Source organism: Phocoena sinus, chromosome 13, assembly GCF_008692025.1.
Source record: "Phocoena sinus isolate mPhoSin1 chromosome 13, mPhoSin1.pri, whole genome shotgun sequence".
NCBI lineage: Eukaryota > Metazoa > Chordata > Mammalia > Artiodactyla > Phocoenidae > Phocoena > Phocoena sinus.
Window position 1 is genome coordinate 44,002,282 of NC_045775.1, and position 72,089 is coordinate 44,074,370.

The 72,089-nt window shown below is 37.3% G+C and overlaps 1 long non-coding RNA gene across 1 annotated transcript; it reads right to left on the bottom strand.

Annotated features, from left to right (window-relative positions):
* Positions 1–21,803: 21,803 nt before the first annotated feature.
* On the bottom strand, positions 21,804–44,300 carry LOC116764757. Its single transcript, XR_004353004.1, has 3 exons — positions 44,196–44,300; positions 26,344–26,398; positions 21,804–21,911 (listed from the first exon to the last, which is right to left on the bottom strand). It is a non-coding gene; the product is annotated as an uncharacterized LOC116764757 (long non-coding RNA).
* Positions 44,301–72,089: the final 27,789 nt, after the last annotated feature.

A 72,089-nucleotide genomic window follows, 5' to 3' on the forward strand; every position in this document is an offset into this window, starting at 1 on the left:
ATGATAGTTTAAAAAATGATGTTGAGGAAAATTCTGGGTAAAGGGGCTATTTAAGTAAAGTAAAAACACGAAATACTATACTATGTATTTTTCATGAAATCTTATATAAGTAGATAATTTTTGATAAAATATTAAAAAATAAATGTAAAGGGCAGCTATCAAATAAAGGATAACTACTCACCATATAGAAAAACTTTCTCTGAAGAGCAGGAGATCCTATTGGGAAGAGAAGGAAAAGGTGCTTCAACTTGATCGGAAAGGCATCATTTATTTTGTTATTGAGTGGCCTGAAGCAAATTTGGAAAACATTCCTCAGAAACTTGAAGGAGGATCCAGACAGGGCTGGTGCTCAGAACACTGAGGAGATGGCACAGGATGACTGCTCCCTCTAGGACTTCTGAGAGAGGATGCTAAGGCTGATTGTGGGAGTGCTGAAATTCAAATGCTGGAGACTGGGAACAAGTGCTGATGCTAAGCCGATGCTGATAGGAGCAGCAAAGCAAAGACATCCCTTCCTTCTCCCACCTTTCAGTCTTCCTCTGGTACCTTCTAATGGCAAAACCTAGCCAGAATTTCCCTGGAAGATGAGTCTGAAAATGTGTCTGATTCCAAGCATCACAGAGCAGAGTATAGAAATTGTATTTATTGCTGAGAGACAATTGATAATTGATTGGCACTGTTTGTAACTCATGTTGTCAGGATTGAATGAGACAATATATGCAAAATATTGTACCTGGCACATAGTCTATCCTTAATAATTTCTAGCTGAAACAAATAATAATCAAATACTTAGCAGCTATTTATAATGCAAAGAATCTCAGTGAGTTCTGTGGCTGACACACAAATGGTACACAAGCTAAGTATCTATTGCTATATAAAAAACTACCCTCAAAATACAATGGCTTTGTAACAACAGTCATGTTATTTCATCTTATGAATTTGTGGATCTGGAGTTTGAGCAGTTCTCAGATGGCTGATTCTTCTGCTCCACGTGTCACTGAGCAGGGTCACATGATGGCATTCAGCTGGCAGCTGGGTTGGTTTGGAAGGGTCAACATGACTTCACTTTTTATTTGGTACGTCGTCAGAGAGAGCAGAAAGGCTGACCTCAACCAGGTGATTTTCCTCCTATGTGTATTTTCAGGGTCTCTCCATAGGCCCCCTCCAGAGGGGAGCCTGTTTACATGGCTGCTTAGTGCTCCAAGAGATACAGACTGACAGAGCAACACACCATTCTTCTGACCTGTTAGTTTTCCTATTTTACGAAACTTCTGTTATTAAAGTACCTACTCAGCCATCGTCAAAAAGTCTGAAAACAATAAATGCTGGAGATTGTGTGGAGAAAATGGAAACCTCCTACACTCTTGATGGGAATGTAAATTGGTACAGCCACTATGGAGAACAGTATGGAGCTTCCTTAAAAAACTAAAAATAGAACTACCATATGACCCAGCAATCCCACTACTGGGCATATACCTGGAGAAAACCATAATCCAAAAGATACATGCACCCCAACGTTCATTGCAGCACTATTTACAATAGCCAGGACATGGAAACAATCTAAATGTCCAATGACAGATGAATGGATAAAGATGTGGTGCATATATACAATGGAATATTACTCAGCCAGAAAAAGGAATGAAATTGTGCCACTTGCAGAGATGTGGATGGACCTACAGTCTGTCATACAGAGTGAAGTAAGTCAGAAAGAGAAAAACAGTTATCATATAATATTGCTTATATGTGGAATCTAGAAAAATGGTACAGATTAACTTATTTGCAAAGCAGAAATAGAGACACAGATGTAGAGAATAAACGTATGGATACCAAGGGGTGAAGGGTTGGTCAGATGAATTGGGAGATTGGGATTGACATATATACACTACTATGTATAAAATAGATAACTAATGAGAACCTACTGTATAGAACAGGGAACTCTACTCAATGCTCTTTGGTGACCTAAATGGGAAGGAAATCCAAAAAAGAGGGGATATATGTATACGTATAGGTGATTCACTTTGCTGTATATCAGAAATGAACACAACGTTGTAAAGCAACTATACTCCAATAAAAATTAGTAAAAAAAATTAAAGTACCTACGTCCATACAATGATTATAAGGGAAAACATTCAGACAGAGGGGCATGGTCCCAGAAAAAGGATAAAGATGATTTTACTAGAATGTTTTCTGTACAGTGGACACCGGGACTTCGCCCAAAACCCTCTCAGTTCTGGAGGGCTTGTTGGTCCAGCTTCTGGAAGTGATGATCCATGGACAGCCTTTGGCTATAGGTTCCTTCAGAGATAGTCTTAGCTGTAATCAGTTCACAAATAGCGGTGGGTATGACAGTACCCTGAAACAACAGGGGCATGAATGCAGTGCTTAACCTGCAGAAGCCAAGTGGGCACAATTATTGTAATGAATGGCATTAGGGAGGCCTGACCCACAAAGCATTATAGAGATGATTAATAGGACCTGGAACCCTAAGAACAAAATAGAAAGGAAGCCAGAAAGGAGATCAACCATCTCCCCTGCCTCACAAGTGCATTCCCTTTATGTTCCCCTTAGATAAGATCCCCGTGGGGCTTATCAAAACCTTTTTCTTTTGGTTTGAATTTACCAATCTGGCCTTAGCCCGGGAACCCCAAAGCACTCCACCCACAGACTCTGATACAGACATGTGCCCCAAGTCCTATCTTTCTCTCTGTCTGCACTCTGTCTTGACCTCCCTATGTGGCCCCTCAAAGCATGCCATGTACTTCTTCCAGGACCTTCCTCCAGTAATAAACTTCTCTATTTCAGTTCCTCTTGTGGTCTGTTTCTGAACTGCAGTTCACAATCTGGCACCCTGTGTTCCACTTAAGTATTAATTTGATAAGTGTGTTAACACTAGCCAATGTTATTTCTCCATTCTCTGAATATATATTGGGAATAGACCTAATTAGTAGTTAGCACAGGCCCCCATAAGGTCCTTGGTCTGTGGAGTAAAAGTTAACATAGTAGCAAAGTCCAAGTGAAAGGATCTTTCCTCCTGTCTTTCTCTCCTAAGCCAATAAAATAAAATAAGGACATTAAGTTATCCTTGGGGATGGCAGAAACTAATGCCACTCACATAGCTCTGAAGTATGCAGGTGCGGTGACACTCATCCTAGTGCTGTTTAATTTACCAATCTACCTTTTGTTAGAAACTAGGTGGAGCCTGGACAACACAGTAGACTCAACTGGGGTCACAAACTCAATGAAGTAGTCGCCCCAACTGTAGCCCCCGTGCCAGGTATGCTATCTTTGATTGAGCATAGTAACACAGCCTCAGGTGTGTGGTATGCTGTCTCTAACTTAAGGAATAATATTTCCTTCCCTGTTAGAAAAGAGAATCATAAATAGTTTGTATTCACATGGAATGGACAACAATATACATTCACATTCCCCCCCCCCAGGGCTACCATTGTCTCATTCTCCTTCATAGTATATTATGCTAAAGAAGCTTGGACGCTCTGGACATCCCACAGAACAACACAATGATTCACTATATTGATTAATCAAATGGAATAAGCATGAGATGGTTACCATTTTGGAGGTGTTGGTAAGACAAATACCCTTCAGAGGGTGGGAGATAAAGCTTATGAAGTTTCATTGGCCTGTCATGTCAGTGACATTTTTAGGGAGCAGTGGTTATGAGCACCCTGGGATATTCTATCCAAAGCGAAGAATGAATTATTGCATCGTTTATATCCCACCACAAAGAAGGACATGTTGGAATTCCCTGGAGGTCCAGTGGTTAGGACTCAGAGCTTTCACTGCTGGGGCCCAGGTTCAATCCCTGGATGGGGAACTAAAATCCCATAAGCCAGGTGGCGTGGCCAACACAAACAAACAACAAAAAAGGACATGTAATGTCTGAGAAGCCTCTTCTGTTATGTTAAGCCTCTTCTGTATCCTCCTTCATGGAGGAATATTATCCAAGCTGTCATCTTTGATTAAAACTCAGAAAAGGAAAGCACTCTGCAGAAGGACCAAGCTGTGATACAATAGCCTGAGTGCTTGGGCCAGAAGATACAGAAGATATTATACTATTTATAGTATCCATATGCAAATATTCTCAACCTTGTACCTAATAAGAGAAATGAACATTATAGTAAGAAAAAAAAAAAACTATAGGAAGATATCAAAAAAAAATTATAGTATTAATGGTGGAAAATGAGGCCACGGTGAGTTTATGGCAAACCCCAATGGGAGAATCACAACATAGACTCTGTGCCATCTGCAGAGGAAAATTATCCTACTGGTAGAGATGAAATGTCTGACCCCAGTGCACCAGGAGATCATGCAGCCACAGCTATCCATCATAAGTTGGGTTCTGTGAGAACCACGAATCCATAAGGCTAGTCACGTTCAGGTAAAATCCATTGTAAGATGAAAGTGGCACGTTTGGGACCAAACATGAGCAAGACAGAGGTAAAAAACAAGCTATATAAGCAAGTAGCTCAGATTCCTATGTATATCCACTCCTGTTCCAGTAGCACCTCCTTCTCAAATTAGGAGCAACTGTGGGCTCTCTAGAGTTAGAGGTCCTAGTTCCTAGAGGAGGAACACTCCCATTATAGCACATAGCAAGAGTCCCACAGACTGGGAGAAAATAATTGCGATTCATTTATCAAATGAACTTGCATCCAGACTATGTAAAGAAATACAATAACTTACTAATTAGAATAAGAATAACTCAATGTTAAAAAATGAGGAAAAGATCCTACCAGGCACTTCACATGAGAAGATATATAAATAGCCAAAAAGGAAAGGAAATTATGCTCAATTTCATTAGTCATATTCTTAAATTCAAATGAAACCATGATGAGATACTACTACACAGTGATTACACTGGCTAAAATTTTAAGAAGATTGGTCATATCAAGTGTTGTTGGAGATGTAGAGTGACGAATATTCATACACTGCTGGTAGTAATGTAAAACGGAACTGGAAAAATTTGACAGTTTCTTAAAAGTCAAACATATATGCTCCAGCCGTTCTACTCCTAAGTATTTAAATAGAAGTAAAAACATATGTCCACCCAAAGACTTATTATGTATTGATACAAAGTTCATAGAAGATTTATGTGTAATGGCCAAAAACTGAGACAACCCAAATGTTCATCAGCAATAGGATCAATAAACAGAAAACACATGCTGTACTCATAAAACAGAATACTACTCAGCAACAATTAAAAAACAATAATTGATTCATGCAACAACATTCATACTCAAAAGCATTATGATAGGTGAAAAGAAGGTAGGCAAAAAAAAGTATATATTCTATGATTACATTTACATAAAATTCTAGAAAATTCAAACTAATCTTTAGTGTTAGAGAGTACATTACTGGTTGCCTAACAATGGGAGTAGAGGAAACAATGGATTACAAAGGACCATGAAGAAAATTTGGGGCAAAATGAAAATATTGATTATCTTGATTTGGGTTATTATTTTATAGATGAATACTATTTCAAAACTGATAACACTTTCTATGACTACATTTATATGAGTACTTTATTCTTCAATTATTCTTCAATACAATTTTAGAATGAAAGCTGAGAAATACCAGATATTATAAAATCCCCCAAAATCAGCAGAATATTTTTATTTCTGAACTGCCTGACACATTTTACTTTTTCCCTACAATTTTGCCTCGTAACTCTTTGATCTCCTTTTCATATAATAACAATTGTGTAGTATTACTTTTTAGAATTGAAAAGTAACTCAGGTTTCTCTCTAGAATGGTTAATCAAAAGAATTTTGATAGTATTGAAGAATTTCTTTAAACCTCGCAACTCATTAACAATCTAAAATTTTTAGATTAATTAGCAAATTTTGGGAAGAAGTCTCAAGTTGCTTTCATATATTACCTCATGCAGAACTATTTACTATTTTTAGTGCTGTTACAGGTTTGTGACCTGCAAACTCAGGAGTTCTGACATATTCTATTTTGCTATCAAAAGGAAAAAAAAAACTGTGGTGCATTATAATTGCCTATGTTGCATTACAAGTGTATTCTTGACAGAAGAGAATTTCTGTTTTGACAGGGCATGGATGAAGAATACTGGGTGGATATCCCCCTTAGAGTTTCACGTATCTAATGATTGGAAAAGTTCTCCAGAGAAGGTAAGCTCCTGGGTTCATAAATTTTAAACCTTTTTTCTGCTCCAATAACCACATGCTTTTGTTGCCAGACATTGTAGGATGCCTTGATATCATAGAATGACCTCTGGCTTTGTGCCTCTCTGTCACAATGCCAGATGAGTTAACCCAGTGTATGGTATTCCTAGAAACGGTCTATGGAAACTAAAACATGATGACTAGTAATAACTTTGTAACATAAGGTAGTGACTGCAAACCGCATAAATACATCCTGTTAAACCTAAACCAAGTATATGTCTATCATTTAGTCTATCTCATAACTGAATCACAAAAACACCTGGGGCCACTCCAAAGTCACTTGACACCAAAAGAATTGTAATGGAGGAGAGAGCGAGTGGAAAGAGGTACCAGTGTGGTTAAAATACTCACTTTTGTGAAATTTTCCTGTATGATATAGTTATATATTGTGTATTTTATATATGTGTGTAATATACAAATACACACATTAAAATGTATGTGTGTGTATATATACACACAGGGTGTAGATAATGAATTATCTTCAAGCTATCTATTCTCACATATCCCTTGGGAACATTTTTGTATATTTTGAGAAGTACATGTACCCTAGTATGAATAGCTGATTTTTTTTTTTTTTTTTTTGCGGTATGCGGGCCTCTCACTGTTATGGCCTCTCCCATTGCAGAGCCCAGGCTCTGGATGCGCAGGCTCAGCGGCCATGGCTCATTGGCCCAGCCGCTCTGCGGCATGTGGGACCTTCCTGGACCGGGGCACGAACCCGTGTCCCCTGCATTGGCAGGCAGACTCTCAACCACTGCGCCACCAGGGAAGCCCTGAATAGCTGATTTTAAGGGTCCTGTTGGAGACAAGCTGGGTCAGGTTTGAGCTACAAAAGGAAATGGAAAAGCTTGGGCTTGGAGATAATTCATTGTATACTGAAGTGTTTTAAAGACTCAATTCAGGAAACTTAGAATGCCCTCTTTCTTCTCTCTACCTACACACACACACACACACACACACACACACACACACACACACACACTCTCTCTCTCTCTCTCTCTCTCTCTCTCTCTCTCTCTCTCTCTCTCTCTCACTCTCTCTCTCCCCCCCATCTCTCCCCTATGGAGAAGTATTTTTAAGCTATAGAAACTTACTCTGGATGACTTAAGAAGACAAGGATATATATTGAAAGAATTGCCAGAAAGGTGACTGAGCCTGGCTTGGAGAATAGGTGGGACTGGGGAGGTATGCAGCATTGAAGAACAATGGCAAAATTATGCCACTAAACCAATTCAGTGTGCGTACTTACTGCTGTGAAACCCTGGACTCATCTTGCAAACCTGCCATATGTTGATTCTTGACACTGGAAGCTGCCACTGCTGCCCCAGGAAACTCCTTGTTGCTGCCACTGATGCTACTGTCACCTGCATCAAAATGTGCTCCCCGTGATGCCTTCTCCCATTGTGTTACTCTCTCTCAGTTCCAAGTTTAGAGATAATACATTCTAGGTCAAGTGCTCGTGCCTTTGAGGCAAAGAAAATAAATAAATGAGCATCTGGCATCTTCAACATCTGTTATTAAAGCCAGGCTCTGCCTTTTTCTAAGATTCACATGGTGAGGAATTCCACAAATGTAAGAATGGGACTCAAATTCTGAGCCACAAAAAAAAGATGATAAAGGCATAGGATCAAAAAGAACACACTAGCTCTTAGCCTTCTAAACAATGGAGACCTGGACATCTCTCCTCTTCTTCTACTAAACAAAAAAGTAAATACAAGATAATGTGATTCTTACGTGCAATCATAATTAAGGTCTGCTGCTATTTTCTGCTTTCTGGCTGTGCCCCCTCCCCATACAAGTTTCCTCATTCTTGACTTGACACAAGGTTACTCTGAGAAATAAGGCTAAAAAAGAGAGACTTGATATTTTGGTTGGGTTAGATGGTATCTGTTATGGGCTGAATTGTGTCCCACCCCCGAATTCATATGTTGAAGACTTAAGACCCAGTATCTCAGAATGAGACTATATTTGGAGATCAAGTTATCAAGTTTAAAGGAGATCAAGGTAAAATGAGACCCTTAGGGTGGGCCCTAATACAGTCTGACTGGTGTCTTTATAAGAAGAGGAAATTTGGACACCAAAAGACACTAGGGATACATGTGCAAGACAAATGTCATGTAAAGACACAGCAAGAAAGTGACCATCTGTGAGCCAAGGGGTGAGGCCTCAGAAGAAACCAAACCTGCCAATACCTTGATCTTGGATTTCTGGCTTTTGGAACTGTGAGAAAATAAATTTCTGTTGTTTAAGCCACCAAGTCTGTGGTATTTTGTTATGGAGCCCTGGCAAAATAAGACAGTATCCAAGTAAGTACTGGTGTGGCTCTACATTACAATGTGGTAGAGAATAATTTGATGTACAGGGGCAGAAGGATATATAGGGAAGCAGCTAATAAACTCTCGTGATAGAAGATAGTTTTCTAGTCCACATGGCCAGATATCAACAATTCATAAAATGAGGCAACAAGAATGTCTGTAAGTTTCCAGAGCTAAATAATAAAGTAAAAGAAACCAATGCAGGGAAGTGTCAGAAACAACCATGTCCAGCATATGAAGCCACAACTTTACCACAAGTTATTAACACAGCAGTTTTTCCTCCAGAGCCTCTGGAAAATTTGATCCATCTTGTTAATCAGTTTTCAGAGTCATGATATAAATAAAAAATTCAGTAGTATATCTTATTAAATAAAGGAAACCAAGAAGATGTTAATGAAAAGGGATAAACAGCTGGACAATTGGGATCTTTTAAAGGACAGTTGGGATCTTTTAAAGGAAACTTGCAATGTATTTACATTCCAAAGACTCAGTCACATATCTAATGTGGCTAAATCATCTGATAGTAAAAAGAAAGCTTCATGAAAATAAAACCTGATGACAGTGTAGTTCTGAAGATTCACTGCCCTTTGGAATAGAACAATTTGCTGAATCAATAGCAATAGCGTGTATGAGCCCTCTAGGACATTCTAGCCTCTCTGATAGAGAAGAATACAGTAGTTGGCTTCACTGGTTATGCTGGTGGTGTTTATTGTACTACTCACTATCATACATTATACACGTAAAGTTAGGAGATAAGAAATATAACTAATTATCAACTTCTTCAAAAATGTAAAAGTATGGAAAGTTCCATTTTTAACCACAAATACTCAGTTTATTAAAAGAAAAAGTAATAATTCTACTTGTAATAATAGCAGACTAGCTCATATTGAATTTATCTTCCCCTACATAAAAATTATAAACTCTGGGGAAAATACTTAGAAACAACTATTTTGAAGGTACTAGAGAAAATATAAACATTTCTATAAGTGCTGCTATACATGCTCTCACAAATTTTGATATATTAGGTACTTATTATCCAGTTTGAAATATTCTCTAATCTCATTCTTGATTTCCTTTTTGAAAGGTATTGTTTATTTTTTAAATATGTGGGGCTTTTCTAGATATCTTACTTTTATTTCATGGCTAGGGGACACACTGTGTATTACTCCAACATTGTGGAACTTATTGAGACTTATTTTATGGTCAGCATGTGATATATCTTGGTCAGTGCTCCATGTGGGTTTTTTTTGGTACGCGGACCTCTCACTGTTGTGGCCTCTCCCGTTGCGGAGCACAGGCTCTGGACGCGCAGGCTCAGCGGCCATGGCTCACAGGGCCAGCCGCTCCGCAGCATGTGGGATCCTCCCGGACCGGGGCACAAACCCGCGTCCCCTGCATCGGCAGGCGGACTCTCAACCACTGCGCCACCAGGGAAGCCCTCCATGTGGTTTTGAAAAGAATCTATATTCTGCTTTTCAGGATATTGTGGTATATAGATGTCAATTAGGCCAGGGTGATCTAACACACTACCAAGTGTTCGTATCTTCTATTACTTGAGTTTTTGTCTAGTTATCCTATCGATTATGTGATAAAGATGAAGGTGTGAAAATACTCTTCTGTACTTATGGATTTATTTATTTCTCTTTTTTACTGTTTTTGTTTCATGTATTTTGAGGCTGTGTTACTAGGTACATGAAAACATTTATTCTTTTTATGCTTTCCTGACATATTTATTGTTCCTTTTAATATTACAAAATATCCCTCTTTATTTCTGGTAATACTCCATATCTTGAAGATTATTCACTTGAGGTAAATATAGTCACCTTGACTTTCTTATGACTAATCTTTGCATGAGGTAAACTTTTCATCCGTTTATTTTCAACCTTTGAGTGATTTCATGTAAAGTGAATCTTCCTCAGAAATATATAGTGAGGTCTTAGGTTTTTTTAATCTAGTCAAATTTCCCTTTAGTTGGGAAAGATTTTAAGCAGGATTCAGAAAGCAGTAACCACAGAAGAAAAACTGAAAATTAGAATTCATCAAAATTAGAAATGTATGTCCATCAAAAAGACATCATTTAAAAAATGAACAGGCAAGACAACATACTAGGAGAATACATTTTCAAAACATATATCTGTCAAAGGGTATTGTGTACAGACTGTATTAAAAGAATTCCTGAAACTTAACAACAACAACAAAAAGAATAATCCAGTGAAAAATAAGTAAAGGTTGAAAGAAATACTTCACAAAGAAACATATTTGAATGGCCAATTTGCATATGAAAAAGTGCTCAGCAGTATTTGTCATCAGGGAAATAAAATTTAATGAAATGCAAATGAAAATCACAATAAGTAACAGTGTATATCCACTAAAATAGTTAAAAATAAAAAGGCAACCCAGAAGTTCCACTGTTAGAATTTAATAGAGAGAAATGAAAGCATATATCCACAAAAACGCTTACACAAGAATTTTTATTCATCATATCCCCAAATTAGGCATGATGGTTTATTTTACATGTCAACTTGACTGGGCCATGGGGTGCCCAGATATAACATTATTCTGGGCATGTCTGTAAAGCTGTGTTTGGATGAGAAGAACATTTGAATAAGTAGACTGAGTAAAGAGATTGCCCTCCCTAACGTAGGTGGCCCTCATACAATCCACGGAAGGCCTGAATGGAACAAAAGGCTAAGTAAGAGAGAATTCTCTCTTTTTGCCTGTCTTTGAGCTGGGACATCAGTCTTCTCCTGCCTTCAGACTCGGACTTGGACTGGAACTTACACCATAGTCTCTCCTAGGTCTTAGGCCTTCAGACTCAGACTGGAAGTATAACATTGCTCTACTGGGCCTCCAGCTTGCCAGCTAAAGATCGTGGTACTTCACACCAGGAAAATCCAAAAGACAACAACAGAATAGACAAATTGTGGTATATTTATACAATAGAATACTACTCAGCAATAAAATGGAATAAAGTTCTTGTATCACAACTATATGGATTAATTTTATAATGCTATACTGATTGAGAGAAGCTGAACATAAGAGTATATACTATGTGATTCCATCCACGTGAAGTTCTAGAAAAGTTAAAACTAATCTGTAGTAAAGAAAATCGAAATCAGAAAACTTGTTGCTTCCCTGGGGTTGGAGGAATTGACTGGGAAGTGCTGTAAGTGATTAATATGTTCTATATTCTGATAAGAATGTGGGTTATACTCACAGGTGTATACATTTGTCAAACCTCACTTAATATTTGCATTTACTCTGTGCATATATGTATATTTATACATATATATAATATTTGTCCATTTACTATTGTCAATATAAAGTAAATTAGTTGATCTTAAAAAAAAAATAAAGGAAAATTTTATTTGAGGCAAATTGAGGATTATAACCTGAGAACAGCCTCTCAGAAAGCTCCAAGAACTGTTCTGCCCATTAGAGGTCAAAGCACAGTTATACAGGTTTTTGAGACAGAGGGCTGTATATTAAATGACATAGTATGTACATTCCAGATCTGTAAGTACAAAGTGGTGGGTCATTGTGGCCCCTTACAAGATCAAGAAGGATGGTTATGTTTTAAGGAGTTGTCCTGTTGGTCCTAGGAGATTGTTGATCTTTATGGTTGAGCAGGTATTTCTGCCAATGGGGAGGTCTGGCTGATGCATAATGCAGATACACAATGCACAGTAGAGGGGAAGGAGGAGGCCAAAACACAGAGAAAATTTTTTATGTTTAAATTGTCCTTGACTTACCTTAGAATATGAATTTTTATTTTATCTCTATATATAATACATGTTAATATATAATATAGTATATTACCTAAGATGACTGAAAACTAGTCAATTCTAAGATAAAAGACAGAAAGACTTACTTGAAACCGGAAAAAGGAAGCAAGTAGTGTTCAATGATTTCTTTCTTGGAAGATGATATGCAATAGCATTTGTGCAGCTTTGACTATTTTAAAAAGAACTCTTACAAACCCTTTTACAGTTCCTTTTTTATGGGTCAAATTTTAGCATCCTAAGTACCAGGAGACCAGCATTCTAATTTATCTGTCTGCATTCATCATCATCCTATTCCTGTAGTCATTTCACCTTTCTTGGGATTTTATTTGTTTTTGTTTAAAACTCAAGATCAGGGTTTCCCAAATTGAGTTCTCAGCAACGGAGATTTCAGGAAAATGTAATAAGACTTATATTAAAAAAAGAAAAAAAAAAAAAAAGGAGGAGGTGTTCTGAGGTTAAATACATTTGAAGGGATGAATAAAAGGAAACTTTTTATTTAATTTCAGGCTTTCTCAGAACCTAAGAGTTAAATTGACATGAGACAGAGTAACAGGAGAAAATAAAATTTAATTTCATATGTACGGGAACCCCACATACGTGTGAACATCAGAGATCCCACATGCATGAGAAGTTCAAAGACAGAAAGGTAAAATGAGGCCTGTATTCCATCCAGAGCTGAGAAATGGGATAGGGGTCGAGGACTTGCAAGGACAGGAGGGTCATTCACAAAACAAGAAGGGTAGCTGTTAGGTCATTAGATGTTTGCCCTACCATACAGATGGGGCCATTTAGATAAAATTTATCTCTGGTAATAACTCTTTTCTGTGAAAAAAAAATCCCCAATTTAAATTCTTCTAGGTAGTTAAGGGAGGGGCAGTAGTTTCTCTTAAACCTTCAGGGTCTTGATTACCTTTAGCTCAAAATAATCCTCATGAAAAAGTGAAACATTTGGGGGAAGCTTGTTCTGAACTCCTACAGTGTCGAGGGTTGATGATAAACAATAAATTCAGGAAAAATCTTGAAAATATACTAAGATCCACTAATCAGAGAACATGAGTTCTGGAGATCCAGATAAAAGGTTCAGGAGTGAAGTGGGATAGCATAGGGGAATGGCTCCCATCAGGGGACATCAGAAGCAGGACATGATGAGAGTTTGGGGAATAATGGATGATGAATGAAGCTTGGCCCCTGGGAGGTGACTGATGAAACAGGTCGATGAGGCCTGGGGAGAATGGTTCAGAGGAATTCTAAAAGGAGTTGGGCAGCCACATCTGGAATGTGGATTCAGAATCCTTTTGTTCAGTGAGGTGGTGGCAGACAGTTTCTTTAGGCCAAATGCAGCAGGAAAGGCCAGCTGCTCCCTCAGGCTGTGCGTAGGATGGAGAAGATACAGGTGATACCATTAGAGAAACAGAATATTGAAAGGGCAGAATGAAAAGAATAAAAATGTTTTGGCTGACAAAGCAGAGCTGGTTCAGAGGGAAAACAATAAAAATAGCTGCCCTCACTACAGGCAGGTTTTTCATATTCTAATACTGTAAGAGCCAGTTGCCCAAAAGGAAATATTTTTGTGATGAACTCTCAGGGCATACAATGTCACACGGTTTTCTTAATTATTCAGAAAGCATGAGAGAAAACTTGGTAAATGAGAACGAAGAAAATTACTGAAAGCTAGAATTCTTGTGAGGCCGAGATGGGAGGGCATAGAAACATAACTATTGATTATTCAAACTTGAAGTATTATTCATAGGAATTCTGAGCTTCCTAGCACTTTGGACTGAACTTCTCATAAAGAGAAAGAGAAGCTAGAGTGAGACATATTGAGAGAGCAGGAGACTGGGGCAAAGTTGTTCCCACTGTCCTACTCTCTCTATAACCAGTTTTGTTTCAGGAAGGGGACCCCTTCCAGTGTCCAAGCGTGGGCTCTTGTCTAACATTGAGAAATGAATTGTCCAAGGAGACACACGTGCTGACAAAGCAAAAGGCTTTATTGAGAAGGGGCGTCTGGGTGGAGAGCAGCAGAGAAAGGGAACCCAGAAGAACTGCTCTGCCACGTTGCTCGCAGTCTCAGGTTTTATGGTAATGGGATTAGGTTCTGGGTTGTCTCTGGCCAATCATTTTGCTTGGCCCATATTGGGTCTGACTCAGGGTCCTTCCTGGTGGCATGTGCCTCTCTCAGCCAAGATGGATTTCATCGAGAAGGATTCTGGGAGGTTGGTAGGATATATTATGGACTGATGTCTCCTCCCTTTTTTGGCCCCTGCCAAATTCTCCTGGTTAGTTTCCTTATCAGCACCTGTTGTTGCGAGACAGCTCATGCAAGTGGTTATCATCATACCTGGCCAAGGTATGCGATTTCAGTCAGCTGTTCCATTACAGTTTGATTCCATAGAGATAATGTTTTCCTCGGTCAGCTCTAGGTTGGGTATAAGATTCTTGGGGATCTAAATTAGTTTGGATTTTTCCTGAAAATCCTTTCTAGGCCTAGGTTGATCAGGAAATCTCTGAAACTCATCTGTTTCTCCCCAAATTCTTCCAGACTGGGTATGTATTAAGGCCAATTTGAATCTTTTGAAACTCTATGGGTTAAATTTAGATGCTCTTTATACAGTTGAAACAGAGTCCCCCTAAAACCAAGTTCTCCTGCTAAGTTTATGATTAAACTCTCTATCCAAAACTTTATTCCATTTCTTGTCCTGCCCCAATTCAGGATTGAGGAATATCAAAGAAAAGGGGGGGCTGAAACCGAGCAGGACCCTGTGTGGCCCTTCATGTCCCCTGTTCCTTGTTTGTGGAAAAATGTTTTAGTTTTCTAGGCCTTCCCCAAGTTCCAAAGAGCAGGCACAAGCTGCTACTAATTATGGGAAATGAGGGAATTCAGAAACAAAGGATAAGCAGTTCAACAAGAAAAGTAATGACAACAGTTCAGAAATAAAACAGAGTCCTAGTTCCTCCTTAAGGGATATACATAACAATCTGACACATATCTTTGAGTTGTTCTGTAAGAACTAAGAACCCCCCCACCCACCCAGATGGAGGATGATGACTACATGCTGAGCACTAGTACTAGACCCCAGACTGGTTGGAACCAGAGAGCTGATGATTAAGATTTCTGAAAACCACACTGATATCTCACTACCAATCAATCAGAAGAAAGCCATGCACCCTGCAGCCCTCACCCCCAAATGTTGCCTTAAAAATCCCTTCCTTGAAAGCCACTGGGGGACTTGGGTTTTTTGAGCATAGGCTGCCCATACTCCTTGCTTGGTGCCCCACAAATAAATGCCATACTTTCCCTCACCACAACCCAGTGTCAGTAAATTGGCTTTGCTACACAGCGGGCCTGACCCAAGTTTGGTTCAGTAATATTGTCCCTTAACCATCAGGAGCATAAGAGGGAAATCTTGGATGTTTTTTAAAAATCTATTTCCTGCTTTTAAATACCAATATTCTAAAAAATAAGAATGGTAGGAAACATACTGATATTGACTTTCAGAAAATTAATGCCCTAAATATGTTTTATAGAATTTGATACTTTGTAGGAAATCTGTTTTCAAAAAGTGAAACATCTTCAAAATTACTTTAAACCTTTAGGCACATTTCTTCAAATGGAAGAGATGCAAATTTTCTTAAATTGGGTTCAATCTGAATGTTAGCAGAAGAGCATGGGAAACTAAAATGATGTGATTGAAATTGACTAGTAACTATTTTATTTTTAGTCTAAGAAGGCTGATAGGAAAAGAGATGGATTGAGAGTGAACAAAAACAAGTTAAAAGGATAATTAGGGATGGGAAAGAAATATATGTCATTCAGACCAGATTATTACTAAGGAAATGTATTTGAACTGTACATGAAAGAAAAGTAGCCCTAATAAAATTAAAGAGTGGAGAATTAAAGAGAAGTTATCCGGAAATGGAGGATTTTTATATCACTATTTCCCTTTTGCATTTAATGTGAAGTAAGAAAAAAGAGAGCTGCCTAGGGCATAGAGCATATTTCTTAGAGTAGCTGTGGAAGAGACCATTGGAAAAAAAAGATTGGAACATCCTAAGGCAAAGCAAGTATAAATACCCAGTCCAAATACCTGTGATTCATGACTCTGAAAGGACAAGAGAATAGGAAGAACAAAGTCATGCTTTGAATTAATTGCTTTCCCCATATCTCAGAAGCTGGATGAGTACACTACCTGGCTCTTTTAAAGTGGGAAATGATAACCACAGGAAAATTATTCTTAATTGGCTTATGAGAGGGCAACATGAAATTGCCAATTGGAAAGGATGGTTTTGAATTTGGTGAGGTTAGAAAGAATCTCAAGATGATGTTAAAAACAGTGAAAATAAGGGAAAGAAAGGGGACAGGGAGAAACCAATCAAGATCTTGCTAAAAATCACATAATTTTATAACTGGAAAATGCTTTAGAACTTATTTACTCCAATTCCCTTATTTTTCATATGAGATAGCAGGTTTCAGGACTCTAATCTGGTTCCTCGAACTCAGCTCATTGTCCTCTAGCCACTCCACTACTTTCCTTTCTTTTTTTTATCCTGGCATCTTTGCAGGTGAGAACAGGGTGCTTTATACGTGAAGATGCCTGGAAATCATAGTTGGAGGATGGGTTTTCTAAAGCCTGGCTCTCAGCCCTTCATGCTTCTATTCTTCAGAGAGTGTCAAATTTAACTTAATTAAAATAGAATAAACCCCCAAATTCAGTCTCTTAGTCACAATAGCCACATTTCGAGTACTCGGTAGCCACATGTTGATAGTGGTTACCATGTTGAACAGTGCAGATAAAGATCATTCTTGTCATTTCTGTTTTGTTATATTCATTTGTTTTATTTTTTAGATTCCACATATAAGTGATAATATACTGTATTTGTCTTTCTCTGTCTGCCTTATTTCACTAAGCATAATAACCTCTAGGTCCATCCACGTATTTGAATGGCAAAATTTCACTTTATTATGGCTGAGTAGTATTCCATTGTGTGTGTGTGTATACAGACACACACACACACACCACCTCTTCTCAATCTGTTGATGGACACTTAGGTTGCTTCCATATCTTGGCTATTGTAAATAATGATGCTATGAACATTGGGGTGCATGTATCTTTTTAAATTAGTGTTTTCATTTTCCTCAGATACGTACCACATGGATCATAAGGTAGTTCTAGTTTTAGTTTTTTAAGGAATCTCCATACTGTTTTCCATGATGACTGTACCAATTTATATTCCCATCAACAGTGTACAAGTGTTCATCTCCACATCCTCACCAACATTTGTTATTTGTACACTTTTTGACAGATACAGAGAACAAACTAGTGGTTGCCAAAGGCGAGAGGGAAGGAGGGAGGGACAAAGCAGGGGCAGGGAATTAAGAGGTACAAACTACTATGTATAAAATAAATAAGCTACAAGGATATGTTGTACAGTACAAGAAATATAGTCAATATTTATAATAAATTTAAATGGAGTATAATCTATAAAAATATTGAATCACTATGTTGTATACCTGAAACTAATGTAATATTGTAAATCCGCTTTACTTCAATTTAAAAAATTTCAAAAGGGGCATTTCTGTTGTCACAGAAAGTCCTATTGGAAACGGACAGCACCACGTGGAGACTGTGGTTATGTTCCAGACTGTGTGACTTTTAGCTATAACTTATACCTGAAATTAAGGCCCCTCTTCTACTTTCCATAGGATAATATTCCCATAATGAATTAGGAAATATGAACATAGTTTTTCCTCAACCATTAGACAGCTGACTGGTGATGTTACCTGTATTGATCTCTTCTGCTGTTTGTTTCACCTTCCTCAAATGTAAGATAGAAAAAATAGAGCCTGCTAATCTCACAGGGCTATTGAAAAGGCCAACAAGAAAGCTGCAAAACACCCAATAATTATGAACTTTATTATTATGATGGTGATGGTTAAAGATGATGTGATATTTTAAAATCCATTTTAAGAAGACTGTATGGTTTTTTCTTTTCTCCCATTTTCAAAAACATTTGTAGCTTTTAGAGTCCTGGTTATTTTTCTGTTATCTTTTTAACGCTTAGATTATCTAAGCAGTGATAAAATCCTTATACATTCATTTTTTTCCAAGTAAAAATATAAAAACTAATATTTAGATTTAGGGTAAGGGCCGAACAGAGTTAGAAATTAAGATCTGATTGAAAATTTTGGAGTTGACACACCAGGTTAAATCAAACTTGAAGAGGTTCTAATCTCACAGTGTCATATTAATGGCTTATGTTTATTTCTCAAATCAGCTATTTTAATTAGGTAAAAGCACAGGCAGGATGCTCACTTTTACCCATGCAGGTAACTGGCAATCCAGCTAGCCAAATACCTGCAAAATTCTAGAATAGTGAGCTCTTTATCCAAAACATTTAGAAGATACTGGACTCTGGAAAATTGGTTTAAAGGTAGCTTTTAGCTAAAGCTACAATCAGGTACTTTGAAAGGCTCTTTTTCTTCTTTTCCACTCATCCATCTGACATATACCATCTGTCAGATCATGCTGGGTCGCCTCTGTCATCCTTCTGCTCATCTTGAAAGAGATAGAGCTTTTGAACATTTTTATTTCTCATGAATTTCCCCATGAAAATGCAGAGGATTTCTTACTGGCTCAACATTTCTATCTATAGAAGATTAGGAGCTAGTGTCTGTCCACAGGGTATCTACTCCCTTAGGCTAACCAATACATAAGGTTGATCACGGACATACCGTAGATAATCATGGACCTATTCCATGGTATATACTATTGCTTCTCAAACTTTAATATGTATAGGAATGTCTTGGGGATCCTGTTAAAGTGCAGATTCTGATTCAGTAGAACTAAGGTGGAGCCTCAGATTCTGCATTCTCCTGGGTGACACTGATGCTGCTGGTCAGTGGACCATATTTTTAGTAGTAAGAGTTTTAACAACAAAAACAAAAGCAATAATAATCATATATATATATTTTTAGCTGTTCACAATATACTTTTGTATGTGTTATCTTTTTTAGAACAAACAATACTGTGAAGTTAGATGTTATGGCTCTATATTGCTGTGTAACGTACTAACCCAAAATTTAGTTGCTTAAAACAATGACATTTATTTTGTTCACAGACTTGAAATTTGAACAGGGCTCAGTGGGCATAGCTTGTCTCAGCTCCACAAGACATAACTGGGAGCAGCTCAGATGCTGCAAAATGGACTCACCTAGAGACTTGTTCCTTCCTTTGTCTGATGGTTGATGTCACCCCAGCTGGCACAGTAGCCTAGCCACCGGCACATGGCCTTTCCATGTGGCCTCTTGACTTCTCCACAGCATGGCGACTGGGTTCCAAGAGTGAGAATATCATGAGAACCAGATGGAAGCTAAATAACCTTTTATCAGTTAGCCTTGGAAGTAACATAGCGTCACTTGTGCCATAGTTACAGACCTGGCCATATTCAAAGAGGGGAAATATAGGCTACACTCCTCAGTGGAAGAGAGTCAACATTGCGTTTTAAAAAGAGCTTGTGCGGTAGGATATATTGGTTTGCCTGCCTTTGGGAAGTGCAGTGGTGCAACACAATTTGGTCCATATTACTGATGAAGATGACTGATGGCTTCTCACTATAGAATTCAGTTGACAGAGACAGTTTGGGAATCTGTGTAAATATGTTATTATTTGGACTTTTTTTTAAGTGTAGAGTGGCATATATAGGTATGTATTGTGTTGTGTAGTATTTAAGAATGTAGGTTTGGGCCCAAGATTTCCTATTTCTCAAATGTGTGACTTTGGACCAGTTGCTTAATATTTGTTACCTTTGCTTTCCTTGTTAGTAAAATGAGGCTTTTTCTGTCTTAAATAGTTCTTTGCAGGCTAAAATGAATTAAGGTTTGTAAAGCACTAAGTTTCCTGCCTGGCAGATAATAAGTGCTTAAGAAATGATGACATTTTAATCACCATTGTCATTTCCATTGCTATTACCACTAGGAAAATAACAAAGATTTTTTTTTTCTTTTTCATTAAGGTAAATGCATTTTTGTTTGTTTTGCCCATGCCCTTTATCTCATTGTGATTGAATGGTATCACTGACTTAGAAAATTTTGATGTTGATTATTATTATATTAGCTAGCTATTGTATATAGTATTATATGCTAGCTATTGTGAGAGCTTAAATGTTTCTGAGTCATATTTGACATATATGGAGCTTCAGAGAAAATGCATTTTTTTGTTGTTGTTGTTGTTGTTTTTTTGCGGTACGCGGGCCTCTCACTGTTGTGGCCTCTCCCGTTGCGGAGCACAGGCTCTGGACGCGCAGGCTCAGTGGCCATGGCTCACGGGCCTAGCCGCTCCGCGGCATGTGGGATCTTCCCGGACCGGGGCACGAACCCGCGTCCCCTGCATCGGCAGGCGGACTCTCAACCACTGCGCCACCAGGGAAGCCCGAAAATGCATTTTTGAGTTGACTCCAAGATGCACTCTGTGCCTTCATGCCTTGATTTAGTTTCCAGTTCTTGATGGATAGGCTCATTACATTGTTCCTTTATCCCCAGTAGCACCTTGTAAGTGATGTGCATAGATCAAGTGATCAGTAGACGTTTGTAGATGTATATAATTAATTTTCAGTTGCTTCTCACTCTTGCTTTCTATGGAGAGACTATATAGTAGTGTTACAAAAAGAAATTAACGTAAGGGAGATTTTCCATAATTGTTGAAAGTCTAATTTTTCTTTCCACTCCAGTGATGTTGTGCCACACTGATTACCTGATATTTTAATTGTGTTTTCTGGTCTTAATTGTGAGCCAGTGAGGAGGAAGGGTTCAACCAGTGCCCAGAGAACAGAACATGCATTTGAGTGAGAAGACCTGCTCAGACTTTGCTCACAGGTTCTCCAGTTTCATTCAGGAGATACTGACAGCAAATGATTTAAATTCAAAATTTCTTGATATAAAATGGGCAGTGGTAATGTAGGTGTTATTGAATGCAAGTTTATGTCCCGACTCACAGTGTGGGCAAACAATACCAAAACCAGGAGTTTGGAGCAGAGAAAGGTTTTTTGCAGGGCAATGCAAGGAGACAGGTGGCTCATGTCCAAAAAGAACCCTGAACCCTCCTAAGTGTTTCAGCAAGGCACTTTCAAAAGAGAGCTGAGGGAGGGGTGTGGTTAGTTGTTACAAACTTCTTGGTGTTGAAATCCTTTGTTTCTGTCCATGTCGGTCAGGGTCAGGTCATGATGTTCCTGTAAACCTCCAGCAAAACAAATGTTATTCTCTATTCTGCAACTTTTTATCTCTATATGAATGGGCTCCTAAAGGTCAGAACCCTGAGAATGGGCTATCCTGTATATTTCAGGCTATAGGCAACATTCTTTTACAGAAGGTACAGAGCCAGCATGACTAAGCAGGGGCAATGAAACAGAAAGTTTTACGTAAAAGGAACAGATCTAATAAGGAGTCAGATTTGTTCTTCCTATTACATAGGGAGAATTCGTAATGTGTATATATTTTAAAAATACCTCATTTGATGATGAATTCATTGTGACATAGGCATTTCTGTTATGAGTGATTTTGCTCTGGTCTCTGTTATATTTTCACATTTACTCCTAAGCAAATTATCGTGCTCCTGAAAAACAAAAATGACTTCATCTTTCCCACATACAAACACACATATGAAAACACTCATAAATGAAAACAATAGAGAGAAGTTGCAAAAAACAGCCAGTAACTTGTTCTGTATGTTAATGTATTATAATGTTAAGAAATGCCTCTGAGCCAGCCACCTTGGCATGAGAGGTCCCACAATACCACCGTAATGGACTAAATACACAGGTGCCTGGCTACTTGACAGTACCATGTTTTCCAATCCAGTAAGACATTTTGTAGGAAAGAAAATAGCTGTTTCTGACACACTGCAGGTGGGTATGAATGATAGATGAAGTTTCTTGCTCCTTTTACATCAGCATTTTCACTGGCTTCCCTCACAGAACGTTAAGGCATTATTTAATTTCTGTTCAAATCTAGATAAGAAAATCTAAAACTTCCCCAAAGCAATATTGTTTTATTCTTCTTTTAGCATATGTTTTCTACATACAGCCAAGCTAAATGTCAGGGCACACCAGTATTCTCATAAAAATTAAGGAGATTTAAAAATAGTTCCTTCAGAATTTTTTGAAATGATTTATTCCTCATTACAAAACTTCCATCCATCTCCCTTTCACATTATTTCTTTCAATACATCATTTTAAGTTTAGATATAGTTAAATATGTATAGCTTCTAAATCTATCTTTCTTAAAGTGTGTTCTAATGAACACAGATGGCATTTTTACATTTATTCATGTTACTTGAAAAAAAATTTGTGAATTAGGAAGCATGAAGGGCTAGACTAAAAATAAATTAATATATATAAGCAGGATTTTTGCTGCAGTACATCTTGAGGCTTCGATGTCCTAGAGTGCAGTAAGAATCTCCAAGAGATTCTCTCCCTTACCATGGCAACCTAGCCCTTGCCTCCACTCTCTACTGAAACTGTTTTTGGGAAGGCCACCAGTGGCTCCTAACCTGCCAAATCCAGGACACTTTAAAAAAAAAAATGTCATCATTAGAATTCTATTGAATTGACACCATTTGTTACTCTTCAATATTAAAATTTTCTATTGCATTGGGTCCTCAATACCAAACTCTTCTGATTCTATCGTATATCCTACCATACTGGGTCTTAACTGTGTATGGCTTACCTTTCTTGTATGTCTTACCATACCGTGTCTTAACCATGACTATCTTTTTCATGAACTCTCCTTGTGTTCACCATTAACCAGAGCTATTGCTCAAGGCTATCTCCTCAGACAACTTATCTTCTTGTTCCAGACTCTTCTGTATTTTCTCATCTGCTGTAGTTTCAACACCTAGGTACTGCTAATATCTTGATCTTAATTCTAGAAATCTTAGTTGCACCTCACATTCATACTCAGCTTCACAGTCAACTACCTGTGGAACATCTCTACCTAAACATATCACAAAAATCTCAAACTCGCTATGCCTAGAAATGAATCAATAAGCATTATCTCACCTTGAATCCTACCCTTTGTCCAAATCTACTGATCTCTCTGTATTTTCTATTTCAATATCATTATCCTTCCATTTAACCAAGCTGGAAGATTGGGGTATATTCTTGAGTTTTCCCATTTGCACATCTCCCACACCTCATTGATTTCAAGTTTGATTCCAGTTAAATGTGGTTGACTATAATGCAATAGGCTAAGTGTTATAAAATAAGAATTAGAAGCCTGTGGGTCACAGAGGAGAAGAAGGAATTATACACTTATAAGGCTTTTCCTCTCTTGTTTCCTACATCTACCCTAGTACAAGCCCTCTATATCACTTATCTGAACAAGTAAAATAGCTTTTTATCCCGTGTTTAACTTCTCCCCACTTAGACACATGTCTGGCCATATCACTGCCCAGCTTAAAGCCTTTCAGTGGTTTCCTATCACCTAAACCTCTGATCAAGAGCTAGATCTGATTCACCTCTCCAATCTCATCTCTAAACATCCTTTACGTTCCATTAAATGTGAGCTATTTGTTATTCATCATATTCAACACACAATTTCTCATCTTTGTGCCCTTGCTCATGTTTCCTCCTTTAATTAGTGTTTTCTTTCTTCCCTTATTCTCCCCTTCATTTATCAAAGACCCACTCAGGTAATCATCTATAGGACTTTTCCCCAGACTCTCCCCCACAAAGACCTTATAAGGATTCCTATTTCTCATTAGGTGCCACTTCTCTGTGCTCCTATTTTGCATAGCTCTATTATTATAGTTCTATTTTAGTAATGATTGCTTTGTATATGTCCTTCATAATAGAGTATAAGGTCTTCAAGAGCTGAGCTTGTATTTTAGCCATTTTTTATTCTTAGTACAGTAAATTCCATTCATTCATTAATTCATTCATTCATATATTAATTCAGTAAGTATTTTGTATTGAGGATATAAAAATATCTCTCAAAGATCTCACAGTCCAGTTAAAAGGCAGGAGAGTCTACAAGTGACTCTAATACGATGTGCAAAGTGCTATAGAATGGTACATAGAAAGCTGTGTAACACAGAGAAGAAAGAATTTTTACCTCCTTTGCTAGACTCTATGAGGGTACAGAAATAATATAAAATAAGTCAACGCATTACAATTTTTATTGTATAATTTACTTATTTTCTCTCTCTTCCATTAGTTCATTTTATTTTTGTTTATAATAATTGTCAATAAGTCAATGAGGCCCTAAAATTTCAAGATAAGTAGGAGGGAAAGAGAGGGAAATAGTCAGTGACTTTCCTCTATAACTTTTTTCTAGTCTCCACCATTTTTAACTGGCTGATAAATTGCATTATTTTACAGTCTTCTTGGAACATATGTGAATGTAATCATCATTTGAGTATCAACTTTAGAAAAGGATACTGTGCAGATATGTGGCAGAAACTAGAAAGAAAAAAAATTTTCTGGTTTCATGCAAGACATTTTTGATATGCTACGTAGGAAAAGACTTATGCATAAATAAGTGTATTTTGATATACATAAATAAGTGTATATTTGTGGCAAGTGCCATCAGAGATACAGCAATACAGTGCTCTTTCAGCAAAATACTAGGATGATTCAAGAACTGATGTTTGGGGACTGCACTGTTTTACGTTCTCATTGTAGCTCCACTATTTTGTGGATTTGTTTTGTCTTGTTTACCTTGGACAAGCTATGTAGCCTTCCCACGTTTTGGTTATAATATAGACAGCATTATGTGTATCTCAGGTTTTATTGTGAGGATTAATAAAATTACTTGGAAAAAAAATGCCTAGCATTGAGACTGACAGCAAAATCTTAGTAAATGTCATCAATTACTATTATCATTAATGCTGTAAAAAACTAACATGATTTGAATCCTTATCCTAGCTAGGAATTGTGGTATATGCTTATTATTGTGATGGCTGAATATTTTAATCAAGAAATTCTACTAATCTTTGACATTTTCAGATATCTCAAGTTTTAACAATATTTGACCATGAATGTAGAAAAACTATAGAGTGTGTGTGTGTATGTACATTTATTTCTGTACATTTATTTCCAATGGCCTTGACAAAGAGAATATTATTCTTTATGTCAGTCTCTATAAGAAACAGCATGTTAGAGGACTCAACATAAAAAAACTTTAGGCCTATTGGTATAATTAAGATTCTTAATTACAACAAATTATATAAACGATAGTATACATATGAACCAGAGAGATGGAGGCCTAATTTATAAGATACTGAATTTAGTTTGACTAAATGAGTCAAACTAGTTTGACTTCTCCTAGTTAGAATTCCTGGTTTGGCCTACCACAATGCCTTAAATAGAGGTGATTGAATAGTTTTCTATAATGTAACATACAAAGCTAAGCTTTAGAAGCTGTTTTCTCCTTTTATTATGCTCTACTCTTTGAGCAAACAAATAGATCAGTTTTAGGTGAGCATGATCAATAATGGTTGGTTAACCATTAACAAATGAACACTTGTAAGTTGGTCAATAACTTGGAGTAAAGTAATGGCACAAGAACACCATTAGTGTGTGAAATAACTTTCTAGTAACTTATGGCCTATTTTAAATTACACCGTTTCCAGTTCAAAGGTTTATATTTATGCCACTTGGAAAAAATCTCGAGTATGTAATTTAACTCTTACAGTAGCACTGACAGATCTTGGAAAGAAAGACTTGTGAGAAGAAGAGAGAATGGAAGTATGAAATATATGATACTTTCATCACAGAATAGGCTATATAAGCATCACTTGTTAAAAACTTCAGGTTTTGTTAGCTCCAAAATAGCACTGTTAAGTGTATAATGGTTTTCTTCTTCTAAAGACAAAAACCGAAGGGCCCATCAGCACATGGGGGATGTTCAGTTGTAAGTAACATTTCATGCCTATCAGTCAGTTTTCCCTAGGTTTTCTCTAATATTGGAAATCAAGCAGGATTGTTCAATTAGTTACTTTTGTATCTTCTGTCACAGGTTGAAAATGAACAGTTCCATTTCTTTACCTGGTAGCTTGTTAAGTTCTGAGAACTGAATGCCATCTCCTTGTTTCAAAATGTTCTGAAAATAAAAACAAATGTGTCTTTACTTTGCAGATGTTCCTATCTTTACAGTGCTTGACAAATCTGTTGACAAATTTTTCTAAATTTTACAAAAATTAATTGCATATAACTATGCCTGACTAAAAGAGAGAATAGACCTCCAATAATTTCTTAGAAACTGTTAAATATTCTTGACTAAATGCCTATGAATCCAGAATGCATCATATTTCTCATTGCTTTGATTTTAATACTGGTAAGTGGAGGTATTGGGAATATGGGAACATAATTACTCTTTGGTTCATGATTTGTCACTTTTAGATATTGGCTTTCCTAAAGCTAAAGAATTCTGTCTAACAGTATATTTATACCAAGTCTACCAAACCTATTTATCCAGGGCTATTATTACAAATTTTGCAATTTCTTTATAAACATAATAGCAATAGTTTTCTCATCAACACTTGCTTGATTATTCCTGTCCAGATACCATTATTTACGACATCTCCTCAAATTTTCCATTTGAACATTTCCCTGTAGCACAATAATAGAAGAAAAGCAGTTCCGAAAATATAAATAGGGTTCCATGGTCAAAAAAATTTGGGATATGCTGCTACTAAATACTCCTTTTGGAAATTCACAAGGCACTTTGCCATATTATAGGATCTGAAAGGTGTTAAAATGAAGAAGCCTATTTAACCTAGTCCAAATTTTCCAAAATAATTTGACAATAAAGCATTTACTAACATATCCTGGAGAGGTAGTGATAAGTGAAACACACTTTGGGAAACAATGTTACACAGTATATAAGAGATAGTTTTAATTGTCACCAGAATCAATAATTTTCTTGGCATCAAGGCTTTCTAATAATATCTAGTTTAGTGGTCTCCTTTGGTAGATTTTAAGATTCAACATAAAATATATATTTATTCCTAATTCACAGCATATACTGCTTCCAGGGGGACCAAATCCAACCTTGTAAGGTGGTATTCCATAGCTGGCAAATTGACTGGGTCTTCTATAGGCCATTTCCACTTTTCATGATGTCCATGGCTTTTGAATGATTGAATGTGTGCCAGGAGCTATGAATGCATGAGTATAAACGCATTGCCTTACTTCTTTTGCTATTAAATTCTCTGGTCAGAAATAGAATGCTATTTGAATACCCTAACATTGCAGAAACATTGCTGGCAGAAGCATGACAGGCAGGGTAGGCATATATATATATATATGTATACACACACACACACACACACACACACACACACATACACACACACACAATAAGTATATAGTCCGGGAAGAACAAATCTTGATAACTGGATTCAAAAAGTTATGAAATTATAACCAGATTCCTTGAGTTGTGATGCCACATCAGACTTTACATTATCTCTACCTCTGGAAGACTGGGTGCTAAGTAGTAGCAGTAGATCAGCCATTTTGTGAAAAAGTCTATTTTATCGACCCCCTGCATAACCTACGTTTCTACCATCATGGCCACTTTGTTTATGAGCCTTTGAACAAGGACAGGAATGTCCAGGTAAAGAGACTTCATCCACAGGATGTGTCATCTATCTAGCTAATTATTGAGTCTCTTCTGCAGCTGGTATCCTTTGATAAACATTCCCATGGAATATATATAGCCTTATACTCTGTGTCCATTCCAAGAGTCTCATCCACAAGTCTCTTTTCAAGATTCATTTTTCATCAAATCTTCAACTTCATTATTTCCAAGTCCCTGACCAACCTGTGGCAAAGAAGACAACCGGACGTGTTGCAGCCCTCCCCTTTCAGCTGGGGCCAGAGTATCATGTAGAACCACCTTTAAACCAGGTTCAAAAATGCTTTTCCTAGTTCACAGGATTTAGGGGACTTCTCATAAAGAATGGAGAAAGAAGTGGCAATGAAGCAAGAGGAGGTGCACCAATATCATTAACCACCTGCTTATAACACTTGCTAGTGCCTTCTTTAGGCCTCAGTAGGGCCTGATCGAGTATGCACCACAGCCTTTTGATGATGGGCTACCCTTGAACATGCTTTAGCGTTTGGTGGATCAGATAACTCAAGTTGTTTGATCATTTGGTGTCCTAAGCACAGACCTTGAGTTTCCACCAAGATCCGGTTGTAACCATAATAAGAAACATGAATATGGAACTTACCATTTGTCGAACGCTTTCATAAGCGCTTTATGTACATTATTTATTTAATTATCACAGTGACACATGAAGTAGGTACTATTATTGTCCCCATTTTTCAGAGAAGAAATGTGGCACAGACAGTTTAAGTGTTGTGGTCATGGTCACACAGCTAATGAGGGGGAGAGATAGGATTCAAACTCAGACAATCTGGCTCCAAAAATTACACTCTCAACTCTTCCCTGCACTGTGACACTTCAGTTCTAAGCCAGGAGTGATCTATTGAAAGCAAATCTTTTTTTGAAGAAGAAGGCATGACTTTTCTTTAAAACCCTCAAGGCCATTCCTGTGATTGTCTTTTTAGGGCCTGCCACAGTTTCTATACAGTATTCCCTTCTGTCACAGTCACTTTGAGCTGGGTCATAAAGTCCAAGTGGTATACAGTTCTAAGTATCTGGGATTCTTATGATGTCCCATGCAACTCTTAAAAATTTCCAAATTAACTATTGAAACAAAACAACACTGTATTAAAATAGCATGATTCTAGAAGCTCTCATTACATATATTTCTTTTAAATTTTAATTGTCCATTTTTTTCCAATTGCTTATTTTATTAAAAACCAAACACCTTGATGTCATTAACCGTAACCTGCCATTTTGTCTCATGTCTCTACCTCTGTATTGAGAATAAAATGCAACAAAGATCTGTCTCTATCAAAGGGAGATCTTCTATCTTAACTTTTTTTAAAAAAATTAATATACTATTCTTTTTTTTGTCTCCATGAAGATGCTGATGTATGTCTTGTACAAATATAGACTCTTAAACCTCCCGGCATTACATTCAGAAAGGGAACTAATATACTGCTCTAATTTTTGCCCCTTTGTCTTTAAATTTTGCCCCTTTTTCCTCCCATAAGCAGGACAAAAAGAAGAGAATTTCTTTAACTTATGTAAGCTACTTAGAGTCCTTTCCCTCAGGACCCAGAATAAACTTGATTTTTTTAATTCTGAGAACATGACCTGACCCACCAAAATGCTTTCAAGAAGTTTAACTTTTTGGTTTCTTTTTATTCACAGCTTTCAGCAATTTAGTTTCAATAAGAATAAGAACATGGAAATCATATCCACAACTATGAATTTGTTAGATTATCTCAGCAGTGCTTTTTCACCATAGACTTGTCTATCAATTTCACCCTCTGAATTCCTTCCACCATGGCCAATTGATGCTAAAACATTGTCCCTACCTTTAGCCCTCTGTTGGTCATTGAATCAGTCCCAGCTAGTATTTCACTTTCTTGGGGACCACATTATGAAACAAGTAATCTAATGAACTAATCAAATTATATAGGTAGTTTTGTGCATTTCTTTTTCACTGTATTTTTTTTTTTTTTCAACAATTTTATTTAATGTAGATTTGATATAGAATTTAGAGAGAGCATGTGTTAGGGTAACTTTAGCAAACAAACTCCTACATTTGTTTTTGGTTTTTTTTGCGGTACGCGGGCCTCTCGCTGTTGTGGCCTCTCCCGTTGCGGAGCACAGGCTCCGGACGCGCAGGCTCAGCGGCCACGGCTCACGGGCCCAGTCGCTCCGCAGCATGTGGGATCCTCCCAGACCGGGGCACGAACCCGTATCCCCTGCATCGGCAGGCGGACTCTCAACCACTGCGCCACCAGGGAGGCCCCATTTTTCACTGTATTTTGATATTCAAATATATCAGGTAGAAGCATGTCGTGTTCACCTTTGAAATTCCCATAGTTTTATACAACGTGTTGGAACATAATAGAAATATAATTAATGGTTATTGAATTAAATGAGACCCAGAGACAAAATCCACACCGTTATGGTCACTTAATCAGTAATAACAGAGGTAGTGATTTCAGTCCAGTACTGTCATTTGGAGAAACCCCAGAATCTTCCATATAGGCAGTTTCCTACTTGTTGTCAGCCAGGCCCAAGTGGAGACAAGTATTCTGCTTATTTGGCAATTTGATTCCAAACTCCATGAGAGGCGTGTTGTGATTTTGTATCTCAGAATTTTGGAATTGCCTTGGAAAACAACCCTTATAGAATCTCAGAGTAAATATAAGTATTGAACTTTTCTAGTACAGCATCGTCTAATTTTTGTTGATCTGTTCTATGATCTCCTATCATACAAGGAAGCAGGAGACGAATTATTTTTCCTGCCTTTTTTATGTTTACTCCTCTGGTTAAGTTTATGTTAAACTCCAGGAAGAAAGTTTATTTTCCTCAGGTCAATTATTAATTCCTTAGTTTATGCATCTACTATATAACAGGCACCAATTGGTGGTAAGTGCTAGAAGGGCAGGATGGAATTATGAATATTAATAACACAAAAATCTCTTGTCTCTTCACCTCCAAGGAGCTTTTGCTTTAGTAAGTGGTAGAATATGAGTCGCTGGCTCATACTTCTAGAGTTATACTAATGATCTTGGATTGGATTTTTTTCTCTGGGGGTAAGAGTACTGTGGTATAGTAAAATACTTATGAATTCATGGGACCTACATAGAATCAATGGGAAATGCATGGCAGAAGTATATTTGCATGTAATTATATCAGAACCCTATTCCAGAACTTCTTTCTCAGAAAGTTATAAGCCAGAATAGTGGCTTATAGTATCCTTATTTTTATCAGAGTAGATTACCAGAATGATAAAACACAAGCTATAAACCGATACAGTTTGATGTCCCAGTGAAATAGACTCATAGTCATACAGTAATTAAATAAATCCTATTTATTTACAGAAAGCCTACTTTCATCAGATAATTTTCTTCAGTGAGTGTGTAGTCCCTTCTGACTTATTCTAAGTTTGATGCAGGCTCAACCCATTTCACTGTTTGTACTAAGGAGGAAATGCTGATGGTTTGTGATATTATGTTGCCAGATTGTGTATCTGCTGTATCACCATCTCCCTCCTAACACACCCATACTCCTTCTGAGTGTTTGAAAAACTGTTTCTGCCACTGGGACTATTATTGAACCACTTTTTCATTATTTTTTCCCTGTAATACATGCCAAATCATGGATTCTACAGATAATCTTTATTGTAAAACCTGTCAATAAAAAAATCAAGAGTATGAATTATCCTAAGAGCACACCAAGGTTGAACTCTCCTGTTGGTAAAATATTGGTGTTCTTTTTCATACGATAATATGGTTATTGTGCTAAAAAACTTCTTTGTATGTTTTGAAGTCTTGTTATATACAAAGTTTATTTTTTAGTGAAATAAAATAATTTGTCAGGTTTAAAAAAAAAATATTGACCCAGCAGCCAATTATAGGTATATATCAGGTCTAATAGTTCAGAACAGGATCATAAGTGAGGAAAGAAAACTACATATTGCCCCTAACTTCACCCATACTGTTTTTTTGTAAAGCACTATGAAAGGAGATGAGGAAATGGGTAACCTCAAACAGAATTTCAGTTCAAGTTGGAAGAAGAATGAGACAATAGAATTTAATGATGTAATCCAATTAACAGTTATTAACCTGGTTTATACTAAAAGGTGCTTTGAGGGGTACAATAAAATTTTTACCACGTATTTTACCATCAGTAGTTTATGATTTAATTTAAAAATTAAAATAAAGCAATAGGAAAAGATTAACTATGTAAGACTGTATGTTCAGGGCTATATGGCTGAAGTGGCCAGTGATGCTGGAATTTTAGAGAAAGAGATCACCAAGAGAAAGAGGGGAAATTTCCTTTTCTTTTGGGAGATTTTTACATTTTAGTGGATGAAGGAAAATGGTACAGAGCATTTAGATTTATTAGAAATTACATAGAGAGATGGCATATATCAGGCTTTGTGGTAAAAATGAAATAATCACTTCACTAACTTTCAATCAATACCTGGCACTGTTAATTTCAGTTGCATGTCTATAAAACTGACCACACAGGGAGCATAATCATTCAATAGTATAGCTAGTGGTTTTATTGCATTTTAAATCCAGTTATGCTTCCTTTAAGTAATATGCATTCTAAAGAATATCTCACAGAGCCTATTGAATTATAGGAACAACATGAATTTCTTTAGGGAGGAGAATTAAATAAAAAGAAAAATGGGGTAAAAAAGTAGAAATCTGAGCTAGTAAGTGAGAATTTCTCACACCAGACTATTGTGAGCTGGGTTTTTTTTGTTGTTGTTGTTTTCTGAGACAGAAAGAATTGAAGGTAAAGGGCCTCCAGAGATGAGAAAGACCTGGAATCAGCTCCAGATAGCCAGCTCTGTGCATGTGACCTTATATAAATAAATGCTCTTGACTTTAAGCCCCTTTCATTTTTTTTCTCTGAAATATAAATTTGGTTTCCTTCTTCTACTCTGTCCATCAACCAACTGCTGGAATCACATTTCTCCACAGACTTTTTTTTTTTTCTGTATTGAGGTTGAGTGATGGTGTGTTTAGCAGCTGAATAGATACTTGGAAAAACCACGTTGTCCATGCTCTCATAGGATCTCTCCCAAGGCAGATAGTTTTTTTTTCATTTCATTTGGATAGCTAAACTGAGGGAGAAAAATGCTAGCATTGGCCGGATTCTCTCAAGCATTATCTCTGAAAATGGGCTACTTCTGAATCATAGACGTCACGTTAAGGTGGAATGTTGGCATTGTGCTTTACACACATCTTTTCATGCCTTATCCTTTGAAGAGTGTAGATAGTTATTCTCAAAATGTTATTAATCATCATTATTCTTATGGGGAGTAGGTGGGAAAGGGCACAGGTTTAAGTGTACATGAATCTAGTCCAGCCTTGTGAGAACATTATGGCCAAATGTTCATCTCAGGCTAATGTGTTATGTCACAGTGGAGAGATGAGTCAAAATAGAATACCTTGTGACTAATTGGAAGCGAGAGTCAAAGTGTTATTCCTATGATCAAGGGAAGGATTAGATCCTAGCTATTAGTCTGCCAGATTCAGGATGGCCTTGCAAGAGAGCAGTGCAGGGTTCACTCCATAATCTAAAAGTAATGCTAAGTAATGACGCTAACACAAATATGAATATCTTAATCCACAATATCTGTACTTGGGTAGCAGTAAGAAACAGAGTTTGGTTTAATTGCTTGGAGTTTGGTTTTCTGAGCGATCTCAATAATAAAACAATCTTCTATGACGTGAGTTTCCTTTCTAAGGTTCTAGAAAACAGTGTGTAAGCCATGGATAGTTCATTTATATTTCTTACACCTTATATCTATCTTTAATGTTGTAAAATGGTCCACAAGTTAAAATAAAAGCAATTAAAAGTAAAATTAGGGCTTCCCTGGTGGCGCAGTGGTTGAGAATCCGCCTGCCGATGCAGGGGACACGGGTTCGTGCCCCGGTCCGGGAAGATCCCACATGCCGCGGAGCGGCTGGGCCCGTGAGCCATGGCCGCTGAGCCTGCGCGTCCGGAGCCTGTGCTCCGCAACGGGAGAGGCCACGACAGTGAGAGGCCCGCGTACACCAAAAAAAAAAAAAAAAAAAAAAAAAAGTAAAATTACATTACATAGTAACTTTGTGCAGTTACTATGTGTATATATGAAAGGCTATCGGCTGGCTCTTTTGTGGCATTGGCTAACTTGTACTCTTAATTTGTCATTCCTAACGAAAGCCCTGCTCTGTGTGAAAGACAGTCACTGAGCATAGTTATTTATGTAGAGACAGTTTTATAGAATATGAAACAGTGGGCTAGAACACCAGCTGTTGGGTGCCAGCCAAGTGCATAGAATTCATCTGTACTTTGTTTGCTTTTTCTGTTTAGGTTCATTAATTTATCACTTTACTGTATGAAAGTTATCCCCCCTTCACAAGTTATTTTAATAGTTTTATTTCTCAAATGTGATGTAATTCCATCCCTAAATTTTTAACGTTTAAAGTTTTAGATCTCTGTTCTCAAGTTTGATGTGATATTAGTAACTGGAAGGTTCTAAATATAATCAGCAGACAAAGCAGTCATGACCTCAATGAGAGTGTCTGTAGTTAGAAATTAGAAGCTTTAATATTCTAAAGCATAACTGGGTAAGGTAGTAAAGTTCTTTTCCCCTGTTTTCCCTTCAAGATTCCAAAGATATTTATAGAATTTTTATGGTGGACATTGTATTTTCAAAAATGCTGTCTAGAGGTCAAGAGATGGCTTTGTTGACCTCTAGAAAACTCATTCTGCTGAAACAATAAGGTTGTAAAAAGAAACTTAATAGTATTCTAATAGCTTTAAATATTCCAGAATTTTCTCAAGAATTATTTAATCTACACAAATTTGATGTCATTTTGTGATTTATGCTTGTCTTTATAATGCAGCTGATATGGCATTAGTGGAATTTCATTATGCAGTGAATAGTTATTCTGATGAAGAAAATGATTAAATTTAATTTCAACCAAATATAAGATTGTATAATAGTATTTTCCCTGTTGGATGTTAATATAAACAAAATCCCTCCTAGTGTTGTGAGCTGAGAAATGCATTTTGAAAGCATAATAAAAAGTAAAAAGAAAAGAAGATAAATTCTAAAAACAGAGAGTAAGAGGAGATTGTTGAAAAGCTATAAGCATATATGACTTCAGTGTGTTGCTGATCCAGGAATGTTAACGCGGTTTGGTTGTGTTTTGGGCCATCTATTACTTTGACTATATTACAATATATTACATTAATGTGCAAGTAAATACATGTAGGTAGCATAGGACAACCCCATTCATTCTTCCTATTCCATGTCTGTCCCACCAAAACGCTAAACATCACTAATTATTAGAGAAACACAAACAAAACTGCAGCGAGGAATCACCTCACACTAGTCAGAATGGCCATCATCAAAAAGTCTACAAATAATAAATATTAGAGAAGGTGTGGAGAAGAAGTAACTCTCCTACACTATTGGTGGGAATGTAAATTGGTATAGCCTCTATGGAGAACAGTAAGGAGGTCCGTTAAAAAACTAAAAATAGAGCTACATATGATCCCACAGTCCTGCTCCTGGGCACATATCTGGAGAAAACCATAATTCAAAAGATACATGCACCCCAATGTTCATTGCAGCACTATTTATAATAGCCAAGACATAGAAGCAAGCTAAATGTCCACCAACAGAGGAATGGATAAAGAAGATGTGGTACATATATACAATGGAATATTTACTCAGTCATAAAAAAGAATGAAATAATGCCATTTACAGCAATATGGATGGACCTAGAGATTATCATACTAAGTGAAGTAAACCAGGCAGAGAAACACAAATATGATATCACTTATATGTGGAATAAAAAAAAAATAGTGATACAAATGAACTTATATACAAAACAGAAGTAGACCCACAGACAGAAAACGAACTTATGGTTACCAAAGGGGAAAGGGGGTGGTAGAGGGATAGAATAGGAGTTGGGGATTAACATATACACACTACTATAAGTAAAACAGATAACCAACAAGGACCTACTATATAGCACAGGGAACTATACTCAATAGTTTGTAATAACCTATAAGGGAAAATAATCTGGAAAAAAATAGATATATATGTATGTATAACTGAATCACTTTGCTGTATACCTGAAACTAACACAACATTGTAAATCAACTATACTTTAATTAAAAAAAGAAAAAAATAAATTAAGGATAAAAAAAGAATTCCTAAGAAAAATGAGGAATTCAACTGAGTTCTAGTCTTAGGTCCATAGAAGGTAAATATGTCCAACTTTGAATGCTTATGGCAACTGCAATTATATCTGAGTAATGACAATTTCATCCTCTATCCCTTCAGGTCGATTACAGCTTTGTACACACACAACCTCTACTCCCTTTTTCTACATTAGAAACATAGAAAAAATTTATAGAAAACTGTAGATACATACACCTTATTTAAAAGGCTAGTTCTTCTGATGTTTTAGAGTTGCCATGGTCATCTGTGGTGGTTTCTTGAAGAGTTTTTCTAAGGATGACAGGAAAAGAGGTGTGATGAGTTTAACTAATTGCTGATACCAGTTGGGAACAATTTCTTCTATTTCTGGGGAGAAAGGCTCAAGGCTAATTTTCCATCTAGGCGGTAAATGTTGATAACATGTCTGACCTTCATAAATACATAGTTGTTAAGCCACCAAAAACCCTACATTGACTAGACTGATGTATGCTTACCTCAGTAGACTTCTATGGGGGATTATTTCCTTCTGTAATATGGTTGTAGTAGAACTACAGGCCCAGGTAAACCTATATAACTGTTAGGTAGACAACCCTAGTCAAACTCGTGTCTATGTGAAGTCTCATTTCATCTGTAGTAAAATAAGAAAGGGAGGTTAGTTCTCAAAGGTGAGAACTAGCATATCTCTAATATGCTATAATATGTGTGGGTCTCTAGCTGAGTTGATTTCAGTACTAAGAACATGGCAGAGTTTAGGGCAATTCCGTTCATCTAACAAATACTGAGTCTGTACTATGTGCAAAGCTTTGTTCTAGGCATTGCAGATACAAAGGTACATAAAAGGATGAGATCCCTGATCTCATAGAGGTAACACTCTAGGGATGCATATAAGGACAAACATGTAAATACATATTACACAAGTTAGTTACTGATTGTTTTGAGTGCCACAAAGTTAACAGAGCAACAAGCAGAGCACAGAGTAGGTCTCTTTAGTTAAGGTCAGTGAGAAGGCCTGTCAGAGGAAGAACCAGTTAATGTGCGATCAGAAGGGTAAGAATAAGCTAAAGGAAGTGGTTTTCAAGCAGAGGCAGTACGTGCAGAGTCTCAAAGGTTTAACTGTGCCTGGCGTGTCTGGGAAATAGAAGGAAGCTGTGCCATCCGGCGCAGTGAGCCAGGGGTATGAAAAGGAAATGAGGAGGCAGGCAGAAAATGCATTACAGGCAAGGCCATGCATCTGAGCTGTAGCAGGGACTTAGGCTGTTGTTCCAAGAGCAGTGGGAGGTCATCTAGGGATTATAAGCATGGCAGTAGTGTGCTTACATTTAATTTTTTTAAAGATCATGCTGGCTTTTCTGTAGAGAATGCCTTCCTCAAGTTTTTATGTTGAATGGCTTTGGGCCCAATCACTTACAGAGATCTTAGTAAAATACCTCTTATATTTATTGCTTCAAACCCTCTACTTTACATAGAAAAAGAGGATTGAACAAATTCCACAAAAACCTAACACAGGAAGAAGAGTAAATAAAACAAATTGTATGATATTTTGTGTATGTGTGTGTGTTTAAGTGACTTTCTCTGCCAGAACATCTCTTTTCTGAAGCGAGGGAAGAGAGGAGCTCAATAATTTTAGCAAAATCAAGGAGTATCTTCAACTCAGTTTTGGTTTCTGAAATGGGTTGAGAAGTACCAAACTTCATTAGTGTCTTTCAGTGCAGTAGGTCAGCATTAGACTTCCTGCAATTTAGAAGCACTCTGGGTCACATACCTTGAGCTTCCATTTTGCAAGGTGCTTCCTCAGGGCCTGAGTTGTTAAGGGACTCTAACTTCATCCGAGTGTGACAGTGGCCCCAGTGCAGTTAGTGTCACCCAGCAGAGGAGAATGCATACACACACACACACGCGCGCGCACACACACACACAAGTATGCACACACTGCTAGCTATTTTTTATCTACCAAATTTTAGAAGTCAGGTGAAGTTTTTATCCACCCCGGCAGGCCGGCCACGCCCACTTTCCTGGACTCCACTAACTCTCCCTCCAATTGTTTCCAGGCACCCTGCAGAGATGGAGTTTTATTTCCTTAACTCGCCTGAAGATAGATCTTTTCTATTATATTTTAGATGTATTCAGATTACTTTTACTCATGAGTGTTTGGCAAATATTAAAAGTGTTAGAAACAATTGTTCATTGGATGCTTCGAAAGTTATGAAATGAATCAATAGACATGACATTTGATTAGCAAAATTTCTACTCACAATTTTATTGCATCTGGCAATTGAAAGTAATTACTACTATTTTAATATTATTTGATCTCAAGCTTAAAACATTTTATCAGAGGTGAATTGGTAAGGTTTCAAATCTTCACATTTCACAGATTTTAGAACTTGGAGATTCAAATGAATTTCCAAGGCCACAGAAAGTATGAGAGCCCAGGCCCCCTGTTGTTACTACTGTGCTCTTGTGACCACACTTCACAAATGTAAAACTGCTTCTAAATTGGTTTTCTTCTCATCTAGAGGAGTGCCTGGGACTTAGGAAAATGATTATTTATCTAATATTCTGACAGAATGTTGCTGTCATTCTTATGATTTACTATGGAATGGAGGGAACATTGCCAACCAAGCATGTCAAAGCCACATCTCATTATACATTCCATTTGCTCTTCAGATCATGGCTTCTAGTGTATATGTACATACGCAGTTTCTATTGTAGCAATAAAATAAGGCAACTTGGCTGTTTTACCTACTGAAGGCCTTTAAATGTATGTAACCTCTGGGATAAATCAAATACTTCCCTGGATATTGGATTATAGACATTCTTTGGATGACAGGATCCTCAGACTTCGACAAGAAAATAAAGAAACACAAAATAAGGAATGGTTTCTTACTGACACTTTATTCTCACTGTCTCTCTAGAGCCCCAGTCATCGGATGTCTGTCTTCAGAATTGGGTTATATCTCGATTTCTAGAGAGGCTTTCTCCACTGAGATGCCTAAAAGAATACCACTAGCAGTATTGTGTCCAACCTGTGTGTTTTGCAAGTGCAATGTAAGGGTAAGAGTTTTCTCTTATTATTTTTTAAAATTTTACCTCATCAATTATTCTTGTTTGGCGAAACAATCTCCTTGATACAGAAGACTTCTTGAGACCAATATTCCAGATTAGAAAATGATAGAAATTAAAATGGTTGTATCCACAAATACTCTGCTGTAGACTCAGATGTCAGCTATTGATTATGAAAAAGACATATTGGATATATTTACGGGCAGTTCTTCAGTGCATTTGGCATGTTCAAAAGCCTTCTGTGTAGAGAGATGGAGAGCAAAGCTTGCTATCACTGTGGCTTCATTTTATGCTCAGTACCCGCTATTCAGCCTACAATGTTGCTTCGCCTTTTACAGTTTTATTGCTTTGTTGCTGAGCATATTATGCATTACACTTCAGCAGGGAAATTTAAAGAGTGTTATTCTATTTATTCTAAGTGTCATATAATTATGAATTGATTTACTAGCCATTGTAATGCTACAAATGATAATTAATTTATTTGCATAATATGTAGTTTCATAGAAGTTCAATTATAATAAAGCATTTGCTAAATGTACCATGTTAATAGTGTTTCCAGAGAGAGTGGGAGTCTGAGGCTGGAATCTCTTTAGTCTGTCAGTGTGTGGACACCATAATGGGCAAACCCTTCATTTCAAGGCGGAAGGGAGGTTTCGTTAGCCCCATGGTTCACTCATCTACATTTTCTTATTTTAAAATATGATAATAAGTATCTTTGAAATATGCTAAAAAATCATATGAAGTTGAGTATATTGATTCAGTTAATAGCCAAAATCCCTTGAGTCAAAACTGGGATAGGGATATAGAATTCCTTTCAATTTTGCCTGAACAATACACTAGCAGGGTTCAGTCCTGGACCTTGTACACATGTCAGCTTCCCATGGCTTGATGAGCTCCCTCCCTTAGTTAGGACACGGAGGAATGGAAGGTGGGAGACTGTAAATGCATTGCCTGGTAATACAAATCAGCACTAGGAGAGGGTTCCAGGTGCAAGTTCCAGCTTCCCAGACAGTAGCTCTAAACAGGTGGCACAAATGCCAAACTGTCTTGGACCAAAGTGTTCTGAGTATCCCTCCACTAAAAATAATGCTTTTCCTTGCCTATGAAAAGGAAGAATCCATCTTCCGATTTATAGGTGCATCTTGCATATCCAGCTGAGTACCTTGGCCCCAGCTTGCCCCTCTCGGAAGGAAGGAAGATGAAGAAGCAGTGTGCTCTTATTTTGCTGACAAAATCTTGTTGGTTTTTCCTTTCCTAAAAAAGGTCTATTCTTCCAAACATACCATGCGACAGAGTGGACAGTGTCCTGAACTGTGATAAAAAGCAGATTGTGACATAGATAGGAATTATTTTGCACAACAGTAGTGAACTCCACGATATGACAATTTATTTATTGTATTTATTGCTTGTCTCTACCTGTTGCAGTCAAAGCTCCATGTAGACAGGAATCATTTCACTGGGTTTCATCAGCGTGGTATATAGTCTATTTAATTTCATTCATCTCAAAGTATTTTCTAATTTTCCTAGTGATTCTCTCTTTGATCCATTGGTTATTTAGGAATGTAATGTTGAATTTCCATATATTTGCGACTTGTCCACATTTCCATTTGCTATTGATTTCTAATTGTTTACATTTTGATCAGAGAACATACCTTGTATGATTTCAGTCCTTTTAAATATATTAAGACTTGTTTCATGGGATGATATAAGGTCAGTCTTAGAAAATGTTTTCTGTGCCCTTGAGAATATGTGTTCTGCTACTGCATGGAGTGTTGTGTAGATGTCTGTTGAGTCTAGTTGGTTTATAGTGTTGCTCAAGTTGTTGATCCTCTGGCTAGTTGCTCTATCCAATGTTGAAAATGATAGCGACATTAGCAACTACCATTGCTGAATTGTCTTTTCTTTAAAATTCTGTCAGATATTGCCCCATATATTTTGAAGCTCTGGTGTTAGGTCCATATATGTTTATAATTGTTATGTCTTCTTGATGGAGTGACACTTTTATCATTAGGAAGTATTTTTCTTTTTCTCTAGGAGCAGTTTTTTTCTTAAACACTATGTTATCTGATATGAGCATAGCCACTCCAGACCTCTTTGTTTCTGTTTATTTGGCATATAAGTTCCAGTTGTTTACAGTTGGATCATTTTTAAAATCCATTCTTCTAATCTCTGCCTTTTAATTGGAGTTTTGAATTTATTTCCATTTAAGTAAATTATTGATAAGGTATGATTTTCATCTTTCATTTCGCTATTTGGTGTTTACATGTCTTATGAATTTTTGTTTCTGTACTCCTCTATTAATGTCTTGATTTGTACTAAAGAGATGACCTTTAGTGCATCATTTTAATTGTTTTGTTTTGCATTTGCTATATTTTAAAAATTTTTTTGCGATTACTCAAAAGATTATGATTAATACTTAGTGTATGATAATGTACACAAAAGAGGACAATATATATATATTTTTTTTTTGTTTATAATCTTCTTTCCTACTGATTTAAAAGAAAATTACCATAAAGCAATAACAATCAGTCTCTGTTGATCGGCACACAATTTATGTAAATGCAATTTGTGACAATAACAGCATAAAGGAAGGAGAAATCAGAGCTGTATAGGAGCTCTGTATGATTGCCCCAACATGCCTTCAACACTCGAGCAGGAAGGTTACAGTTCTGCCATAGCTTTCACTTCCTGTTTGTACAGCGCCTCAAGACTAGTCTGACTTGAGAGTTTAGGGCCTTCCTAGGTCTTTCCAGGGCACACAGCCCATGTGTAAGGACTTCTAGATTCCTAAGTATGTGTCAGAGCTTTTTAAAGCACCTTATGTACATCTAAATCTCTAGGTAATTCTATTGTTCTCATTGAGCAGGTTTTCAGAGATCTTTACCCCACCAGTTCTGTTGATATTCTCTGACACTCAATATTTTAACCTTTAACCAAATAATTGTGCCACATAATTGCTTAGGCAAATAGCAAATTTCTTTTCTCTCTCCCCCCACTGAATGGCAAAGTCACTGGAATGACTATTTCTTATAGTTTAACTAAGATATATGCTACATCTTGATATCTAAGCTCAAAGTAAATGATGTTTTGGTATACAGTCTTTTACAGAGATGTTTCTATAAATGGCATATAGAACCGACCTTCTGATTAGTCTTAAAATTCCTTCATATGCCCATTTATTGCAGTGGGCTTGCTTAAAGCTCAGAGCCTTTAATCCCATTTATTACAAGAACTAATTTGTGCACATAATGACCCTGCATTTGACTTATGGCTGCTTCATATCTTTCCTTTAAAGAAAATTTCTCATGTGTGGGAAATGCTCTGACTCTGAGTAGTTGAATTCCACAGGCATCAGCTGAGATTTAGTTATTCTCTGCAAATGAGATTTTTCCATTTAAATCCTCATTGTCCTTAGGAAAGACTCCACCAGTCTCTTAGCATGTAACTGTGTTCAATGAGTTAGAAATAAATTTAAAATGTATTTTCATTAAAAGAAGGTATTGTGATGTTACCATAATGACAATTTAGTCTGATCTGTATTCTAGAAATAATGTTGTTATAGCAGAAGATTAACAAAGCTGACATTGCTTAATTTGTATTGACTTGTTACCATTAGCTTTATTTTGTGATGGGTGACTATGCCACGGGAATTTTAAAGTTGGACTTCATTCTCATAGCAGTAAATCTTTTTTAAGGAAGTGGGATGTAGTTAATTTCCTCTGACAATGAAGCTGGGGGACACTTGAAAATATGTAATTAAAGTGGCACCCTTAATAGTAGCTCATATTCTATATTGTAGTGGAAACAGAGAAGTGGATTCATTACTAATGAAAGAATTTATTGGTTATATATATATTGCTTCTATAAATGATAAAATGCCTGTATTTACTACAGGGCTACGATTACCTTACATATATGCTCCATTTGGCGACATAGTAGGTGTGGTAATAAACTTGAGGCAGCACAGAATGGAGATTAACAGCAGGGTGACCATATATCATTGTTTGCTTGGGATCATCTTAATTTACACCTGTATTCCCAGTTCAGTTATTAGCAGGGCCCCCTTCAGCTCTCAAAATTATCTCAATTTGGGTGGTAATTATTACATAGTTACCCTAGTCAAAAACACCGTCTCTGAAACTGGCTGTGTGGATACAAATCCACGTTCCTGTGTCAAACGTAATTTAGCTTTTCTATGCCTAAGTTTCCTAATCAATAAAATGGAGATAGCAATGGCATCTGCCTACTAAGATTGCAAAAATTAAATGTGTGTAAGTCTCTTGGAACAGTCCCTGGCACTCAGCATATGCCCTATATTGAATATAGGATCTCTTGCACCACATGCAATAAATGCAATTTCTAGCCACATTCATTAAAAAGGTTTCTATTTCCCCATGATACCAATTTACTCCAAATGAATCCTTTAAGAGAGAATAAAGACAGAGAAGGGAACAACACCAGCAAAATGCTGTGAAGTATAATGAATGAAGGTAGTAAGAAGAGCAAGATGTGTTGTTGTGAGCAGTACTGAACTATATCTCCCCCTCCAGGATAGAACACTTTATATTAAAAATCAAAGCAGTATTCCAAGATCTTTGTTATTAATTCACAAGTTTACATCTTTCTGGATCTGGCGCTATCACAGGCCACTCCAAATTTGCCATAATATTATCTGAAAACCTTAGGAAATGAATAGCACTATTTTTTTACTTGAAAACCTGTGAAGTTACAGTTGGGCCTTCTGGTCCCTGGAGTAAACAATTTGCATTCTACTGGTTATAGTAACATCATTGTACTTAAAGCTTCCCCCTTAGGGTAAGTATAAATCTCTATCTATTTGATCCCTTGCAGGGAGCTGTTCAATTCAATAGAAAAACAAAAACAGTCTTTTACCTAAAACACACACACTTGGAATAGTTAACACAGGGTTTGGAGAAATGTAATACAAGAGTCTTATTGCCTTGCCTGATCATAAGTGAAACAATACTAAATTGTACTTTTTATTACCTTGTGTTGGAGAGATTTTTCCTGACTCATATATTCAGCTCACATTCTAAGGATGCAGAAGTGCCTGCAACAAGGCTTCAGTAACTTCTCTCTCTAATACATCAATGCCAGTCAAGAATCTGGAAGCAGATGACAGCAAAACCAACTCTGAGTTGCAAACTGACAATATGATTTTTCCCTTTAGAAGTAAAAAGGGAGTTCACTATTCTCATTAAAGACATAGCTTATAAGCTCATTGAGTGAGAGGCAGTTTTTCAGGTAGATGGAGCTCTAATTTACCTTGATTAAAAATTCATACAAGATATAGACATTAGTGCTAGCTCAAGAGAAATGGAAGAGGTAGAATTAAAACATCTGTAGAATGGTTTGATTTTATTTCCTTACTTATTCTACTTAGGCATTCCTTAATTGCTTTTGTCAATAAGATTTAAATATGGTACAAAAAGCAGAAGTTTCTCTTTTTTTCATCTTTATGAGTCCAGAGGAACCTGGCTACCCAACAATAGCGAAGATGGCTGCAACTGGCCTCACCAGAGACATGTGTGGTGGATGGGACATGAGGTGATGGGTGTCCTCACTGACAGGGCCTTGCACTTTGGGTAAATGGTGTCACAGAGAGCTTTGTTTGGAGATTCTGTCATTTCTCAGGCTGTGTGGAGTCCTGGACTCTACTCTGTACTTTGTACTTTGCAGTGTACTCTGTACTTTGTACTCTGTACTTTGCAGTGATAGCAACAGTGACCAGAGCAAGTGTGTCAAGGAATCTGTGTACTAAGGAGTGTTGTGTAATAAAGGTGTCTAGCATACTGCTTCCTAACTGCTATTTGAAGAGAAGGACACTACTTCAAACAGAAGCAATTATCTTGCATGGCTCTGAGAGGTCCTTTAGAAGGCATTAAGACAGAAATTTGTGAATTAAAGATATCTGTTAGATGTCTTGGGATAGCAGTGGGCACTGGGCAAATAGGGGACTCTATAAATATGGACAACTTTAATTATCTCCTATGAGATAATGGCCTATTTACTTTCTTCACCAATGAGCTGGTTGTTTGAGCCATTTACATTATGTAACAGTCCATGGCATTAATTTTACATTGGAAAAGCAGACCTAATAGTCAGAGGCAGTGAGGAAAAGAATTTGGTAAAAAAAATGACTGCACATATATATATATATATATATACACACACACACACACACACACACACACACACACACACACACACAACTGTATAGACAAACATGGAGATCTTATAGAAACAGTTCTCATTTCCTCTCTCAGTTGAAACAGTAATCAATTGATTGTCAAAGAAGCATGGTATTTTGCATAAAACATGAAGTGATACCCATACCCACCCTTAGCAGCTCTGTGACCTTGGGTAAGTTACTGAACCTCTCTGTATTTCAGTTTCTTTACCTGTAAAATGTGAACAACCCCAACTACACAGAAGTGTGAGCATTTAATCTTGAGTATTATATTAAATTATCCATGTTAAACACTTAGAAAAGTATTAGGAATGTTATAAAATCTTCAAAAATTTAGCTTTTAATATTGTGACCAAGCTGGTTATAGAATATGCATGACCAATATTCCTTGATGGTTACCAGTTGGTAGGTACGTGTAAGTCACAATACTCTTAATGTCAATGTTTCTAGACCCCCTATTCCTTATATCGGCGATGTCAATATCTCCCAGCTATTTCTGTTTTAGAGAATACCAAGAGTCAGATGGAATGGGTAACTGTAAAACTATAACTCTACAGGTCCTTTCAGGGTGGAGAATGGCAGTCAGATTTTCTGTGGGGCCTAAGCCTACAGCCTCTGCCCATCCCTGCCTCCTTTCCTAGACTCCTAACCTCAGTCTCTTCACCCAGTTTCCTAGGAGTGAGCATCTCTTGGCCAGTTCTTTCTCAGAGTATTTTGAGAGCATAGCTGTTGAATTCTGTGACACAGTTCTCTACTGCAAGGGCTCCTGTTCCTAGAGACCACGTACTAAGGGCAAGTTAAGTATAGTCCGTAATGTACTTGAAACTTCCCCTGCTCCCTCTAACTAGCTATGCCCTGATAATCTGTCTGGCCCACTCCACCACACTTTTCCCCCTTCACTCCAGTCCAAGGAAGTCTTGTATATTTTCTTTCAGCCCAGTCTCCTTTGGAGGTCTTTCAGTCCATCATACTAGTCTATGCATCTTTGAAAAACACTTCAGGACCAGGCTCAAAGTCCTTCCAACTGATCTCCTAGGACCCCTGACATCAGTTTCAGTATCTTTAATATTTCACAATGTTAGGAAGTAACCTGAAGATTCTAGAAATTAGGGAATTAGTCTGCCCAGAGTACACAGAATACTTTTAAACAGTTGCCTAACTCCACTTGTCTGACTGAGATAATCTCACCTTTGGCCCAACCCAAATATTTTGTATAAATGAAGCAAAAACAATACGTTCCATGTGTAAACAAAGCAAAAATAGTGTGTCCGTGAGTTTCCTTGCATAGGTGTATCTGCACATTTTCTGTGGTATCCAAAATGGCCGAACCGAACAGATAGAGCCAGTGGTCCCGTGGCCAATCACAGTTGGATATGTGCTGCCTCTTGGTGCATTCATGCAGCCTAAAGAGAGGTGGAAGGAAGCTAGCAGTAAGCACACACTCTAATGGATAATAAGAGTGAAATATAGGTGGCCATTGGAAGGGACAACCCTGAGGAAGACTAATGAGGAAGAAATGGTAAATCTGTGAGAAGAAGCAACTACTGGGAGTTATGGAATAGCTCTTCCTGTCCCTTTCTATCAGTAGAGATGCCTCTGTGCATAATCCTGTAACGGAAGCATTAAGTGTATGGATGCAAGACATAGGCATGTTTGTGTGTCACGAAAGTATGTGCTTATAGAGTTGACTGAAATTAATAACTGTTTAAATTAGAATGATGTTAATTATTATTTTCATCTTTCTCCCTCTCAAAAATAGAATTTACTCATTTTAATGGATGTAATAAATGATTAGCCAGCCATCCGATAGGAAAAGTCTAATTTATACCTGGGAGTTCCCTGAGGAAATTGAAGGTGTGTTTGTGCTAATGAAGTTTACATAACAGCATTTTTTTAAAATGATAATGACAAATACTGAATTGTCAAACTCTTTTAAAAAAGTGATGATAATAATAATGATATTAACATCCTTTCTCTCTGTTTTTCCAAGAATAAATAATAAACATTAATTCATAGAAAGGAAAGAATTGGACAATCATTTTAATATATATTATCCTTTTTTCCTGGGCTTTTTATGAGCCTCTCACATTTCATTACTTCTAATATAAACATTTGTTAATTTAAGATTATTGGGACTTCCCTGGTGGTCCAGTGGTTAAGAATCCACATTCCAATGCAGGGGTCGTGGGTTCAAGCCCTGGTCAGGGAAGTAAGATCCACATGCCATGGGGCAACTAAGCTCATGTGGCACAACTACTGAGCCTGCACGCTCTGGAGCCCACACACAACAAAGAGCGCGCACACCACAATGAAAGATCCTGCATGCCGCAACAAAGATCCCGCGTGCCACAACTAATACCTAACACAGCCAAATAAATGAAGAAAAAAATGATTATCAATCATTCAGCTGATACTGCAGAAGTAGGTTAGAAGCAGAATAGATTCAGAGATTATTTAGTCTAATCCCCTATCTTTCTAGGTAAAGAAAAAGCTGAGGGAGAATAAAAGACTTCCTTGAGGTAATCCATTGAGATTGTTAGTACATCCCTCCCTCATACCAAAAAGTAGTTCACTCATTAGGAGTTAATATTAAAAAAAAAAAAAAAAAAGACTGACTGTCATGACTCATGGTCATGCACTACAAATTGATTCTTCTTTCTATCTTCACTGCTTCCAGACTAACCCATTTTAAGGATTAACACAAATGAAGACTGCCAGTAGAGAGAAAATAATTCCCTCAAAACTCATGTTAGGGAATAATTTATACTTGATAATATCAAAGTATTTCTGCTTTCTCTTATTTTTTTTTAACATCTTTATTGGAGTATAACTGCTTTAAAACGGTGTGTTAGTTTCTGATGTATAACAAAGTGAATCAGCTATACATATGCATATATCACCATATCTCCTCCCTCTTGCATCTCCTTACCACTTTGCCTATGCCTCCCCTCTAGGTGGACACAAAGCACCGAGCTGATCTCCCTGTGCTCTGCGGCTGCTTCCCACCAGCCATCTGTTTTACATTTGGTAGCGTATATATGTCCAACCACTCTCTCACTTCTTCCCACCTTACCCTTCCCCCTCGCCATGTCCTCAAGTCCATTCTCTACATCTGCGTCTTTATTCCTGTCCTGCCCTTAGGTTCTTCAGAGCAGGACATGTTTTTCTTTTTTTAGATTCCATATATATGTGTTAGGATATGGTATTTGTTTTGTGCTTTCTGACTTACTTCACTCTGTATGACAGACTCTAGGACCATCCACCTCACTACAAATAACTCTATTTCATTTCTTTTTATGGCTGAGTAATATTCCATTGTATGTATGTGCCACATTTTCTTTATCTATTCATCTGTTGATGGACACTTAGGTTGCTTCCATGTCCTGGCTATTGTAAATAGTGCTGCAATAAACATTGTGGTACATGACTCTTTTTGAATTATGGTTTTCTCAAGGTATATGCCCAGTAGTGGGATTGCAAGGTCGTATAGTAGTTCTATTTTTATTTTTTTCAGGAACCTCCATACTGTTCTCCATAGTGGCTGTATCAATTTACATTCCCACCAACAGTGCAAGAGGGTTCTCCTTTCTCCACACCCTCTCCAGCACTTATTGTCTGTAGCTCTTTTGATGATGGCCATTCTGACCAGTGTGAAGTGATACCTCATTGTAGTTTCGATTTGCATTTCTCTAGTGATTAGTGATGTTGAGCATCCTTTCATATGTTTGTTGGCAATCTGTATATTGTCTTTGGAGAAATGTCTGTTTAGATCTACTCTCCTTTTTGGATTTCATTTATTTTTTTGATACTGAGCTGCGTGAGCTGCTTGCATATTTTGGAGATTAATCCTTTGTCATTTGCAAATATTTTCTCGCATTCTGAGGGTTGTCTTTTTGTCTTGTTTATAGTTTCCTTTGCTGTGCATAAGGTTTTAAGTTTCATTAGGTCCCATTTGTTTATTTTTGTTTTTATTTCCATTTCTCTAGGAGATGGGTCAAAAAGGATCTTGTTGTGATTTATGTCATAGAGGGTTCTGCCTATGTTTTCCTCTAAGAGTTTTATAGTGTCTGGCCTTACATTTAGGTCTTTAAACCATTTTGAGTTTATTTTTGTGTATGGTGTTAGGGAGTGTTCTAATTTCATTCTTTTACACGTAGCTGTCCAGTTTTCCCTGCACCACTTATTGAAGAGGCTGTCTTACCTCCATTTGATATTCTTGCCTCCGTTATCAAAGATAACGTGACCATATGTGTGTGGGTTTATCTCTGGGCTTTCTGTCCTGTTCCATTGATCTATATTTCTGTTTTTGTGCCAGTACCATACTGTCTTGATTACTGTAGCTTTGTAGTATAGTCTGAAGTCAGGGAGCCTGATTCTTCCAGCTCTGTTTTTCTTTCTCAAGATTGCTTTGGCTATTCCAGGTCTTTTGTGTTTCCATACAAATTGTGAAACTTTTTGTTCTAGTTCTGTGAAACATGCCATTGGTAGTTTGATAGGGATTGCATTGAATATGTAGATTTCTTTTGGTAGTATAGTCATTTACACAGTGTTGATTCTTCCAATCCAAGAACCTTGTATATCACTCCATCTGTTTGTATCATCTTTAATTTCTTTCATCAGTATCTTACAGTTTTCTGCATACAGGTGTTTTGTCTCCTTAGGTAGGTTTATTCCTAGGTATTTTATTTTTTTTGTTGCAAACATAAATGGGAGTGTTTCCTTAATTTCACTTTCAGATATTTCATCATTAGTGTATAGGAATGCAACAGATTTCTGTGCATTAATTTTGTATCCTGCTACTTTACCAGATTCATTGATTAGCTCTAGTAGTTTTCTGGTAGCATCTTTAGGATTCTCTATGTATAGTATCATGTCATGTTTTACTTCTTTTCTGATTTGGATTCCTTTTATTCCTTTTTCTTCTCTGATTGCTGTGGCTAAAACTTCCACAACTATGTTGAATAATAGTGGTGAGAGTGGGCAACCTTGTCTTGTTCCTGATCTTAGTGGAAATGGTTTCAGTTTTTCACCATTGAGAACAATGGTGGCAGTGGGTTTGTCATATATGGCTTTTATTATGTTGAGGGATTTTATTATATATGGGTGTTGAATTTTGTCAAAAGCTTTTTCTTCATCTATTGGGATGATCATATGGTTTTTATCCTCCAATTTGTTAATATGGTTTATCACACTGATTGATTTGCATATATTAAAGAATCCTTGCATTCCTGGAATAAACCCCACTTGATCATGGTGTATGATCCTTTTAATGTGCTGTTGGATTTTGTTTGCTAGTATTCTGTTGAGGATTTTTGTATCTGTGCTCATCAGTGATATTGGCCTGTAGTGTTCTTTCTTTGTGATATCTTTGTCTGGTTTTGGTATCAGGGTGATGATGGCCTTGTAGAATGAGTTTGGGAGTGTTCCTCCCTCTGCTATTTTTTGGGAGAGTTTGAGAAGGATAGGTGTTAGCTCTTCTCTAAATGTTTCATAGAATTCGCTTGTGAAGCCATCTGGTCCTGGGCTTTTGTTTGTTGGAAGATTTTTAATCACAGTCTCAATTTCAGTGCTTGTGATTGGTCTGTTTATATTTTCTATTTCTTCCTGGTTCAGTCTTGAAAGGTTGTGCTTTTCTAAGAATTTGTCCATTTCTTCCAGGTTGTCCATTTTATTGGCCTATAGCTAGTAATCTTGTAGTAATCTTTCATGATCCTTTGTATTTCTGCAGTGTCTGTTGTTACTTCTCCTGTTTCATTTCTAATTCTACTGATTTGAGTCTTCTCCCTTTTTTTCTTGAAGAGTCTGGCTAATGGTTTATCAATTTTGTTTATCTTCTCAAAGAACCAGCTTTGATCTTTGCTATCGTTTCCTTCATTTCTTTTTCATCTGATCTTTATGGTTGCTTTCCTTCTGCTAACTTTGGGTTTTTTAAATTCTTCTTTCTCTAATTGCTTTAGGTGTAAGGTTGGGTTGTTTATTTTAGATGTTTCTTATTTCTTGAGGTAGGATTGTATTGCTATAAACTTCCCTCATAGAACTGCTTTTTCTGCATCCCATAGGTTTTGCGTTGTCGTGTTTTCATTGTCATTTGCTTCTAGGTATATTTTGATTTCCTCTTTGATTTCTTCAGTGACCTCTTGGTTATTTAGTAGTGTATTGTTTGGCCTCCCTGCGTTATAGGTTTTTTTCCTGTAATTGATATCTAGTCTCATAATATTGTGGTCAGAAAAGATACTTGATACGATTTCAATTATTTTTAATTTACCAGGCCTTGATTTGTGACCCAAGATATGGTCTATCCTGGAGAATGTTCCATGAACACTTGAGAAGAAAGTGTATTCTGTTGTTTTTGGATGGAATGTCCTATAAATATCAATTAAGTCCATCTTGATTAATGTATCATACAAAGCTTGTGTTTCCTTATTTATTTTCATTTTGGATGATCTGTCCATTGGTGAAAGTGGGGTGTTATATTCGCCTACTATTACTGTGTTAATGTCGATTTCCTCTTTTATGGCTGTTAGCATTTGCCTCATGTATTGAGGTGCTCCTGCGTTGGGTGCATAAATATGTACAACTGTTATATCTTCTTCTTGGATTGATCCCTTGATCACTATGTGGTGTCCTTCTCTGTCTCTTGTAATAGTCTTTATTTTAAAGTCTATTTTGTCTGATATGAGAATTGCTACTCCAGCTTTCTTTTGATTTCCATTTGCATGGAATATCTTTTTCCATTCATTCACTTTCAGTCTGTATGTGTCCCTAGGTCTGAAGTGGGTCTCTCGTAGACAGCATAAGTATGGGTCTTGTTTTTTTATCCATTCAGCCAGTCTATGTCTTTTGGTTGGAGCATTTAATCCATTTACATTTATTTATATGTATATTCCTATTAACATTTTCTTAATTGTTTTGGGTTTCTTATTGCAGGTCTTTTCCTTCTCTTGTGTTTCCTGCCTAGAGAAGTTCCTTTAGCATTTGTTGTAAAGCTGATTTGGTGGTGCTGAATTCTCTTCACTTTTGCTTGTCTGTAAAAGTTTTAATTTCTCCACCGAATTTGAATGAGATCTTTGCTGGGTAGAGTAATCTTGGTTGTAGGTTTTTTGTTGCTTTTCCCTTGCTGCTTTTAATATTGTTTCTTTGTATTTAATTTTTGATAGTCTGATTGGTATGTGTCCTGGTGTGTTTCTCCTTGGATTTATCCTGTATGGGACTCTGTGCACTTCCTGAACTTGATTGATTATTTTCTTTCCCATATTAGGGAATTTGTAAAGTATAATGTCTTCAAATTTTTCTCAGTTCCTTTCTTTTTCTCTTCTTGTTCTGGGACCCCTATAATTTGAATGTTGGTGCATTGAATGTTGTCCCAGAGGTCTCTGAGACTGTCCTCAATTCTTTTCATTCTTTTTTCTTTATTCTGCTCTGTGGTATTTATTTCCACTATTTTATCTTGCAGTCACTTTTCCATTCTTCTGCCTCAGTTATTCTGCCATTGATTCCTTCTAGAGAATTTTTAATTTCATTTATTGTATTGTTCATTGTTTGTTTGCTGTTTAGTTCTTCTGAGTCCTGTTAAACATTTCTTGTATTTTCTCCATTCTATTTCCAAGATTTTGGATCATCTTTACTATCACTACTCTGAATTCTTTTTTAGGTAGACTGCCTATTTCCTCATTTGTTTGGTCTGGTGGGTTTTTACCTTGCCTCTTCATCTGCTCTGTATTTCTCTGTCTTCTCATTTTGCTCAACTTACTGTGTTTGGGGTCTCGTTTTTACAGGCTGCAGGTTCGTAGTTCCCATTGTTTTTGGTGTCTGCCCACAGTGGGTAAGTTTGGTTCAGTGGGCTGTGGAGGCTTGCTGGTGGAGGGGACTGGTGCCTCTTTTCTGGTGGATGAGTCTTGATCTTGTCTTTCTAGTGGTCACGACCACATCCGGTGGTGTGTTTTAGGGGTGTGTGTGAAATTACTATGATTTTAGGCAGTCTCTCTGCTAATGTGTGGGTTTGTGTTCCTGTCTTGCTAGTTGTTTGGCATAGGGTTTCCAGCACTGTAGCTTGCTGGTCATTGAGTGGAGCTGGGTCTTGGCATTGAGATGGAGATCTCCGGGAGAGCTTTTGCCATTTGATATTTTTTTTTTTTTTTAAACATCTTTATTGGGGTATAATTGCTTTACAATGGTGTGTTAGTTTCTGCTTTACAACAAAGTGAATCAGCTATACATATACATATGTTCCCATATGTCTTCCCTCTTGCGTCTCCCTCCCTCCCACTCTCCCCATCCCACCCTTCCAGGCTGTCACAAAGCACCGAGCTAATATCCCTGTGCCTTGCGGCTGCTTCCCCCCAGCTATCTACCTTACTATGTTTGTTAGTGTGTATATGTCCATGACTCTCTCTCGCCCTGTCAAAACTCACCCTTCCCCCTCCCCATATCCTTAAGTCTGTTCTCCAGTAGGTCTGCGTCTTTATTCCTATCTTACCCCTAGGTTCTTCATGACATTTTTTTCCCTTAAATTCCATATATATCTGTTAGCATACGGTATTTGTCTTTTTCTTTCTGACTTACTTCACTCTGTATGACAGATTCTAGGTCTATCCATCTCATTACAAATAGCTCAATTTCATTTCTTTTTAAGGCTGAGTAATATTCCATTGTGTATATGTGCCACATCTTCTTTATCCATTCATCCGATGATGGGCGCTTAGGTTGTTTCCATGTCCTGGCTATTGTAAATAGAGCTGCAATGAACATTTTGGTACATGACTCTCTTTGAATTTTGGTTTTCTCAGGGTATATGCCAAGTAGTGGGATTGCTGGGTCATATGGTAATTCTATTTGTAGTTTTTTAAGGAACCTCCATACTGTTCTCCACAGTGGCTGAACCAATTCACATTCCCACCAGCAGTGCAAGAGTGTCCCCTTTTCTCCACACCCTCTCCAGCATTTATTGTTTCTTGATTTTTTGATGATGGCCATTCTGACTTGTGTGAGATGATATCTCATTGTAGTTTTGATTTGCATTTCTCTAATGATTAATGATGTTGAGCATTCTTTCATGTGTTTGTTGGCATTCTGTATATCTTCTTTGGAGAAATGTCTATTTAGGTCTTCTGCCCATTTTTGGATGGGGTTGTTTGTATTTTTGTTATTGAGCTGCATGAGCTGCTTGTAAATTTTGGAGATTAATCCTTTGTCAGTTGCTTCATTTGCAAATGTTTTCTCCCATTCTGAGGGTTGTCTTTTGGTCTTGGTTATGGTTTCCTTTGCTGTGCAAAAGCTTTGAAGTTTCATTAGGTCCCATTTGATATTATGTGGGGCTGGGAGGTCTCTGGTGGACCTGTGTCCTGAACTCGGATCTCCCACCTCAGAGGCTCAGGCCTGACACCCGACCGCAGCATCGTGACCCTGTCAGCTACATGGCTCAGAAGAAAAGGGAGGAAAAAAGTACAAGAGAAAAAAACAATATAAAATAATTAAAATAAAAAATATTTTTTAAAAAAAGAGTATTAAAAAAAGAAGAAAGAAGAGAGCAACCAAAGCAAGAAACAAATCCACCAGTGATAACAAGCACTACAAACTATACTAAAAAAAGAACCCAAAAAACCAAAAGAACGGACAGACAGAACCCTAGGACAAATGGTAAAAGCAATCCTATACAGATGAAATCACACAAAGAATTATACACATACACACTCACAAAAAGAGAAAAAAGAAAAAAAATATACATATATATATAAAAGGAAAAGAGCAACCAAATAAATAATCTACAAATGACAATAAGCTCTAACTATTTAACTAAGGTAAACATACAACCAAAACAAATTAGGTGCAGAAAGGAAACCCCAAGTCTACAGTTGCTCCCAAAGTCCACCGCATCAATTTTGGGATGATTCATTGTCTATTCAGGTATTCCACAGATGCAGGGTACATCAGGTCGATTGTGGAGGTTTAATCTGCCACTCCTGAGGCTGCTGGGAGAGATTTCCCTTTCTCTTATTATTTCTCACAGCTCCTGGGGTTCAGCTTTGGATTTGGCCCCACCTCTGCATGTAAGTCACCTGAGGGTGTCTGTTCCCCACCCAGACAGGACAGAGTTAAAGTAGCAGCTGATTAGGTGGCTCTGGTTCACTCAGGCTGCGGGGAGGGAGGGGTACGGAATGCGGGGCCAGCCTGCGGCAGTAGAGGCCAGCGTGATGTTGTACCAGCCTGAGGTGTGCCATGTGTTCTCCCAGGGAAGTTCTTCCTGGATCATGGGACCCAGGCAATGGCGTGCTGCACAGGCTCCCGGGGGCAATGGTGTGGATAGTGACCTGTGCTTGAACACAGGCTTCTTGGTGGCTGCAGCAGCAGCCTTAGCCTCATATGCATCTCTGGTGACTGAGCTGATAGCTGTGGCTTGCACCCATCTCTGTACCTCGTTTAGGTGGTGTTCTGAATCCCCTCTCCTCACGCACCCCAAAACAGTGGTCTCTTGCCTCTTAGGCAGTTCCAGACTTGTTCCCAGATGCCCTCCCAGCTAGCTGTGGCATGCTAGCTGTGGCATGCTAGCTGTGGCGCACTACCCCCCTTCGTGCTGTGTTCACACAGCCAACCCTAGTCCTCTCCTTGTGATCTGATCTCCGAAGCCCGATCCTCAGCTCCCATCCCCCACCCACCCCAGAGGGTGAGCAGACAAGTCTCTTAGGCTGGTGAGTGCTGGTTGGCACTGATCCTCTGTGCGGGAATCTCTCCACTTTGCCCTCTGTACCCCTGTTGCTGCACTGGCTCCGAAGCTTCCCTCCTGCCACCCCACGTCTCCACCGGTGAAGGGGCTTCCTAGCGTGTGGAAACGGTTCCTCCTTCACAGCTCCCTCTCAGAGGTGCAGTTCCTGCCCCTATTCTTTTGTCTCTGTTTTTTCTTTTACCCTATCCAGGTACATGGCGAGTTTCTTGCCTTTTGGGAAGTGTGAAGTCTTCTGCCAGAGTTCATTAGGTGTTCTGTAGGAGTTGTTCCGCATGTAGATTATTTTTGAGGTATTTGTGGGGAGGAAGGTCATCTCCATGTCTTACTCCTCTGCCATCTTGAAGGTCCTTCTATTTCTGCTTTCTTGAGCTATGCATCTAGGGAAATTAAATGTGATCAGTTCCTCCCTGATTATACTGTTTTTTTCCTATGTAGTTGATTGCCAGTGATAAATTACCAATCATCACAGGGGAGGTTAGGGGTTTGTTATTCTGGTATAATTTTGTTCTTTCCCATTCTCTCTATATGTTTAAGGACTAACAGTTTGAATTTCTTCAATTCTTCCTTCTACTGTTCTACTGAAATCTAACTGTAAAACGTTAATGGCATTGAATCAGTTAATCAGGGTTTGTTATGTACCTATTAGGTGACAATTTCGGAATCATCTTTGATTCAGTATATCTCTTTGTCTTGCTTTTCATGTCTGGAATCCAAATACTACTGATGTTCCCCATGGGAAACCCTTTTAATGAATTCTCCATTTCTACTATTATTACCTTAGACTGGCATTTATTTTCTCTCACAGCTAGTGGTCTCCAACTTGTTTATCTGATTCCCAGTTACTCTACCAGAATTACTAAATATGAATATTCAGAGGTTAAACCTGGTGATCTGTTTCTCTGAAAAATCTTTGTGCCATTTTGACATAGCCTATTTACATAAAATCATGCAATTATTAAAGTGTTCTCCAAATTTTTCTTCTCCAAGATTTACCCATGACCAACTCATTCTTTACTTTCTATTAGGCATCGTGGGAAAATATGTAATGAACATAAGCCCTTATTCATCATGCTTTTTCTTGTCCAGAAAATTTAGAAGAGCTCCATAGTATGTAGATGATAAATTATGAATTCCATAGCCAAAGATCTTTGGTCCTTAGTAATATCAGAACTTTTTATCCTGGCTTTTGCTGCACCTCCCTCCAGCAGAAGCTTTTAATATACTCATACTTCATGTATTTGCCCGATATGTTGTCCCTACTGTGGCTCCCTACCTCTGCCATCTCTCACCTCTTCTCACTTCACCTCATGTATATCTTGTTCTTCCAACAAGACGTAAAACATATTTTATCTTTTAAAGACAGGAATTGTATTTTATACATTTCTTCATTCTCGGCATTCTGAGCAAAAGTTATGGTTCAGTAAATCCTTGTTAAATGGTATTGAGTGTGCTTACAGGTCAAAACTGTGGATTTGACTAATTAATTAGTTCTTTTCTATTATTCTCAAAATTTCTCAAACACTAATTTAGTTCTTCCTTTTGGCTTGGTACCCAGAAAATTTGGAGCTCATCAATAGATGATTGAGGATAGCAGTGCTAATTATATAATGGCATTTTTAAGTGTCTATAAGTATGAGCAGTTCCTAAATGAAATCTAAAAAGGCATGTCATCATTGGAACAAAGGTGGGGGTAGGAACCCTATTTTTACTTCTTCCTTTTATTTTGTTAAATATTTATTTATTTATTTGGTTGCACAGGGTCTTAGTTGCAGCAGACAGGCTCCTTAGTTGCCACATGTGGGCTCCTTAGTTGTGGCATGCATGTGGGATCTAGTTCCCTGACCAGGGATTGAACCTGGGCCCCATGCATTGGGAGTGCAGCATCTTAACCACTGTACCACCAGGGAAGTCTCTACTGCTTCATTTTTTTAAAAAAATCAGGCATTATACCTGGGAAACCTATTACTATTATTACTATTACTAAACCTATTACCTATTATTACTCGATTAATCCAAGAGTAAGCTGTAAGTAGACAAAATAATAAAATGTTCTTTAAAACCATGCCAGTGGGAATTAAGTTCACTTGTGTGAGATGGACTCCTGGTGAAATGGCTAAAGTTTTGGTTAGATAAGCAAGTGAAAATAAACTTAGAGTGTTCTTGTGTTCCAGGGGTTGGCAGAACCAAAAACTGGTGTTTGCTAGGTTGACCATAAAAATGACCCTTTGGTATCAAGATTTTCTCTGATTAATAGTAACTCTCCTTCACCCTAAGACATAAGAAACATGTTGGTGAGGAGTGAGGAAAATATCTAAACAGTGCAACTGAGTCAGAAATCAGATGGCCTTAATCTAGTCAGTGCTACTAGGAACAAGGGAATATCTTGGTACATGTTTTCACACTGATGATTTTTATCTGTTCACCCAAAGTGTTAGTATTCACTCCAGGCATTTTAAAGATCATGAGGCCTCTAGCTCCTTTCTCCTTAAAGTGACTACCTCTCTTCAGTTGTCTAACTGGAGTTTTCTGGGAGCAGTAGAGCTAGAAAAGGGCCAAGACACTGAAAAGTTAGATAGGTGTTTGCTACTTCAGACTGCAAAGCCAGGAGCTGGAGTCTAACAAAAATTTCTAATAAGTTTCTGGGGGTGGGTTTTAGTACCAGTAATAGACTTTTTTTTTTTTAAGGAATATTTGATATTGGTCCAAGGAAAGGACAATTTCAAACTTCAAGATAAAAATAAAAATTGATAAGTATATGGAGCTGAAACATCTGCTTCCAGTAATAGCAAGCTAGGAAATGTAGAGCAGCTATTGTATTCAAAACAAACTTAAAAAGCACCAAAGAGGGCTTCCCTGGTGGCACAGTGGTTGAGAGTCCGCCTGCCGACGCAGGGGACATGGGTTCGTGCCCTGGTCTGGGAAGATCCCACATGCCACGGAGCGGCTGGGCCCGTGAGCCATGGCCGCTGAGCCTGCGCATCCAGAGCCTGTGCTCTGCAACAGGAGAGGCCACAGCAGTGAGAGGCCCGTGTACCGGAAAAAAAAAAAAAAAGCACCAAAGAGCTTTTTTTTTTTTAAAAAAAAATCAAGGAATTACCAGATCAAAATGTTGAAATAAATGAGAAACTAGAAAGGTAAGGTCAAAACTTACAGTGACCTTTTTCCTGAGGGCATTTTCCCATTTGGAAACAAAGGGCTAAGAAATTGAGCTTTCATTTTGGTGGTCATGAGACTAAGAGGACAAAACTTAAAACACAGGGACTCTCCTAGGTGGAGAGTCCACCTGATATACCAAACTTCTGAATGGCTCTACTGTCAGGGAACACTTGAACTGGAAGTAAACTTCCTCTTATATGAACTTGCAGCCAAGATGCTCACACTCTGGATGAACTTAAAAATGTTCTCAGACTGGTAGGGAGCCCCAGACAGGTTACAGAAGTAAATAACAATCTTCTCAGTTAGAATGGAGCTTTATCCTAAGTTTCAGATTATTTCTACAACTAATTTTTCAAATACAAAGATTACTGAGCACATACAGAAACAAACAAAAAAGCAAAGCAGCAGAAAAAAGAGAAACAGATCAGAATGACTAAACAAATATTAAAAACAAATTATTACATTTACTATTTTTAAAGAAATAAAAGACATGCTTTTAAATATTCGCAGGAAATTATAAAAAGTAAAAGAGTAGGCTTGAAAAATAACCAAATAGAAATTCTGGAACTAAAACAAAAAACTAACCCAAATTAGGAACTGAATAGGTGGGTTTAACACCAAATTAAACACTGCTGAAAAAAGAATTAGTGTATAAAAAGGTATATCAGAAGAAGTTACCGAGAACTTTGCTGCTCAGAGTATAAGATAGAGGTATTAATTAAGGTCAACATGGCTGAAAATTTTCCAGAAAAAAATGAAAGACACCATCCCATGGCTTCAAGAAGTCCAAAGAATCCCGATCAAAAGAAAAAACAAACCTCATACTTAGGTATAACATAATTTAGAACTGTAGAAAACTAAAGACAAAGAATATCATCTTCAAAATTCTGTAATAACCTATATGGGAAAAGAATATGAAAAAGAATGAATATATGTATATGTATAGCTGAATTACTATGCTGTACACCTGAAACCAACACAACACTGTAAGTCAACTATACTCCAATAAAATTTTTCAATAAAAGAATATCATCTTAAACTTAGCCAGAAAATCAAAGATAACAGAAACAAGAGGTAACAATGATTGACTCAGATAAGTAATTATCATCCTACCACACATAGTTTTAATTATTTATCTGATTTGGTTTAAAGGCACCATATGGCCTCTGAAAAGTAAATCAGTTATTAATATAAGAAATAGAGTCAGAATGTCTGGGTTCAAAGCCTTGTCTACAACTAACTACATAATCTTGAGCCATTCACATAGCTTTTTAACTGCTAATCTTAAACCATTCACATAGCTTTTAATCTTAAGCCATTCACACAGCTTTTTAATACCTCAGAGTCTGTATGATGCTTAAGATGAGGCAATGTGAATAGAGCACTTGTCGTAGTCTCTAGCATATAGATACTACTCAGTAAGTGTTAAGTATTATCATGAATATTATTTTGTAATATATTTTAAACAATATAATTTATTTTCATTTTATAGAGCATAGATTTTTATAGGTGATTCTTATTTTTTGGGGGGGTTTTTTTGTTTCTGTTTTTTTTTTTTTTTTTTTTTTTTTTTTTTCAGTACGCAGGCCTCTCACTGTTGTGGCCTCTCCTGTTGCGGAGCACAGGCTCCGGACGCGCAGGCTCAGTGGCCATGGCTCACAGGCCCAGCTGCTCCACGGCATGTGGGATCTTCCCGGACCGGGGCACGAACCCGTGTCCCCTGAATCGGCAGGCGAACTCTCAACCACTGCGCCACCAGGGAAGCCCTTATAGGTGATTCTTTAAAAAGGCTGAGACACCTATGGCTTATTTTAATGCATACATTAACACAGTATTTTATTTTTATCTGTGAGGGATATGAACATATTAAATACGTCCCTGGTGGACATGTGAAAAATTCTCTGAAAACTGCAAAACACCATGAAAATAGTTGTAATTTAATTTATGCCACATAAAAATTGCATGGGATAAGAAGTAATATAATCATTATATAGACAATGATAACAAATGCTTATGATATGTTCATCATGTGCCAAGTCCTGTTCTAAGTGCTTCAAATGCGTTATCTCATTTCACACAAACTTTATGACACAGGTACAGTTATAATCTCCATTGTATAGAGCATGAACTTGAAGTATAGAAAGGAGTCAGTCCACGTAAGGGCTGTGAGTGAATGCTTGACTGCCTGACTTGAAAGTTGGCACTTTACCTTGGATGAATAAACCAAGCCCTAGAGAGCCTTCCAAGGAAGTACTGAATCGAGATTATATTTCAGTTCTGTTGGTATTCCAGAAGCACTCCAGTACACTGCTCATCTAGAGGTTTATAAATGTTCCCAACGGGCCTTTTTAGATTATGCAAAAAAACCTATAAAATAGTACTGAAGGGCTTCCCTGGTGGTGCAGTGGTTGAGAGTCCGCCTGCTGATGCAGGGGACACAGGTTCGTGCCCCGGTCCGGGAAGATCCCACATGCCGCGGAGCGGCTGGGCCCGTGAGCAACGGCCGCTGAGCCTGCGCGTCCGGAGCCTGTGCTCCGCAATGGGAGAGGCCACAACAGTGAGAGGCCCGCGTACCGGAAAAAAAAAAAAAAAAAAAGTACTGAAATTTAGCCATTCAAAACATTTAAGTTGTTACGTACCTACTTCTTTCTCTTTGTTTCCTTATATACCTACTTTTTCTTTTTCTTTTTTTTTTCTCCCTAGATTATATTTTTGTTCAAAACTGAAGTGAGTAGGCCCTGGTAAAATGTGTCAGTGCTCTTTAAATGAAATCTGAGAATAGTTACGAATTAGATAGGGAATGGTAATATTTGAATATTGGAGCAATACCACTTTTTTTAGTTTGATGGAATTTCTGTGTAGAACAATTTTAAAATACTATTTTCAAAGTAGTTTTAAGGTCATTGGATAGAATGGGAAGAAGAAGGGAGAAGGGAGATTAAAATTTTCCTTAGTCCAATGCTTAGAACATTCTACTATGCATATATGTGTGTTATGATGGACTTTACAAGGATTGGGGAAGTTGAATTTAAAAGAACTTAAAATGAGGAAGAACATGATGGAAGTCATCAAAAGAAGAAACGTTTACTGAATTATGCACCTGGAAAGAGCCCTAGAGAAATAGTGAGAATATAATAAAAGAACAAAAAGGAATCAAGTTGGATGTGTTTTAATGGTGTAAAATGCTACTAAGCACTTTTCTTGCTTATGATTTCTAGCTTTACTATTCATTAAGTAAGTTCTTATTTCTGACAGAGGATGATGGTTCATTATCTTCAAATGGCAGGAACAGCATCAAGCCTGACATGTCCCGGGCAGTGAGAAAGCTGTAGATTCCAAAAAGCTCGTTAGTTCCTCTTAGGCAGTCATCAGGCCATTAAAGAAGGGGAAAAGCAATACTTTCTGCTCTACTTGGCATCTATTTTGCTTATTCTGAAAGGAACAAGTGTTAGATAAATTATAATCTGACTTGGCTTTTATTTACTATTTGCAGGGGGAAAGAGACAATTGCTTTAGTGGTAAGCACAATTGGTAGATCTGATAACTTTCTTTTTTCAGACTTTTTTTTTTTTTTTCCCAAGTCATTAGTGAGTGAGAGCCCTCAGGACAAAATAGTGGGGTAGAGATTTAAAATGGCAATGATTCATAAAATTTCTTTCTTGTGGAGCTCTCATTTTTCTTTCATTTATGCCTAGTTAGCAATCTATTATTGAAACCTTTGTTTGAAGGCAAACACTCATAGTACTGAAACAGTTAAGTATGGCAAGAAGAGTGATATTTTGTCTCTCATCTATTCTCTACATGAGTCATGGAGTCTACATTTTTAAGGCAAGAAAGAAAGAGATGAGTAACAGTCACCTCCAGAGTTCACTTAACTTGCCCAACTTTCCCTTTCCAATATTTACATCAGTGAGCATCTATTTTATGCTACATACTTTGCTAGGTACTGAGGAGACAATGCCAAATGAGACATGGATCACACCTAACATAAGAGAATTCACAGGGAAGCTGCTGTATAAGCAAGTAATCGGGTTGCAGCATAATCCAGTATGCAGTATGAGCACCAAAAGTGGTGACCGAAGGAAGAAGTCATCAATTTTCAAAAGGGGGTGGGGCAGGAAGGAAAAGACCTCATAGCAGAAGTGTGCTCTGCTGGACCCTTGAGGATCATTTGCAAGGTGTTTGCCAGACAAACGAGGTGAAGTAGGGAGACATTTGAAGCACAGAGCAAGAGCTAATGAATGCAAGAGAGAACATCTGGAGATCCAGGCAGAGTGAGCACTGTAGAATGGCAGGAGCAGAGGAAGTCAGGGGAATAGTGGGCAGGAGGCTACAGAACTTGCAGAGTGATGCCAAAGACCTGTCTGATTTTGAAAAACAGGTGGCAGACATATGTTTATTTTTAAAAGGGTGTTCAAGAGAAAACTTGAGTCAAGTTAGATATAGGATATCTAACAAGCTATTGCATTTTTCCTTTAGAAGAAGAACATATTATTTTCCTGTTTTCTCTTGAATGCTATTCTGTCCTGATTTTCTCCAATTTCCCTCTACCTGTTCTTAAGGACTCTGACTCCTCAAGCTTTCTCTAACTGTCCCAGCCCACACTTTCCTTTCTTCTCTGATCCCCTAATTATCTGAGACACTCCTTTGATACTAGAATCCTGGGAGTTTTAAATAAGCCTCTAAGTTCACAGATCAAGAAAATAAAGCCCAGAGAGATGAAATCACTTGCTGAGGGTTTTTGACATTCTGCCTTAGATTTCTAGTTAACATTTTAGATGTGTAAATCTTGTCTCTCCAACCACATTATAAACAAGTAAAGGGCCAACTTTCACTTTATTAATTTCTCCTTTCTCTTCTACAGTCTTGACTAACTGCTTATATAATAGGTTCTCAATATGAGTTTGCAGATTGATTAGCAGGGACACTTGCTTTCTCAAATACATTTCACTTAAAAAAAAAAAGAAAAGAAAAAGGGGTCTTTGGGCATCAGATAAAATAAACTAATATTCACTACTAAAAAAAAAATAAAACCCATCACACGTTAGTCTACCTCTCTGCCTTCAGAACCTCCTTGTCTCTGTTCCTACACTTCACAGAAACTACTGTCTTTGGGGGGAAAAGAAAGGGGACTTAGGATACATCAGGCATCCATTATCTAGAAAATTATTGTCCCGCTCTCCAACCTATCTCTGCAATGAAACATCAAGATGACAAACACGACTTCAAGACCATTCATTATCCACCTATAAATTACTGTCAGGTTTGCCATCTCTTGCTTTCACATATACTAAATTTCAGTTGATTATTTCCACATCTCACTGTTGCTAAACAGCCCAGTATCATTTTCTGAGTCTCCTGTGTCACTCTTCTTGATTGAACTCTCCTTTAAAAACCTTGACTTTACATCTGTGTTCTTCTCAAGAGATGTCTTTTACATGAAAGTAGCTCCCCCAGCCTATATTTCATCAGAGATTTGAACATACGTCTGCCCTAAGAGGTTTCATGTGTGATTGTCTTGTTTCTCTAGATTTTAAACTCTTTTGAACAAGAGATTATCAAGTCCAATAAAACCACTACATACTGGTTTTCAGGGAATGATTCTCTTTGCATCTTAACTTTGGTCATTATGTTGTTTATTACTAAGTCTATTTTCCTAATTAAGCTTGCTCCTAAGATGTTAGTTAAGACTTTTTCCACCCCTGCAGGTATAGACTTGGAATCCACATTGTTTTTCTTGCTGAGCATTAATATTTCTTTTATTTCATTGAACATGAACATATGGTGCTTTCTTGATAAAGAGCTTTGATTTTAAAGAGTTAATCCTCAAAAATGGATGGATGTTTAAAAAATAAAAATTTAATTAAAAAGTTGTCTCCAGGAGGAACTAGATGACACTTTGCAAAAGGTTTCCTTTTGTTTGCATTTGGTTACATTGACCAGACTCTGGGTTTTAGATTGACAGAACTAGAGACCTGATATTGTCATTCACTGAGAGTACCTCATATCTCAGGGGCAGACTCAAATTGAACAAGCTCACAGACCAATGCATAAAACCAGAATGCCTATTTACTGATTTACAATGAGAAAAATAGCTGTTACATGGACTGGAATGCTAATGTCAACTTTCTATTCCAGGAAACCATATAACAACTCCTACATGGGAAGCTAAATTATAACACCAAGATCGCTTGGTGAGCATGGGATCAGAACAGGGCAAGATTAAGACCTTTTGAGGCCATAAGCATTTTAGTGTGCCTCCCCACTTCCCTTATGTTATTCAAAAAATAAACAATATAAGCTACAGAAATGTGAAAAGTCTAACAAAGTTTTGACTTTCCCCATGACGAATACTTCCATAGTTTCACTGAAATTTCAAATATTATATTCTTTGAAAACAAATTTTTTTTTTATGACTTTGCTTTGTTGGAGTCCTGAACTCGTGATTTGTCTGCGGGGCTCAAAACAAGAGGTGCTAGTTCTAGTGCCTGGAGTTTTGATTATAACAGGCCTGGATGCAGCTGTTCTGAAGGAAACCAAAACCCTCCTCTGGACCCTACTTAGGTAGATGTTGCTAATGCTTGCAAAGTGACTTGTGTGCTTCCATAGGCTGACTCATCCCTTTCTGATTGACATTCTTTCTTTAAGCTTGTTAATGCATTCAATCAATTTACAGTCAAGGAAGGCTGATCTGAGAATATTCTGTCCAAGAGAGTTTGCATATCTCTGATCTGCTCCATTGTGCATAGATTCCATAATGTAGAGCTCATTCAGAGGGCAGCAACCCCACTCCATAACAGTCACTACTAAGAAGGGAGCAACTCAACTATATCCCCATATCATAGGCAAGGCCAAAAGACCTGTTTAGGATAATAATTCCTATCTACAGATATTATGCAGGGTGAAGTCAAATTTATATTAGCCGGGGCAAGACCACAGTCAACAGCATAAATAACCACCAGCCTGAACATGGGATTTTATGGAGAGTGTCCTAAATAATTAAAAAGATACTCAGTGAATGAAGAAATGAATAAATTTTAAGAAAAAAGTTTTAAAGCTTCAAATAATAACACTTAAATAACTAGCATTTTGCATATATTGAACATTTAATAACTTAGATAAAATGTTAGATTAGAAAGGCTGAGGACCTTTCCCTATAAAGTATTAATTACACAAGGAAAATTCATAATTTTATTGTGGAAAAATCTGGTAGACACCATTCTAACCAAGTAAGGAAACACATGGCATAATATTCCTCCCAATATGATAAAGTAACAAAGGTACCTTTGTAGTACTTTTCCCAAAAGGCATAACCTTAATCTAGTTGTGAGAATACATCTCACAAAACCAATTTGAGGGGCATTCTGCAGAGTAGCTGGCTCTTCAATAGTATTAGGATCATAAAATACAAAGGAAGATTGAGAAACTGTCAGAGAATAGCGAAGACCAAGGAGCTATGACAGCTAAACAGAATGTGGGAAGTTGGGTGGATCCTGAAACAGAAAAAGAGGAAAAATTGGTGATATTCAAATAAGATTTGTAGATTAGATTTAGTGAATCAGTGTTAATATCCTTGTTTTGATGATTATACTATGGTTGCATAATATGTTAACAATAAGAGAAGCTGAGTGGAGTGTGTTTTGGAACTCTGCACTATTTTTGTAACTTCTCTGTAAATCTAAAATTATTTCTAAATATTAAGTTAAAAGAGAAAGAGTAAGACAAATTTCATGGAGAAACAAATATATGTATCACATAACTGAAGTGAATATATCTAAATTTTTTTTTTTAGAAATAACATCTAAATGATGTTTAAAATCTATCATGTAGGGCTTCCCTGGTGGCGCAGCGGTTGAGGGTCTGCCTGCCGATGCAGGGGACACGAGTTCGTGCCCGGTCCGGGAAGATCCCACATGCCGCGGAGTGGCTGGGCCCGTGAGCCATGGCCACTGAGCCTGCGCGTCCAGAGCCTGTGCTCCGCAACGGGAGAGGCCACAGCAGTGAGAGGCCCGCATACCGCAAAAAAAAAAAAAAAAAAAAAAAAAATCTATCATGTATTAATGCCAAAAAGCTACTCCTCCCTCCACTGCCTGCAGTCGCTTCTGGAAGCCTTTGCCACCTCCACTCTTTCAGAGTTGTCATACACACCTAATATTTTCAAAATGTACTTTTCAAACTGTGATAAAATGCCCATGGTTAAAATAAATCAAAGATTACTGAAGGTTTTTTAATGAAAAGTAAGTTTCCTTCTCTAAGCTTCTGTCATTTTCCAGACTTCCTCTCCAAATGTAATCATTTAAATTCCTGTAGCATTTACTATAGGTAGTCCCTTCTTACCTCTAAATAATGTGTCTTTTACAGTATTTATTTTAATGCTTTTAGACAAGATCTCTTGGCTTCTTACCATGATAGATAGATTAGTTTTTGCTTTTTACACAAGCTCTTATATCCCCTCCTCTGCGTTCCAGTAAAATTATATCCCTGTTTAATCAAATCAATAGACAATGATTAGAATACTATTATTATGTAATTGTGGTTCACTTTAGCGATAAGTCATGTGCCATGACTTTTTCTTTCTTTTTTTTTTTTTGTATGACTTGTTTTTTCTCTGTATTTTCTATGTGCCTTTTATTTTTTCCTTTATCTTCAGTTGTTTCCCTCAAGCACTCTATTATATCTGTTATTTTGTATGTCTTCCCTCTCTCTTTATTTTGGGGCCTCTGCCCCAAGACCATCAAGCTTCCTCCTTCAGTCTGACTTTGTTTCTCTCTAGCCCTGCTGTACAACTTTCTTCCTGGGCCTTCCCTCCCTCATCTTTCACATTGAATCCATTGACTCTTGAATCTCATAACGTTACAGCTGAGTCATGATTTGACTGGCTTAAAAGTTCTAGGTTGAGAAAATTTTTCCCTTGGTACTTTGAGAAAATAGTCCCATTGTTTCCTAGCATGCAGTATTACTTCCTCCATTTTAATTTTCTCTTTTTAAGAAATTACCTCCCAACCTTTAACCTTCTCTACCCCCAAGGGTAAGAGAGTCACCTCTTGGGTATCCTCAAATTTTACAATAATCATGCATGTAAGTATATTTATTAATTATTTGATACTTGGTATAATCTTCTAATCTGGAGAAGAATGCTCTCTTTCATTATTTCTGTGATATAATTCTCCTTTCCATTTCTCTGCACTCCTTATCTGGAATCCCAACTACAAGTTGTAACTCTTAGAATGCTTCTCTATGCCTTTATTTACATCTCCTCCCCCATACTTTTTAGCTAATTATCTTGACTTAATTTTCAGTTCTGATGAATTTGTTATTCTAGAAATTGTCTTTACTTTCTCAGAAACAGTTCTTGTTTTCTTGTTGTTTATTTATAATGGCAGCATGACCTTAATATATAGATAAAATGTCTTCTTGGCTTACTCTGCTCTGCACTGAATAGTTTAATGCTTAAGTTTTCTATATTCCTTGACGTATCTCCATTTTATGGTGTCAGTTTTTTCATTTATTCGTCTTAAATCTTTTTTAATGTGTTGGCTTTCATCACATATCATGGGATACTTACTTATCTGTTTGTATTTAGAAAGGAGACAAAAAAGAAGCTGACTGGAGGATCCGTATATATTTTCAGGGTTTGTACATTGGTGGGTTTGCCTCAGAGTGTATAGGCAAAAAGCTACTCATGATTGGGTGGAAGCCTACAATGCTAGATTATGGTCTGTCTTTCCTCTCTGGGACTGATTTACATTTCTTAGAGGGTTTTTTGTTTTTTTGCTTTTTGTTGCGGCGGCTGTTGTTTTTGCCTTGGGAGAAAACATCTGTGAGAAATTTTTCTGAAATTTAACTGTGTTTGAATCAATACCAGCCCTCTCTTCAGTATCAATTCTCACTCCAGCCTACCATAGTACCCCACACTTACGATGGTCAGTGACCTCCATGGGCTTAGCAGTCTGGCTGTCTCTCTCACTGAGTGAATCTTCCTCTTGATGTTGTCTAGGCTTCATTTTCCTCTACCTCCTTTAGCAGTTATCTTCCTCCCTTTTGACCTTTATTATCCAAGAACATGTTGAAATCACTAATAGCTCTTTCCTCAGTCTCTACACCATTGTTATAACATGTTTTTCCCTTTGCTATCCTTTATTCTCATTTAATAGCGTTTAAAAAGGCAGAAGAAATGTGGCCTATCTCAACTCTGCAAAAACTTGCTCTTCTAACTAGTAAAGAGAAGCACTAAAGAGTTGCTTGTAAAGCATCTGAATCACAGGGAGAAGTAGACTTAGCTATAAAGTGAAACAAAACAGTGTCAAAAGCAGGGATTCTTAAATTTTTTACGTTCATAGAGAGGACTTTTTAAAATATAGCTGCCCAGACCAAATTCCAGACCTACGAAGGAAAAATGTTCAAGATCCTAGCCTTTGCTATGCCCACCTTAAAATATCAAATACTATATATTTCAAAACAACTTTTGGTGACTGTAATCTGCTGGCTCCCTAAGCACATGCTTAGTTTATTGGGCTCAGTACAAATAGAGTTACTTGAAGATGTTAGAGCAAGGTGACTTCTTCGGTGTTTTACTGCCAAATAAAACATGAGCAGATAGAGAAGTCAATATTATTTTATAAGTTACCAAATTTAATTGTTCAACAAGGAGTGTAGAGGTCTTCACTTTTTAATTTCTCCTCTAAGCACTCTCAGAGGGTATGAACCCAATAGGAAACCCTCTCTCTAATTCACTTGGAGTTTTGCCCTTAAGGTGTCATAATGCATCCTGACCTCCAAGTCCAGTCACACCATGCTAGGGTGCCAGTGTGAATAGAGATTGGTAAATGACATTGGTCAGGAAAGATGAAAAAGAATTACAAACATTGAGAATACAAAATATAAAACTAATGATTTTCAGATATACAAAGAGTTCTTGTCTAGGATCAGGTTATTTTTCATTCTTCTTTAAGGAAAGACAAATTATATAGAGGTATATGATAACAAAGGCTTAAACTGAAAAATATCAATGGTATGTATTTGCATTGTACTTCATAATAGAATTTTTTATAGAAGCATTGGATTTAAGCATTAAAAATCACTTTGCAATAATAAGGACAAAAATGTTAATCATTTTATTATTTTACAGATCTGGAAACTGAGGCTCACACTTTTTTCCCCTCAAGATCACATACATTTTGAAGGTTGATATTATAACTCAAAGTCCATCTTTAAATTCTGTTTTTTTCTCATCATATAACATTGACTCAAATTTATCAATCAGAAACATTGACTCCTCCTATAAATTACCTGCCAGTTCTGTGGTCTTTCCATTACCCTGCTGGCAATAATCCAGGGTATAATCTAACATAGAGGCACCACACTATCAAGCAGGCATTTGATTCCAGAATTTCCAAATATGACAGAGCTTAGGGGATCAAGTTCATAATTAAGTATCGAACTTGTGAAGCATCAGCTCATCTGTTTAAAATGCCTGGTTAATACTCTGCAGATTCAATATCTATGAAGCTCTTAGTGCTAATTCCCAATTCCTATTCAAAATCCCAAGTTTGAAAACATCAAGTTAGGTAATTAGGGATAAGTTAAACCTCCATAGCACAGTTAGGCTCGAGACTCTATGACTATGTGAAGTTGTAGGATATCTTTGTCACTGATCAGAATTCTTTAAAATTAGGTGCAAGTCACTATGATAATTTTAGAATGATAGTATCAGCAGTCATGGGTTACAATAGTCAACATCCATTAAATATTACTTCTCATTCAGGAGAAAGGAGGAATAGTATTTTCATTATAAAAATAGAACTAAACTTCCTAGAACTGTAATTATAATTTGCAGCAGATGATTAAAATAGAAAAATGATTTTTTTCCTATGAAAAGGAGAGCTGTCAAATAAGAGAAGACTAATTGCATCTCTGACTATAGGGTAAAATAAGAACCAATAGGTAGAAAGAGAGGCAGGTTTTAGCTCAGTATAAGAAGCAGCCACTCAGCAATGAAATGGGCTGTCTTAGTGAAATGATGAACATCGCTACAGATGTTCTCTGAAGGGGCTTTGGAGAGGTTAGATCCTAGTGTAGAAGGTTTGGTTAGACCCTTCCCATTCTGTGATATTGTGTTTCCAATATTGTTACCTTCATGCCAAGTAATCTTAATGACCCAGGAAACTGTTATGCCCTTTCTATCTTCCTCTCTTATAAAGAATTACTAATGCATAATTGCTTATGATAATTACTTGTATATAAGAACAATTATTCTTGATATTATTTTTAACATCAATGGGATATGACTAATTTTAAAGATTTTCTTCAGTGAGGTTAACTATATTTGGAAAAAAATGGGACATTTGCCTTTCTCATTTTTATTTTACTGCCTCCTAGTCTTTTTAATTTCAGTTCTGATTAGAATGTCCTATATAACTATAGCTTCCCTTGTAATTCATTACAACAACCCTCCTTCCAATATCTGTATACACTTATGAGAAGCAGCAATGTCAGATAAGTGCACTGCAGTCCCATGGAACCTGTTGCGTTCTCTCTTGGGGCCCATCAATCTAACAGGATGTTTAAAAATCTGCCTGGGATCTTTTCTCTTTACTAACTTCTATTTGGTGTAATGTCGGTGGTATTGGTTGCTTACAGAACGTGACTTTTGAACTTAGTTTACAATTTCAGTCTTCTCAAGGATTATTTTGCATACTTTTGTCAGTGGAGTGCTACAATCTGGGGTCATTACTGGGCATGGAGGGTGGTTGTCTTACCTTGAGTTTTCCCAGTAGCAGACACTGTGACAAGGATTCTAATACAGTAGTTCACT